The sequence below is a fragment of the Lolium perenne genome, chromosome 5 (assembly GCF_019359855.2).
Source record: "Lolium perenne isolate Kyuss_39 chromosome 5, Kyuss_2.0, whole genome shotgun sequence".
NCBI classification, from domain to species: domain Eukaryota; kingdom Viridiplantae; phylum Streptophyta; class Magnoliopsida; order Poales; family Poaceae; genus Lolium; species Lolium perenne.
The window spans coordinates 41,170,446-41,242,534 of record NC_067248.2 but is presented as its reverse complement, the minus strand read 5'-3'; the positions used below and the strand labels follow the sequence as shown (position 1 = coordinate 41,242,534).

The 72,089-nt window shown below is 41.5% G+C and overlaps 2 protein-coding genes and 2 long non-coding RNA genes across 5 annotated transcripts; 3 read left to right on the top strand and 1 right to left on the bottom strand.

The window, feature by feature from the left end:
• Positions 1-25,822: 25,822 nt before the first annotated feature.
• On the top strand, positions 25,823-29,506 carry LOC127304470 (uncharacterized). Its single transcript, XR_007853393.1, has 5 exons — positions 25,823-25,952; positions 26,977-27,102; positions 27,201-27,258; positions 28,910-29,114; positions 29,237-29,506. It is a non-coding gene; the product is annotated as an uncharacterized lncRNA (long non-coding RNA).
• A 1,551-nt stretch (positions 29,507-31,057) lies between these two features.
• Positions 31,058-32,137, top strand: LOC127300074 (BTB/POZ and MATH domain-containing protein 2-like). The gene has a single exon (XM_051330152.1). It carries the CDS (start codon positions 31,058-31,060, stop codon positions 32,135-32,137), a length of 1,080 nt encoding a protein of 359 aa, XP_051186112.1.
• A 9,353-nt stretch (positions 32,138-41,490) lies between these two features.
• Positions 41,491-52,441, bottom strand: LOC127298516 (uncharacterized). 2 transcript variants are annotated; one of them, XR_011744750.1, is made up of 11 exons: positions 52,062-52,441; positions 50,918-51,035; positions 48,939-50,086; positions 48,259-48,508; positions 47,807-47,954; positions 47,559-47,720; positions 44,444-44,581; positions 43,607-44,048; positions 43,347-43,516; positions 42,874-42,977; positions 41,491-42,006 (listed from the first exon to the last, which is right to left on the bottom strand). It is a non-coding gene; the product is annotated as an uncharacterized lncRNA (long non-coding RNA). The 2 variants fall into 2 exon arrangements; XR_011744751.1 differs by lacking the exons at positions 42,874-42,977; positions 43,347-43,516; positions 43,607-44,048 and having other exon boundaries at positions 47,559-47,954.
• A 3,029-nt stretch (positions 52,442-55,470) lies between these two features.
• On the top strand, positions 55,471-56,229 carry LOC127300086 (BTB/POZ and MATH domain-containing protein 1-like). Its single transcript, XM_051330162.1, has one exon. The coding sequence runs from the start codon at positions 55,471-55,473 to the stop codon at positions 56,227-56,229; it is 759 nt and encodes a 252-aa protein (XP_051186122.1).
• The last annotated feature ends 15,860 nt before the right edge of the window (positions 56,230-72,089 follow it).

Here is a 72,089-nt window from a genome sequence, read left to right as displayed (position 1 = left end):
AGGTGACGTTGTGGGAGCCATTGCGGCGGAGGCAGAAAATGCATTTCCACAGAGCCCAATTAGGAGGGACTCCAAGGAAACATTCGCACAGTGTGATAAAAATGGAAATGTGGAGGATGGAATTGGGGGTCAACTGGTGCAGTTGAATCCCGTAAACAAAAAGAAGGCCGCGGAGGAAATAATGAATTGGGGCCGAAAGGCCGCGGATGAGGTGATCAACGAAACTAACCCGGTACTCCATTGGAGGCTTAGGGTAGCTTTCTTCGCTGGGAAAGCGGATGGCGTCTTCTTTCTTCATCAAGCCAAGCCTCTTCAGCATGTTGATGTCCTGGTTGGAGATTTTAGATCTCTCCCACTCAAGGTCTTCGGCGGCCATCTTGGATTCTGGAGTGCTGTGGCGAGTGAGTCGCGTGCGCGGTGGCATCAACGGCAATGGGCAAAGCAATGTTCGTGAGTGCGGAAGATCAGAGAGAGTTGGGCGCAGGGGAAGCTTTTGCGAAGAGGAACAGATGTGCGGCGCAAGCGAGGGAGTGAACGGAGGTTGAAGAAAGGTTTATATAAGAATCGGGTGAAGCAATGCACCGTTGGATGAAGAAATCGTGTGGTGACAACAAATCTTCTAGATAAAAGGGTAAAAAGGTATTTTTACTGAGATAAGTGTTACCGTACGTGCGCCAGGAAAAGCGGAGGACATGTGTCCCCCACTTGCACGACGTGTCAACGTGGTAGAAGCAATGGACCCACAGGGCAGAAAAATCACGACTATTAAACAGAGATGAAGTAAATTTGATTAAGGGAAGCATGCCGACAAGGAAATAAAGGAAGATTGGCGACAGGAGGAGTTATTTGAATACTTCGGGAGCCTTTGATCAAATACAAGTTTTTGCCCAAATGCTCGGGGGCTACTTCGACAAAGAGTAAAATTTCGAGTATGGCAGTATAGAAATTGCGGGAGCCTACAACCAAGCACAAGTCCTTGGCTGTAGCCTCGGGGGCTACTCCCATCGGGAGCGCTGTTCGCGCACCCGAGAGATAGAAAGAAGATCATATTGGAACATGATACGTCTCCGACGTATCGATAATTTCTTATGTTCCATGCCACATTATTGATGTTATCTACATGTTTTATGCACACTTTATGTCATATTCGTGCATTTTCTGGAACTAACCAATTAACAAGATGCCGAAGTGCCGATTCTTGTTTTCGCTGTTTTTGGTTTCAGAAATCCTAGTAAGGAAATATTCTCGGAATTGGACGAAATCAAAGCCCAGGGGCCTATTTTCTCACGAAGCTTCCAGAAGTCCGAAGGAGAGACGAAGAGGGGCCACGGAGGGGCCACACTATAGGGCGGCGCGGCCCCCCCCTTGGCCGCGCGGCCCTGTGGTGTGGGGCCCCCGTGCCGCCTCTTGACCTGCCCTTCCGCCTACAAATAGCCTCCGTGACGAAACCCCCAGTACCGAGAGCCACGATACGGAAAACCTTCCAGAGACGCCGCCGCCGCCGATCCCATCTCGGGGGATCCAGGAGATCGCCTCTGGCACCCTGCCGGAGAGGGGAATCATCTCCCGGAGGACTCTACGCCGCCATGGTCGCCTCCGGTGTGATGTGTGAGTAGTCTACCCCTGGACTATGGGTCCATAGCAGTAGCTAGATGGTTGTCTTCTCCCCATTGTGCTATCATTGTCGGATCTTGTGAGCTGCCTAACATGATCAAGATCATCTATTTGTAATTCTATATGTTGCGTTTGTTGGGATCCGATGAATAGAGAATACTTGTTATGTTGATTATCAAAGTTATATATATGTGTTGTTTATGATCTTGCATGCTCTCCGTTACTAGTAGATGCTCTGGCCAAGTAGATGCTTGTAACTCCAAGAGGGAGTACTTATGCTCGATAGTGGGTTCATGCCTGCATTGACACCTGGGACAGTGACAGAAAGTTCTAAGGTTGTGTTGTGCTGTTGCCACTAGGGATAAAACATTAGTGCTATGTTCAAGGATGTAGTCACTAGTTACATTACGCACCATACTTAATGCAATTGTCTGTTGTTAGCAACTTAATACTGGAGGGGGTTCGGATGATAACCTGAAGGTGGACTTTTTAGGCATAGATGCAGTTGGATGACGGTCTATGTACTTTGTCGTAATGCCCAATTAAATCTCACTATACTCATCACGATATGTATGTGCATGGTCATGCTCTCTTTATTTGTCAATTGCCCAACTGTAATTTGTTCACCCAACATGTTGTTCGTCTTATGGGAGAGACACCTCTAGTGAACTGTGGACCCCGGTCCAATTCTCTTTACTGAAATACAATCTCTTGCAATCTTGTTCTACCGTTTCTGCAAACAATCATCTTCCACACAATACGGTTAATCCTTTGTTACAGCAAGCCGGTGAGATTGACAACCTCACTGTTTCGTTGGGGCAAAGTACTTTGGTTGTGTTGTGCAGGTTCCACGTTGGCGCCGGAATCCCTGGTGTTGCGCCGCACTACATCCCGCCGCCATCAACCTTCAACGTGCTTCTTGGCTCCTCCTGGTTCGATAAACCTTGGTTTCTTTCTGAGGGAAAACTTGCTGCTGTGTGCATCATAACTTCCTCTTGGGGTTGCCCAACGAACGTGTGAAATACACGCCATCAAGCACATTTTCTGGCGCCGTTGCCGGGGAGATCAAGACACGCTGCAAGGGGAGTCTCCACTTCTCAATCTCTTTACTTTGTTTTTGTCTTGCTTAGTTTTATTTACTACTTTGTTTGTTGCACTAAATCAAAATACAAAAAAATTAGTTGCTAGTTTTACTTTATTTGCTATCTTGTTTGCTATATCGAAAACACAAAAAAATTAGTTTACTTGCATTTACTTTATCTAGTTTGCTTTATTTACTGTTGCTAAAATGGCCAACGCTGAAAATACTAAGTTGTGTGACTTCACAACCACAAATAATAATGATTTCTTATGCACACCTATTGCTCCACCTGCTACTACAGCAGAATTCTTTGAAATTAAACACTGCTTTATCGAATCTTGTTATGCGAGAGCAATTTTCTAAGTGTTAGTTACGATGATGCTGCTGCCCATCTTAATAATTTTGTTGAATTATGTGAAATGCAAAAATATAAAGATGTAGATGGTGATATTATTAAACTAAAATTGTTCCCTTTCTCATTAAGAGGAAGAGCTAAAGATTGGTTGCTATCTCTGCCTAAGAATAGTATTGATTCATGGACTAAATGCAAGGATGCTTTTATTGGTAGATATTATCCCCTGCTAAAATTATATCTTTGAGGAGTAGCATAATGAATTTTAAACAATTAGATACTGAACATGTTGCTCAAGCTTGGGAAAGAATAAAATCTCTGGTTAAAAATTGCCCAACCCATGGACTGACTACTTGGATGATCATCCAAACCTTCTATGCAGGACTAAATTTTTCTTCACGGAATTTATTGGATTCAGCTTCTGGAGGTACCTTTATGTCCATCACTCTTGGTGAAGCAACAAAGCTTCTTGATAATATGATGATCAACTACTCTGAATGGCACACGGAAAGAGCTCCACAAGGTAAGAAGGTAAATTCTGTCGAAGAAACCTCTTCCTTGAGTGATAAGATTGATGCTATTATGTCTATGCTTGTGAATGATAGGACTAATATTGATCCTAATAATGTTCCATTAGCTTCATTGGTTGCACAAGAAGAACATGTTGATGTAAACTTCATTAAAAATAATAATTTCAACAACAATGCTTACCGGAACAATTCTAGTAACAACTATAGGCCATATCCTTATAATAATGGCAACGGCTATGGTAATTCTTATGGGAATTCTTACAACAATAATAGGAGTTCACCCCCTGGACTTGAAGCCATGCTTAAGGAATTTATTAGTACACAAACTGTTTTTAACAAATCTATTGAAGAAAAGCTTGGGAAAATTGATATACTTGCTTCTAAAGTCGATAGTCTTGCTGCTGATGTTGATCTTTTGAAATCAAAAGTTTTGCCTAATGAGAATCATCATAATAAAATTGTTACTACAGCAAATGCCATCCAAGTTAGAATTAATGAGAATATAAGATTAATGGCTGAACTGCGTGCTAGGTGGGATAGAGAAGAAAATGAAAAACTAGCTAAAGAGAAGAATGTAGCTAAAGTTTGGACTATTACCACCACTAGTAATGCTAATGCTACACATGTTGCTGCACCTCCTACTAATACTAATAAAAGAATTGGTGTTAGCAATGTTTCCACTTCTAATGCAAAGCGCGAAAAACTGCCTGAAACTGCTAAAACTGCTGAAACTGCCGGTGATAAAGCTGCTGAAATTTTTTCCAACATTGGGGATGATGATCCCATTGCTTTAGATTATAATGGTTTGAATTTTGATGATTGCCACATCTCTGAAGTTATAAAGTTCTTGCAAAAACTTGCTAAAAGTCCTAATGCTAGTACTATAAATTTGGCTTTCACACATCATATTACAAATGCTCTCATAAAAGCTAGAGAAGAGAAATTAGAGCGCGAAGCCTCTATTCCTAAAAAGCTAGAGGATGGTTGGGAGCCCATCATTAAGATGAAGGTTAAAGATTTTGATTGTAATGCTTTATGTGATCTTGGTGCAAGTATTTCTGTTATGCCTAAGAAAATTTATAATATGCTTGACTTGCCACCGCTGAAAAATTGTTATTTGGATGTTAACCTTGCTGATCATTCTACAAAGAAACCTTTGTGGAAAGTTGATAATGTTCGCATTACCGTTAACAATAACCTTGTTCCCGTTGATTTTGTTGTCTTGGATATTGAATGCAATGCATCTTGTCCCATTATATTGGGAAGACCTTTTCTTCGAACTGTTGGTGCTATTATTGATATGAAGGAAGGTAATATAAAATATCAATTTCCTCTCAAGAAAGGTATGGAACACTTCCCTAGAAAGAGAATGAAGTTACCTTTTGATTCTATTATGAGAACAAATTATGATGTTGACACTTCGTCTCTTGATAATACTTGATACACACTTTCTGCGCCTAGCTGAAAGGCGTTAAAGAAAAGCGCTTATGGAAGACAACCCATGTTTTTACCTACAGTGCTTTGTTTTTATTTTGTGTCTTGGAAGTTGTTTACTACTGTAGCAACCTCTCCTTATCTTAGTTTTGTGTTTTGTTGTGCCAAGTTAAGCCGTTGATAGAAAAGTAAGTACTAGATTTGGATTACTGCACAGTTCCAGATTTCTTTGCTGTCACGAATCTGGGTCCACCTCCCTGTAGGTAGCTCAGAAAATTATGCCAATTTACGTGTATGATCCTCAGATATGTACGCAACTTTCATTCAATTTGAGCATTTTCATTTGAGCAAGTCTGGTGCCATTTTAAAATTCGTCAATATGAACTGTTCTGTTTTGACAGATTCTGCCTTTTATTTCGCATTGCCTCTTTCGCTATGTTGGATGAATTTCTTTGATCCATTAATGTCCAGTAGCATTATGCAATGTCCAGAAGTGTTAAGAATGATTGTTTCACCTCTGAATATGTCAATTTATATTGTGCACTAACCCTCTAATGAGTTGTTTCGAGTTTGGTGTGGAGGAAGTTTTCAAGGATCAAGAGAGGAGTATGATGCAACATGATCAAGGAGAGTGAAAGCTCTAAGCTTGGGGATGCCCCGGTGGTTCACCCCTGCATATATCAAGAAGACTCAAGCGTCTAAGCTTGGGGATGCCCAAGGCATCCCCTTCTTCATCGACAACATTATCAGGTTCCTCCCCTGAAACTATATTTTTATTCCATCACATCTTATGTGCTTTTTCTTGGAGCGTCGGTTTGTTTTTGTTTTTTGTTTTGTTTGAATAAAATGGATCCTAGCATTCACTTTATGGGAGAGAGACACGCTCCGCTGTAGCATATGGACAAGTATGTCCTTGGTTTCTACTCATAGTATTCATGGCGAAGTTTCTCCTTCGTTAAATTGTTATATGGTTGGAATTGGAAAATGATACATGTAGTAATTGCTATAAATGTCTTGGGTAATGTGATACTTGGCAATTGTTGTGCTCATGTTTAAGCTCTTGCATCATATGCTTTGCACCCATTAATGAAGAAATACATAGAGCATGCTAAAATTTGGTTTGCATATTTGGTTTCTCTAAGGTCTAGATAATTTCTAGTATTGAGTTTGAACAACAAGGAAGACGGTGTAGAGTCTTATAATGTTTTCAATATGTCTTTTATGTGAGTTTTGCTGCACCGGTTCATCCTTGTGTTTGTTTCAAATAAGCCTTGCTAGCCTAAACCTTGTATCGAGAGGGAATACTTCTCATGCATCCAAAATACTTGAGCCAACTACTATGCCATTTGTGTCCACCATACCTACCTATACTACATGGTATTTCTCCGCCATTCCAAAGTAAATTGCTTGAGTGCTACCTTTAAAATTCCATCATTCACCTTTGCAATATATAGCTCATGGGACAAATAGCTTAAAAACTATTATGGTATTGAATATGTAATTATGCACTTTATCTCTTATTAAGTTGCTTGTTGTGCGATAACCATGTTCACTGGGGACGCCATCAACTATTCATTGTTGAATTTCATGTGAGTTGCTATGCATGTTCGTCTTGTCTGAAGCAAGAGAGATCTACCACCATATGGTTAAGCATGCATATGTTAGAGAAGAACATTGGGCCGCTAACTAAAGCCATGCTCCATGGTGGAAGTTTCGATTTTGGACAACAATCCTCAAATCTCAAATGAGAAAATTATTAATTGTTGTTATATGCTTATGCATAAAAGAGGAGTCCATTATCTGTTGTCTATGTTGTCCCGGTATGGATGTCTAAGTTGAAGAATAATCAATAGCGAGAAATCCAATGCGAGCTTTCTCCTTAGACCTTTGTACAGGCGGCATAGAGGTACCCCTTTGTGACACTTGGTAAAAACAATGCATTGTGATGATCCGGTAGTCCAAGCTAATTAGGACAAGGTGCGGGCACTATTAGTACATTATGCATGAGGCTTGCAACTTATAAGATATAATTTACATGATGCATATGCTTTATTACTACCGTTGACAAAATTGTTTCATGTTTTCAAAATCAAAGCTCTAGCACAAATATAGCAATCGATGCTTTTCCTCTATGAAGGACCATTCTTTTTACTTTCAATGTTGAGTCAGTTCACCTATTTCTCTCCACCTCAAGAAGCAAACACTTGTGTGAACTGTGCATTGATTCCTACATACTTGCTTATTGCACTTATTATATTACTCTATGTTGACAATATCCATGAGATATACATGTTACAAGTTGAAAGCAACCGCTGAAACTTGATCTTCTTTTGTGTTGCTTCAATGCCTTTACTTTGAATTATTGCTTTATGAGTTAACTCTTATGCAAGACTTATTGATGCTTGTCTTGAAGTGCTATTCATGAAAAGTCTTTGCTATATGATTCACTTGTTTACTCATGTCATATACATTGTTTTGATCGCTGCATTCACTACATATGCTTTACAAATAGTATGATCAAGATTATGATGGCATGTCACTCCAGAAATTATCTGTGTTATCGTTTTACCTGCTCGGGACGAGCAGAACTAAGCTTGGGGATGCTGATACGTCTCCGACGTATCAATAATTTCTTATGTTCCATGCCACATTATTGATGTTATCTACATGTTTTATGCACACTTTATGTCATATTCGTGCATTTTCTGGAACTAACCTCTTAACAAGATGCCGAAGTGCCAGTTGCTGTTTTCTGCTGTTTTTGGTTTCAGAAATCCTAGTAAGGAAATATTCTCGGAATTGGACGAAATCAAAGCCCAGGGGCCTATTTTCTCACGAAGCTTCCAGAAGTCCGAAGGAGAGACGAAGAGGGGCCACGGAGGGGCCACACTATAGGGCGGCGCGGCCCCCCCCCCCTTGGCCGTGCGGCCCTGTGGTGTGGGGCCCCCGTGCCGCCTCTTGACCTGCCCTTCCGCCTACAAATAGCCTCCGTGACGAACCCCCCAGCACCGAGAGCCACGATACGGAAAACCTTCCAGAGACGCCGCCGCCGCCGATCCCATCTCGGGGGATCCAGGAGATCGCCTCCGGCACCCTGCCGGAGAGGGGAATCATCTCCCGGAGGACTCTACGCCGCCATGGTCGCCTCCGGTGTGATGTGTGAGTAGTCTACCCCTGGACTATGGGTCCATAGCAGTAGCTAGATGGTTGTCTTCTCCCCATTGTGCTATCATTGTCGGATCTTGTGAGCTGCCTAACATGATCAAGATCATCTATCTGTAATTCTATATGTTGCGCTTGTTGGGATCCGATGAATAGAGAATACTTGTTATGTTGATTATCAAAGTTATATCTATGTGTTGTTTATGATCTTGCATGCTCTCCGTTACTAGTAGATGCTCTGGCCAAGTAGATGCTTGTAACTCCAAGAGGGAGTACTTATGCTCGATAGTGGGTTCATGCCTGCATTGACACAGGGACGATGTGAGAAAAGTTCTAAGGTTGTGTTGTGCTGTTGCCACTAGGGATAAAACATTAGTGCTATGTTCAAGGATGTAGTCACTAGTTACATTACGCACCATACTTAATGCAATTGTCTGTTGTTAGCAACTTAATAATGGAGGGGGTTCGGATGATAACCTGAAGGTGGACTTTTTAGGCATAGATGCAGTTGGATGACGGTCTATGTACTTTGTCGTAATGCTCAATTAAATCTCACTATACTCATCATGATATGTATGTGCATGGTCATGCTCTCTTTATTTGTCAATTGCCCAACTGTAATTTGTTCACCCAACATGCTGTTCGTCTTATGGGAGAGACACCTCTAGTGAACTGTGGACCCCGGTCCAATTCTCTTTACTGAAATACAATCTACTGCAATACTGTTCTACTGTTTTCTGCAAACAATCATCTTCCACACAATACGGTTAATCCTTTGTTACAGCAAGCCGGTGAGATTGACAACCTCACTGTTTCGTTGGGGCAAAGTACTTTGGTTGTGTTGTGCAGGTTCCACGTTGGCGCCGGAATCCCTGGTGTTGCGCCGCACTACATCCCGCCGCCATCAACCTTCAACGTGCTTCTTGGCTCCTCCTGGTTCGATAAACCTTGGTTTCTTTCTGAGGGAAAACTTGCTGCTGTGCGCATCATACCTTCCTCTTGGGGTTGCCCAACAAACGTGTGAAATACACGCCATCAGAACATAATGACAATATAGTGACAAGGTGGACTAAAATGTTGAGCCTACAACCAAGCACAAGTTCTTGGCTGTAGCCTCGGGGGCTACTCCCATCGGGAACGCTGTTCGCGTACCCGATGAAGTTCAAAAATAAAAGATAGAAAAGCAAGAGAGTATATTTCGAGTTATAATTAACTCTACATATACTCCCATCGGGAGAGCAATATAAGTCATATTTGACTCGATAAAATGTGCCATTCCAACAGCCGGAAAAGCACTCGACAATATATTCTCAGAACGCCAAAGTTGCGATCAATTTCTGAATGCCGCAAATTTGCGAAGGTAAGACCCCAGATCCGTTCTGCTGGGCGTGGCATCGCCAAAGACTGCGCTCTGCTACTTTTATCCGTATCAACAGATACGAAGAAAAATCCTAACGGACGCGTTAGGTACCCGATAAATTTGACTGGGACTCGACAGAATGGTAAGACCTTAAGTGGCACCTGTCGAAGTTTACACCAGTATCCCGAGATCATGTCCAGGGACGTGATTTTGAAGTAGGTTTTTGCGGATTGCCACTAGAGCAGTTAACTAGTACCTGATCCGTCAGATGAACTAGCCCCAACTACCATTATCCCTGTACAATATAGAATTTTATGTGAAGAAGTATAAAAAGGTTAAAACTTTCGAATAAAAATAAACAGTGGAGATTTTCCCTGACTCTACGATTCAAGCAAAATCTCGGGGGCTACTGACATAGGCATCCCAAATGGGCCTGCCGAAGATAGTACCCGGGGTTTACTGAAGGCCCACTACCCGAAGAATAAGAAGATTCGGGAGCCCAAGATATATTAAGGAAAGTTAAGAGTTGTAATAGGAAGTGTTATTTGTAATCTGGCGGGATGAGTTAGAAACCGTCCCGGACTCTGTAACTTGTATAGCACGAATCCCTCGGCTCCACCTCCTATATAAAGGGGGAGTCGAGGGACGAAGAAATAATCGAATCATTGTCTACAAACCCTAGTTTTCATAATCGTCGAGTACTTTTCGGCTGAAACCTTCGAGATCTACTTGCCCTCTACTTCCAACTAAACCCTAGCCTACAATCCATAGGCATTGACAAGTTGATACCTTGTCAGATGGCGTGTAACTCACACGTTCGTTGGGAACCCCAAGAGGAAGGTATGATGCGCACAGCAGCAAGTTTTCCCTCAGAAAGAAACCAAGGTTTATCGAACCAGGAGGAGCCAAGAATCATGTTGAAGGTTGATGGCGGCGGGATGTAGTGCGGCGCAACACCAGGGATTCCGGCGCCAACGTGGAACCTGCACAACACAACCAAAGTACTTTGCCCCAACGAAACAGTGAGGTTGTCAATCTCACCGGCTTGCTGTAACAAAGGATTAACCGTATTGTGTGGAAGATGATTGTTTGCAGAAAACAGTAAAACAGTATTGCAGTAGATTGTATTTCAGTAAAGAGAATTGGACCGGGGTCCACAGTTCACTAGAGGTGTCTCTCCCATAAGACAAACAGCATGTTGGGTGAACAAATTACAGTTGGGCAATTGACAAATAAAGAGAGCATGACAATGCACATACATATCATGATGAGTATAGTGAGATTTAATTGGGCATTACGACAAAGTACATAGACCGCCATCCAACTGCATCTATGCCTAAAAAGTCCACCTTCAGGTTATCATCCGAACCCCCTCCAGTATTAAGTTGCAAAGCAACAGACAATTGCATTAAGTATGGTGCGTAATGTAATCAACAACTACATCCTTAGACATAGCATCAATGTTTTATCCCTAGTGGCAACAGCACAACACAACCTTAGAACTTTCTCACATCGTCCTGTGTCAATGCAGGCATGAACCCACTATCGAGCATAAGTACTCCCTCTTGGAGTTACAAGCATCTACTTGGCCAGAGCATCTACTAGTAACGGAAAGCATGCAAGATCATAAATAACACGTAGATATAACTTTGATAATCAACATAACAAGTATTCTCTATTCATCGGATCCCAACAAACGCAACATATAGAATTACAGATAGATGAACTTGATCATGTTAGGCAGCTCACAAGATCCGACAATGATAGCACAATGGGGAGAAGACAACCATCTAGCTACTGCTATGGACCCATAGTCCAGGGGTAGACTACTCACACATCACACCGGAGGCGACCATGGCGGCGTAGAGTCCTCCGGGAGATGATTCCCCTCTCCGGCAGTGGTGCCGGAGGCGATCTCTGGATCCCCCGAGATGGGATCGGCGTTGGCGGCGTCTCTGGAAGGTTTTCCGTATCGTGGCTCTCGGTGCGGGGTTTCGTCACGGAGGCTATTTGTAGGCGGAAGGGCAGGTCAAGAGGCGGCACGAGGGCCCCACACCACAGGGCCGCGCGGCCAAGGGGGGGGGGGCGCGCCGCCCTAGGGTGTGGCCCCCTCGTGGCCCCTCTTCGTCTCTCCTTCGGACTTCTGGAAGCTTCGTGGAAAAATAGGCCCCTGGGCTTTGATTTCGTCCAATTCCGAGAATATTTCCTTACTAGGATTTCTGAAACCAAAAACAGCAGAAAACAAAGAATCGGCACTTCAGCATCTTGTTAATAGGTTAGTTCCAGAAAATGCACGAATATGACATAAAGTGTGCATAAAACATGTAGATAACATCAATAATGTGGCATGGAACATAAGAAATTATCGATACGTCGGAGACGTATCAGCATCCCCAAGCTTAGTTTTGCTCGTCCCGAGCAGGTAAAACAATAACACAGATAATTTCTGGAGTGACATGCCATCATAATCTTGATCATACTATTTGTAAAGCATATGTAGTGAATGCAGCGATCAAAACAATGTATATGACATGAGTAAACAAGTGAATCATAAAGCAAAGACTTTTCATGAATAGCACTTCAAGACAAGCATCAATTAAGTCTTGCATAAGAGTTAACTCATAAAGCAATAATTCAAAGTAAAGGCATTGAAGCAACACAAAAGAAGATTAAGTTTCAGCGGTTGCTTTCAACTTATAACATGTATATCTCATGGATATTGTCAACATAGAGTAATATAATAAGTGCAATAAGCAAGTATGTAGGAATCAATGCACAGTTCACACAAGTGTTTGCTTCTTGAGGTGGAGAGAAATAGGTGAACTGACTCAACATTGAAAGTAAAAGAATGGTCCTTCATAGAGGAAAAGCATCGATTGCTATATTTGTGCTAGAGCTTTGATTTTGAAAACATGAAACAATTTTGTCAATGGTAGTAATAAAGCATATGCATCATGTAAATTATATCTTATAAGTTGCAAGCCTCATGCATAGTGTACCAATAGTGCCCGCACCTTGTCCTAATTAGCTTGGACTACCTGGATTATCACCGCAATACATATGCTTTAACCAAGTATCACAAAGGGGTACCTCTATGCCGCCTGTACAAAGGTCTAAGGAGAAAGCTCGCATTTGGATTTCTCGCTTTTGATTATTCTCAACTTAGACATCCATACCGGGACAACATAGACAATAGATAATGGACTCCTCTTTTAATGCTTTAAGCATTCAACAACAATTAATTCTTTTCTCATTAGAGATTTGAGGATGTTTGTCCAAAACTGAAACTTCCACCATGGATCATGGCTTTAGTTAGCGGCCCAATGTTCTTCTCTAACAATATGCATGCTCAAACCATTCAACTCAGTGTAGATCGCCCTTACTTCAGACAAGACGAACATGCATAGCAACTCACATGAAATTCAACAATGAAAAGTTGATGGTGTCCCCAGTAAACATGGTTATCGCACAACAAGCAACTTAATAAGAGATAAAGTGCATAATTACATATTCAATACCACAATAGTTTTTAAGCTATTTGTCCCATGAGCTATATATTGCAAAGGTGAATGATGGAATTTTAAAGGTAGCACTCAAGCAATATACTTTGGAATGGCGGAAAATACCATGTAGTGGGTAGGTATGGTGGACACAAATGGCATAGTGGTTGGCTCAAGTATTTTGGATGCATGAGAAGTATTCCCTCTCGATACAAGGTTTAGGCTAGCAAGGCTTATTTGAAACAAACACAAGGATGAACCGGTGCAACAAAACTCACATAAAAGACATATTGAAAACATTATAAGACTCTACACTGTCTTCCTTGTTGTTCAAACTCAATACTAGAAATTATCTAGACCTTAGAGAAACCAAATATGCAAACCAAATTTTAGCATGCTCTATGTATTTCTTCATTAATGGGTGCAAAGCATATGATGCAAGAGCTTAAACATGAGCACAACAATTGCCAAGTATCACATTACCCAAAACATTTATAGCAATTACTACATGTATCATTTTCCAATTCCAACCATATAACAATTTAACGAAGGAGAAACTTCGCCATGAATACTATGAGTAGAAACCAAGGACATACTTGTCCATATGCTACAGCGGAGCGTGTCTCTCTCCCATAAAGTGAATGCTAGGATCCATTTTATTCAAACGAAACAAAAACAAAAACAAACCGACGCTCCAAGAAAAAGCACATAAGATGTGATGGAATAAAAATATAGTTTCAGGGGAGGAACCTTATAATGTTGTCGATGAAGAAGGGGATGCCTTGGGCATCCCCAAGCTTAGACGCTTGAGTCTTCTTAATATATGCAGGGGTGAACCACAGGGGCATCCCCAAGCTTAGAGCTTTCACTCTCCTTGATAATGTTGCATCATACTCCTCTCTCGATCCTTGAAAACTTCCTCCACACCAAACTCGAAACAACTCATTAGAGGGTTAGTGCACAATATAAATTGACATATTCAGAGGTGACACAATCATTCTTAACACTTCTGGACATTGCATAATGCTACTGGACATTAGTGGATCAAAGAAATTCATCCAACATAGCAAAAGAGGCAATGCGAAATAAAAGGTAGAATCTGTCAAAACAGAACAGTTCGTATTGACGAATTTTAAAATGGCACCAGACTTGCTCAAATTAAAATGCTCAAATTGAATGAAAGTTGCGTACATATCTTAGGATCATGCACGTAAATTGGCTTAATTGTCTGAGCTACCTACAGGGAGGTGGACCCAGATTCATGACAGCAAAGAAATCTGGAACTGTGCAGTAATCCAAATCTAGTACTTACTTTTCTATCAACGGCTTAACTTGGCACAACAAAACACAAAACTAAGATAAGGAGAGGTTGCTACAGTAGTAAACAACTTCCAAGACACAAAATAAAAGCAAAGTACTGTAGGTAAAAACATGGGTTGTCTCCCATAAGCGCTTTTCTTTAACGCCTTTCAGCTAGGCGCAGAAAGTGTGTATCAAGTATTATCAAGAGACGAAGTGTCAACATCATAATTTGTTCTCATAATAGAATCAAAAGGGTACTTCATTCTCTTTCTAGGGAAGTGTTCCATACCTTTCTTGAGAGGAAATTGATATTTTATATTACCTTCCTTCATATCAATGATAGCACCAACAGTTCGAAGAAAAGGTCTTCCCAATATAATGGGACAAGATGCATTGCATTCAATATCCAAGACAACAAAATCAACGGGAACAAGGTTATTGTTAACGGTAATACGAACATTATCAACCTTACCCAAAGGTTTCTTTGTAGAATGATCAGCAAGATTAACATCCAAATAACAATTTTGCAGCGGTGGCAAGTCAAGCATATTATAAATTTTCTTAGGCATAACAGAAATACTTGCACCAAGATCACATAAAGCATTACAATCAAAATCTTTAACCTTCATCTTAATGATGGGCTCCCAACCATCCTCTAGCTTTTTAGGAATAGAGGCTTCACGGTCTAGTTTCTCTTCTCTAGCTTTTATGAGAGCATTTGTAATATGATGTGTAAAGGCCAAATTTATAGCACTAGCATTAGGACTTTTAGCAAGTTTTTGCAAGAACTTTATAACTTCAGAGATGTGGCAATCATCAAAATTCAAACCATTATAATCTAAAGCAATGGGATCATCATCCCCAATGTTGGAAAAAATTTCAGCAGCTTTATCACAGGCAGTTTCAGCAGTTTTAGCAGTTTCAGGCAATTTTTCGCGCTTTGCATTAGAAGTGGAAACATTGCTAACACCAATTCTTTTATTATTAATAGTAGGAGGTGCAGCAACATGTGTAGCATTAGCATTACTAGTGGTGGTAATAGTCCAAACTTTAGCTACATTCTTCTCTTTAGCTAGTTTTTCATTTTCTTCTCTATCCCACCTAGCACGCAGTTCAGCCATTAATCTTATATTCTCATTAATTCTAACTTGAATGGCATTTGCTGTAGTAGTAATTTTATTATGATGATTCTCATTAGGCAAAACTTTTGATTTCAAAAGATCAACATCAGCAGCAAGACTATCGACTTTAGAAGCAAGTATATCAATTTTCCCAAGCTTTTCTTCAACAGATTTGTTAAAAGCAGTTTGTGTACTAATAAATTCTTTAAGCATGGCTTCAAGTCCAGGGGGTGAATTCCTATTATTGTTGTAAGAATTCCCATAAGAATTACGATAGCCGTTGCCATTATTATAAGGATATGGCCTATAGTTGTTACTAGAATTGTTCCGGTAAGCATTGTTGTTGAAATTATTATTTTTAATGAAGTTTACATCAACATGTTCTTCTTGTGCAACCAATGAAGCTAACGGAACATTATTAGGATCAATATTAGTCCTATCATTCACAAGCATAGACATAATAGCATCTATCTTATCACTCAAGGAAGAGGTTTCTTCGACAGAATTTACCTTCTTACCTTGTGGAGCTCTTTCCGTGTGCCATTCAGAGTAGTTGATCATCATATTATCAAGAAGCTTTGTTGCTTCACCAAGAGTGATGGACATAAAGGTACCTCCAGTAGCTGAATCCAATAAATTCCGCGAAGAAAAATTTAGTCCTGCATAGAAGGTTTGGATGATCATCCAAGTAGTCAGTCCATGGGTTGGGCAATTTTTAACCAAAGATTTCATTCTTTCCCAAGCTTGAGCAACATGTTCAGTATCTAATTGTTTAAAATTCATTATGCTACTCCTCAAAGATATAATTTTAGCAGGGGGATAATATCTACCAATAAAAGCATCCTTGCATTTAGTCCATGAATCAATACTATTCTTAGGCAGAGATAGCAACCAATCTTTAGCTCTTCCTCTTAATGAGAAAGGGAACAATTTTAGTTTAATAATATCACCATCTACATCTTTATATTTTTGCATTTCACATAGTTCAACAAAATTATTAAGATGGGCAGCAGCATCATCAGAACTAACACCAGAAAATTGCTCTCGCATAACAAGATTCAGTAAAGCAGGTTTAATTTCAAAGAATTCTGCTGTAGTAGCAGGTGGAGCAATAGGTGTGCATAAGAAATCATTATTATTTTTGGTTGTGAAGTCACACAACTTAGTATTTTCAGCGTTGGCCATTTTAGCAACAGTAAATAAAGCAAACTAGATAAAGTAAATGCAAGTAACTAATTTTTTTGTGTTTTTGATATAGCAAACAAGATAACAAGTAAAGTAAAACTAGCAACTAATTTTTTTGTATTTTGATTTAGTGCAGCAAACAAAGTAGTAAATAAAACTAAGCAAGACAAAAACAAAGTAAAGAGATTGAGAAGTGGAGACTCCCCTTGCAGCGTGTCTTGATCTCCCCGGCAACGGCGCCAGAAATCTAGCTTGATGGCGTGTAACTCACACGTTCGTTGGGAACCCCAAGAGGAAGGTATGATGCGCACAGCAGCAAGTTTTCCCTCAGAAAGAAACCAAGGTTTATCGAACCAGGAGGAGCCAAGAAGCACGTTGAAGGTTGATGGCGGCGGGATGTAGTGCGGCGCAACACCAGGGATTCCGGCGCCAACGTGGAACCTGCACAACACAACCAAAGTACTTTGCCCCAACGAAACAGTGAGGTTGTCAATCTCACCGGCTTGCTGTAACAAAGGATTAACCGTATTGTGTGGAAGATGATTGTTTGCAGAAAACAGTAAAACAGTATTGCAGTAGATTGTATTTCAGTAAAGAGAATTGGACCGGGGTCCACAGTTCACTAGAGGTGTCTCTCCCATAAGACAAACAGCATGTTGGGTGAACAAATTACAGTTGGGCAATTGACAAATAAAGAGAGCATGACAATGCACATACATATCATGATGAGTATAGTGAGATTTAATTGGGCATTACGACAAAGTACATAGACCGCCATCCAACTGCATCTATGCCTAAAAAGTCCACCTTCAGGTTATCATCCGAACCCCCTCCAGTATTAAGTTGCAAAGTAACAGACAATTGCATTAAGTATGGTGCGTAATGTAATCAACAACTACATCCTTAGACATAGCATCAATGTTTTATCCCTAGTGGCAACAGCACAACACAACCTTAGAACTTTCTCATCCTTGTCCCGGTGTCAATGCAGGCATGAACCCACTATCGAGCATAAGTACTCCCTCTTGGAGTTACAAGCATCTACTTGGCCAGAGCATCTACTAGTAACGGAAAGCATGCAAGATCATAAATAACACGTAGATATAACTTTGATAATCAACATAACAAGTATTCTCTATTCATCGGATCCCAACAAACGCAACATATAGAATTACAGATAGATGAACTTGATCATGTTAGGCAGCTCACAAGATCCGACAATGATAGCACAATGGGGAGAAGACAACCATCTAGCTACTGCTATGGACCCATAGTCCAGGGGTAGACTACTCACACATCACACCGGAGGCGACCATGGCGGCGTAGAGTCCTCCGGGAGATGATTCCCCTCTCCGGCAGGGTGCCGGAGGCGATCTCCTGGATCCCCCGAGATGGGATCGGCGTTGGCGGCGTCTCTGGAAGGTTTTCCGTATCGTGGCTCTCGGTACTGGGGGTTTCGTCACGGAGGCTATTTGTAGGCGGAAGGGCAGGTCAAGAGGCGGCACGGGGGCCCCACACCACAGGGCCGCGCGGCCAAGGGGGGGCCGCGCCGCCCTAGGGTGTGGCCCCCTTGTGGCCCCTCTTCGTCTCTCCTTCGGACTTCTGGAAGCTTCGTGGAAAAATAGGCCCCTGGGCTTTGATTTCGTCCAATTCCGAGAATATTTCCTTACTAGGATTTCTGAAACCAAAAAACAGCAGAAAACAGCAACTGGCACTTCGGCATCTTGTTAATAGGTTAGTTCCAGAAAATGCACGAATATGACATAAAGTGTGCATAAAACATGTAGATAACATCAATAATGTGGCATGGAACATAAGAAATTATCGATACGTCGGAGACGTATCAGGCACTGCGACCCGATGTTTGCGAGAACGTCGGCTTCATCATTGCTTAATCTACTGATGTGATTTACCTCGCATCCATCAAACAGCTTCTCTAGCTCATTGTACACCTCCTTGTATGCCATCATGCTATCGTTGACTGCGTCACATTGGTTCATAACCTGCTGAGCCACCAATTGTGAGTCGCCAAAGATTTTTAGTCGAGTTGCACCGCAAGCTTTCGCCATCTTCATCCCGTGTATGAGGGCTTCATATTCTGCTTCATTGTTGGATGCGTTAGGGAACGTCATCCGAAGGACATATTTCAACTTGTCGCCTTCAGGTGATATAAGTACTACTCCTGCGCCAGCTCCTTCTTCTCTCTTGGACCCATCGAAGTTCATGGTCCAAGTTCTCGATAAATCTGGGGGTCCCGTGTTTTGTAGCTCCATCCACTCTGCGATGAAATCTGGCAGAACTTGCGACTTGATTGCCTTTCTTTTTTCATACGTGATGTCCCGAGGGGAAAGTTCTATTCCCCAAAGGGAGACACGCCCTGTAGCTTCTGGATTGTTTAATATATTTGAAAGAGGAGCTTCGTTGACTACTATTATCGGATGTGCCGAAAAATAGTGGCGCAACTTCCTTGCCGTTGCAATTACTCCATATGCTAGTTTCTGGTACTGCGGGTACCGCTGTTTGGAAGGCGATAAAACTTCACTGATGAAATATACTGGCCTTTGCACTCCATGGAGTTTTCCTTCTTCTTCTCTTTCAACAACTAGCACCGTGCTAACCACTTGCGGCGTGGCTGCAATATACAGTAGGAGAGGTTCCTTTTCCTTCGGCGCCACCAAGATTGGTGGTGTCGAGATTGTGCGCTTCAAATCCTCGAAAGCTCTGTCGACCTCTTCGTTCCACTGGAATTTCTCTCCTTGCTTTATCAGAGCATAAAATGGTAACGCTTTTTCTCCCAGCCTGGCGACGAACCTGCTCAAAGCTGCGACTCGCCCAGTTAGCTGTATTTCTTTCAACTTTGTTGGCTTCCTCATTGTTACGATAGCTTGTATTTTGTCGGGATTTGCTTCAATTCCTCTTGCTGAAACTAGAAACCCCAGAAGTTCTCCCGCTGGGATGCCGAAAGAACACTTCGTCGGGTTCAGTTTGAGGCAGAACTTGTCGAGGTTGTCAAAGGTTTCCTTGAGATCCTCGATCAGCGTTGCCCCCTTTTTTGACGTTATGACGACATCGTCGATGTATACTTGCACGTTTTTCCCAATCTGTGTCGCCAAACACTTCTGCATCATCCTCTGATATGTTGCTCCCGCGTTTTTTAGACCAAAGGGCATTGTTCTGTAGCAAAACACGCCGTAAGGTGTTATGAACGCTGTTTTGGCCTCATCGTCTTCTTTCAGTCTGATCTGGTTATAACCAGAGTATGCATCCAAGAAGGAAAGACGTTCACATCCTGCCGTGGAGTCGATGATTTGATCGATCCTTGGGAGGGGAAAGTGATCCTTAGGACAATGTTTATTGAGACACGTAAAGTCGACGCACATGCGAAGGACTGTCGTGTGTTTCTTCGGCACCATCACTGGGTTAGCTACCCATGTGGCTTCTGTAGATATCTCTTTGATAAAACCAGCATCCTTGAGTCGATCTATTTCTGATAGCATAGCTTTGCGGTTTGGTTCCGAAAAACGCCGCAAGGGTTGTTTGATTGGTCTCGCGAGAGGATCCAAGTTGAGGTGGTGCTCGGCAAGTTCCCTGGGTACTCCTGGCATGTTAGCTGGACACCATGCGAAGATTTTCCAGTGCTCACGGAGGAACTTGACGAGCACGCTTTCCTATGCGAGATCCATATTTGTTGCAATGGACGTCGTCTTTTTCGGGTCTGTCGGGTGAATCTGTACCTCCTTAGAATTTTTCTCGGTATTGAAAGTTGATTCTTTATTTGGCCTTCCAACGTCTGGCAGCACGTCGTAGTCAGTCATACTCCTTGACGCCAAATACTCAGCTTGCATCCCGAAAGTTTCTGATATCCGATGAAAATCCTTATCGCACTTATCGGCTAAGGCGAAGCTTCCTTTGACTGTGATAGGTCCCTTTGGTCCAGGCATCCTCCACAACAAGTAGGTATAGTGTGGCACCGCCATAAATCTAGCATATGCTGGTCGTCCCAACAGAGCGTGGTACTGCGACGGAAAATCCACAACTTCAAATTCTAGCCTCTCGATTCTATAATTCTCTCGGGTTCCAAACTGAACGTCGAGATTGATCTTCCCCAATGGATAACTTGGTTTCTCCGGTGTGATACCATGGAACCTCGTGTCTGTTGGCTTCAAGTTTGCTAGGGATATGTTCATCTTCCTCAATGTATCTGCATACATAAGGTTTAAGCTGCTGCCGCCGTCTATGAACACTCGAGAGACATCAAATCCCGCAATAACTGCTGGTAAGATAAGTGCTGACTGTCCTGGTCGAGGAACTTGCTGCGGATGATCTGCTATGGTGAAGCCAATATCTTGCCCTGACCAATTAAGATACTCAACTGTTGGTGGAGGCATTTTTTCTGCCATAAACACCTGTCGTGAGATTACTTTCTGAGCTCTATTGGATGGCCTTCCCTTCTGAATCATCGACACCGCTCCGTTGGAGTTAGGATCAACGTAAGGTGGTGGTGGAGGTGCTGCCGCTATTCTAAGCTGATGTCGATTATCTTCTGTAATCGCGGGGGGAGGTGGCAAGTGAATCTCGCTCCTGGGTTCTCGAGGATTTCTCTGTGCTGCCCGAGCGTTAGCGTGTTCTGCCCACCTTAACATTGCCTGGAAATTGCGACAATCTTTCTGCAGATGTCCTGACTGTCTTTTTCCGTTGCTGTCGAGGAAAAAATGCATCTGACACGGCCCATTCATCATCTCTTCAGGAGGCACGAAAGGCCTTGGGAACCTAGGCCCGCTATTTTGCCTGTTGTTTCGAGAATCGTCCCTATTATCGCCTCGCTGCTCATTGCTTCTCTGATAATCATCTCTGTTGTTTCCTCCTGTGTTTGCCCGAAAACCTGCCGAAATTTGTCCTGGAGCATCATAGTTCGGGTATTGTCGAGGAAATCGTCGCCTCGATTGATAGTTTCGACCACGGTCCTCCTCTGGCGACCTGTGCCGTTTGTTGTGGACAGCATCTTCTCCATCTGCCCATCTGTTTGCTATTTCCATTAACGCGGATACTGTCTTTGGGTTGGTCCTTCCCAAGTCCTCGACAAAATCTCCACGCCTGATTGCCGCGACAAATGTATCTATCGCTCTCTCGTCAGATATATTTTCTGCCGAGTTTTTGATGATGTTCCACCTTTGGATATATTTTATCATTGGCTCGTCTGGCTTTTGTCGACATGCTCTCAATTCCTCTAACGACGCAGGTTTTTTGCATGTGGATCTGAAGTTCTTGACGAACACGTCCTCGAAGCTTTCCCAACTGTCGGTAGATCCTGGAGGGAGTTTCTTTATCCAAGACCGTGCGGCTCCACTCAAATGCACCTGGATGCTTTGCATAGCTGTTGCTCTGGTTCCACCTGTGAGTTTTATCGTCTCGAGATAATCAACTAGCCAATCTTCTGGATCTTGAAGGCCGTCGAATTTTTTGAAATTATCAGGCAACTTGAATCCCGAAGGTACTCGAGTTTTCCGCACTCTCCTCGTGAAACACGGCAAACCGCACATATCCTCGTCGTTTAATTCTGGGGACTGCCGATGTTCTCTTCTGCCTTGTCGCGCTCTCTCGACCCTTGCTTGTGCTGCCGTATCTCTTGCTCCACTTGGTCCTTCAGGAGCTGCTGCTACTGCTGCCGCAGGTCGTGGACTATTTTGCCTTGCTGTTCCTTCGGGACGTGTTGATACAAACGCCGTCCCCATGGCTCCAACTCCTGCTATCGCCATGTTGTACAATGTTTCCCTTGGATCTCCTGGAGGTGGTTTAGATGCGAGGATAAAAGCATGTGTCACCATATACCCAGCATCTGGTGTCTTAGGGATGATGTTTCCTCTTGTGTCTATTGACATAAAGGACATGTCGAGGTTTTGGACAAGGTGCTCTCTTTCTGCTTCGGGTATGTGTTGTAACCTTGATCTCGCTCTGTTCCGAGCCTCCCTGTGGCTATCACCCGAAGTTCTAGATTGTCGACTTAGCTCTGCTCTTCTCCTGCTGGATGCAAAAGCTGCCTCCTTTCTTCTGTTTAACTCAGCTGTCTACTTTTCCAATTCCCTTGCCGCTCGTGCGAGCCTATATTGATATGCTTGTAATTCCTCTGGCGTGGCTGTGGTAGCCATTGGTTCTGAGCCGTCTATAGCTCTCGCGGCTCTATCCCATGCTGCTTGTGGGAGTTGAACTCTGTGTCGCGGCTGTGGCCCGACGTATTTATTGCCCAAGCCTCGTCGTAGATCGGAGGGATCGACGTATGGATTTCCCAGATCGTCGAAAGCCTCAGATGTTTGCTCTTGATCATTGCTTGTCTCTCCAATGGCATAAATCTGATGATATTTTATATTCAGATCTATGTTGGGTTTGGTGACACCATTGTTGAGATTGGTGAAGACCTTGCCCACTGTAGTAGATTTGTCGATGAAGTCGTAACTGTCGACACTGCTTGAGCCATCGCTTATATATGAGTCCGCAGATGACTCAAACGACATGTCGCTGAAGATCTTGGCGAGTTTCTCTCTTGCCCTGATGTTGATGTAGCGCGACGACGAAGTTTCTTCTTCTCCTGATTCGGTTGACGGTGTATAGCTTGAAAAATCGGAATCGACCGCCGATGATCCCGACGAAATCGGAATTTCGACACGATACGATCCTTCCTTCTCGACGCGAAAGCGAAACCTTCCGAACGTCATCTCCATAGGCTCCGCCAGATACGCATATGCATCCAAACGGGAGGGTGGGTGAGGAACAAAATCGACAGGACCAGCAGCGATCTGTTTACCTCGATCCATTGCGTTGTTTGCAGTTGATGATGTCGAAGATCTTGAACGTGCCATCGAGATCGGATCCTTACGCCTCTAGTTCCCACAGACGGCGCCAATTGACAAGGTATCAACTTGTCAATGCCTATGGATTGTAGGCTAGGGTTTAGTTGGAAGTAGAGGGCAAGTAGATCTCGAAGGTTTCAGCCGAAAAGTACTCGACGATTATGAAAACTAGGGTTTGTAGACAATGATTCGATGATTTCTGCGTCCCTCGACTCCATCTTATATAGGAGGCGGAGCCGAGGGATTCGTGCTGTACGAGTTACAATGTCCGGGAAGGTTTCTAACTCATCCCGCAAGATTACAAATAAGACTTCCTATTACAATTCTAGCTTTCCTTAATACTATCTTGGGCTTCCAAATCTTCTTATTCTTCGGGTAGTGGGCCTTCAGTAAACCCCGGGTACTATCTTCGGCAGGCCCATTTGGGATGCCTATGTCACTTACTCTGTATTAGATTTCTCTTCGCTCTCTGTTGCTTGCTTATATCACATCTATCCCTCTCCCGTGTTTGCATGGAGTAGTAGCAAATCTTGTTTTGTGCGTGCTAATTGCTAAGCTTTTGGGTCAAGTAGTAATTTCAGACCATATGTACTTCACGTGTATTAGATTATTTTTACAGCAATTGCTGAAGATGCACAAGTATTACTCTGCCATTCATATATTTAGGGGGCAGTTTACTTGTACAGGTATTTGTAGCCTTTTCATTCTTTGCAATCGGCCTGAATTTAAGGTGACGTTTGAATCTCTTTTCATGTACCAGGTATTCACAAACTAATGTAATAGACGATTGTTCTACAACTTCTTTTTTTCGCCGGTTTTGATTCATACAATGATTTTAATTTTTAAAGACCAGTGGCTGCAGGGTTACTGTCAGCTAATAAATTTGATTCATGCAATGAGGATAAAGACCAGTGGTTGTGGGGTTACTGTGGTACGGTATTTGGAACATGAAACTGGATTGATGAACTACTTATTTTGTTCCTGATGTGATATAATATTGGGTGTGTGAAGGCTGATAGTTTGCTTGTTTGTTTGATAAATTTGGTTGTATCCTTCATTAGATGGTTCTTGAATTGTTATGGGACAATGATTACTATGGTGTCATACTACAATTAAATATATTCAGTTCACTGGTCCAGTACAGCCTTACAGAAGATAATGTGAACATATAGCATGCAAGTGGTTAGGCTAAGTGCAAGTTGTTATCTGTAAGAGATAGGAATTATATAAGGAGAATAGTGGGAAGGGTGTCTACTGATCCTATCCAGAATAGCCTTTCTGAACTATATCTGCCTTGATGCACTTCTGCACGCCTTCAATTTTTGGGCCCTCGGCGAGCTTCTTCCTACTTTCAAGGAAGCAAGGAATTTGGTAGCAAGTATGTAGCTTACTATAGTGGGTTTCATCTTTAGCTCTAATCAGTCTCCCGGATGACCTTTTTTCTGTGTAATTTCTTCTTGCTTAATGTTGTACTATATCTGGGTAGGTGCATGTTGTTAGGTTAGTTAAATTCTATTACTATTCAGCAATGGCATGTCTAATTTTTAACACTCAAAACCTGAACATGCCTCGTAATTTTTTTGCTTGCTTGTTTGAAGACGATAGTTTGAGTGGAAATCCTCTCTTCATGACCAGTGGGTACATTTTTAGTGCATCTCTCTACTTTTGGTGTTTCCACTTTATAATATTACAGAAAAATGACTCTTATTATCCTTTCCGTTTTAGTGGTGTCACTGCTTCGTAGATGTTTCTCTTGGAGAGAAAGCACATGGCATGTTTCAAGATTCACTTGTTACCAAATGCAGTGTTCCAGAAAAAAGCTGGACTTTCGGTTTGACTTTATCTTTCTGTTCATACTTTAGTAGCGTGCTATACATTTGCATGTATTTTTTTTCTAAACAAATAATTTTATATACTGAATGAAGCAAGTTCAACTACTATCCAGATTCCAGAGTACATTGCAACTTCCATCAATTTTATATATTTCGTAAGATGAAGTCACAGGTTAGTAATGGTGCTGTTTGTAATTTATAGTTGCTCCTAGGAGGCAAAAAGTAACTTCCCAGAATCCATCTTTTGCACACATAGATCCTCTTGTGTGTGTAAATTTCTAGGGAAATAAGGGACAAGTTTGTTGTGAGATGTATCTTAAAAGGTTAGCTTGTCCAAGAATGTCCCTTAAGAGATTGTATTTGAGCTGTACGTGAGGCTGGTACTAATAATTCTGAAAAGAATGTGAGCCCTCCACCCGAGTTACTATTGCTATGAGATGTGTCTTGTTACTTGCACTTCTGTTTCTAGCACTTAGAGAGATGTGCATGCTGAAACGTTGAGGAGTTTGGGATTTGGTAGACGTTAAATAGCTCAAATTTACGCACAGTATGACTCAGTTTACTCTTTTGATATATCCAGCATATCTGGTGTTGACATGGAAGAAGCCCCTATGCCGGCACTTCCAAGTTTCAGGTTTTCATCTACCTTAATCTTCCATGGTATTATACCGATGATACACAATGCCAGCTTGGATGGCTGGACTCTTTGATATGCTAGAACATTGTGGAATCTGGGATTGAGTTAGTACCAGATATTGTCTTCTTCAGGACCCCTACATCTTTGAGATCCTTACATGTAGGAACGCGAAGTAGGTCGGGCAGCGAGAGAGGGGCGGGCAGAGGGAAGGTGAGGAAAGCTCCCTAAGCCGAGGGAGAGATGGTGCCCGGAGGAGCACTAGGGGCGTGTTTAGTAGCCCAGAGCTACTCAGAAACTCTCCTCCCAACCAAGATTTTGAGGGGATGCAGTGTTTGTTAGGCCGGCTCTTCCCATCTCCGCTTAGCTGAGTGGATACCAAAAACGACCCAGAGCCGGGATGAGGAGGGAAGCTCAAATAGAGATTCGCTGCTCATCCGGGATGAGCTAATCCCGCAAAGTACTGTAGCAGCGGCCCGCACCCCCCAAGACCCCCACCCTGCACGGTCATTCCCCCCACGCAGCCCGCGTCTCCTCCTCCTCCTCTCTCTCTTATCCTGCAACCATCGCCGCCACTAGCGCTGCCGTGGCCGCCAGCCTCCTCCTCTCCCGCCGGCCGAGCAGGGACCGCGTCGCCGCCTCCCTCCTGTCATTCTCTCCCTTCGGGCCGCGTCCTTGCGCCGCCAACCGCCGCCATGACGAGCTTCTCTGGCTGCGCATGGTGGATAGGAAGGCCGGCGTCCGCCCACCGCTCCTCCTCCGTCCGGCTCCGCCAGCCGCTCCTCCTCCGTCCGTCGGAAGCAGCTCTCCCGACGGCGGCTTCTGCGTGCTCGACCGGCGGCCAACTGCTGGCACGGGATCAACCAACCAAGGACCCGATTGCTTATCAGTTTTTATTGAAGGACCCAATTGCTTTTCATTTTTCTGCTTAAGGACCTTTGTGTAAAGAACTAGACCAGCACGTCTCACCCCATACAACTTTTACCAAATAACATCTAAACTCAGCATCTCTCAACTGATACAGGCTACCAAACAAACAACAAAATCTCGGTTGAGCATGTATGAGGTCACCATGTATGAGGGAGATAGCTTTTCTAAGTAGCCCCGGGCTACCAAACACACCCTAGCGCTTCCTCGACACTCTCCTCAGGTCAGTACAACGTCATGCCCTGAATACGTGCCCTGTTCTGCTCTGAACTAGCTAATCTGCAGTCCCTGAACTAGCTGATTGATTTGTGTGGATTTCAGGTTTGGCCGCGCCTAGAAGAAGATCGAGGAGCACATCTGCACCAAGACCATCGTACAGGTAATCCAAATTCATTCCCGCTCATTATCTAGAAGCTTGGCCTTGCCTCTAGGTTTCCGCCGCAATACCCAAGCCGCAGGCTTGCCTTGCCGCAGCCGCCGCAGAGCTCGCCAGCGGTTCTGCACGGGCACCTGCAACATTACCCAACCGATGTGGTTTAGAGTCTCAATGGCTGGGTTAGAAATAGTTTAGTTCAGTGTCCATAGCAGGTTCAGATAAGATCACTTTTCACAACAATATCGAAATTCACAACTGACTGAATAAAATGTGAATCAGTAATGCACGCTAAGTTATAAAATTTCACGATATATCAAAATTCACAACCGACTGAATAAAATGTGAATCAGTAATGCACACCAAATGATACAATTTCACAATATTCATCATCCATGGATTACTAAATTCACAGTGAGTGATCCATGTTGATTCAGTTACAATTGTCTACAGATATCTGAACCTACACGCTCCCATTGACTGAAACTTGCTGGTACGTAATGGCTGCACATCTATGTCTTGTTGTAAATTCATTTGTTGAATCAGCTAGCAGTATGGGATGCTAATAAAATGACCGTCTAGAAGGATTTAAACACATTTCTGGTATGGCTAATTCTTTAAAATAAATTCTGAGAGACACGATCTTTCTCTGGTTTGCTTCGGGACATTGAGATGATTGATGCTAGCTTGATGAACGGATTTCCTTTCTAGACCCATGATAAATATTTGATGAATGGCCCATGCCCTGAGTTTGTCCTATTTATTATGGTAAATTCTTTTTGCTGATAATGATATGGGGTCATTATCTTTATGTTCAAGTGTTGAATAAAACATAAGCGGAACATCGGCAGCCTGGAAAAAATACAAGCAAAAGCTGTGGGATCATGGTATTCACTATTTATTTATATGCATGATTCGTGTTCTACTTTTTGTGAAAATTCTTTGAATCATTTTATTTTTGGGTTTGCTTGGGGAATGGTCATTGTCGTGGGATGGTGAACAAGTATAAACCCAGAGATAGTGAATCCAGGATTTATTCTTTGAATTTTGGGTCCTATGGGATGCATGATTCCTATGCAAAATCCACTCTTATGTTTCTTGAACAAGGGACGGTCCATAGGGACCTAGAAGCTATTCAATCAGCGGTGGCACAAGTACAAAGAGGACCAAAAGATAAAGAAAGTTACAATCACTGTACAAACATTTTGCACAAAGAACCCTAAAGATTGTATATTTCATGAACAATGCTGTTGATACTTCTGCATGTTTTTACACAGTTTCTCCAATGCCGATCACTAAAGACAGGCATGAATGATGCCAGAAGGCCTCAGCTTCCCCTCCTCTTCCATGATTCCATCTCATGTGTTCCATACTACACTAATGCACTACAACATTTTATTCCTTCTGCTTTCACTAGAAAAGCTTTGATAATATTTTGAAAAATCTAGAGTGAATATTAGTTAATAGTTCTTTATTTTTGAAATATGTCTGATACACCTAAAAAAATTATCAGTGTCAATTGTGAATAAGTATTTATTTTTGTCCAAAAGTAGATCATTTCTCTCCGATTTCTTTTGGGCATGCTTGGAGATCAGATAGTGAATATACTAACTTAAATGTTTCTTGCTGATATTTTTCTCATTGTGAAAATAAACAGGAGAGAGATGTTATAGGAGGTTGAGATTAGAAGTTGTTGCACAGATCTGCAAGATATGACATACTCAGAGTATAGAGAGGAGATGATGACCAATGAGGTATTGAGGATGAACATGGTAGAGTTGCACAGGTGGGGTTGCTGGCCGTAGCTGGAGGCTTCCCTGATTTGGGTGTGGATATTACAAATGCAGCTCTAGAAGTCATTGGTACGTACGGTTTGAACCTGAACGATTTTAGGATTGTCCTGCTTGATAGAGAACTTATGGCAGCAGCTGGGCATTCTGGTTGGTTATACTCACGCTAGACACTTTACTCTCTCATTGTTCAGGTTATTGGTGATGGTGGTTGGCTCGGGTAGGGGGAGCTTTGGGCATCTGTCACGTCTTCTCGTATTATTACAGTTTGATCATGATTGAATTTCTTCAGCAACCACGGTAGTAAACTGTTCGCTGTTTGTGTATGCATCTTATGTAGCTATTGTAAAATGCTGCTATGAAAGGAACCGAGTTTTATCTCCTTATATTTTAGGGACCTTCTTGACTTGTTCAAGGACAATCTACAAATTAAGGAGATTAATAGCCAAGGAATTTTGATGTTTGGAGCAACAGAGGTCAGATATATACGCATTGGCACTTCCATTTTTTATTTTAGAAAGATAAGCATTTTCTACGTCCTTAAGTAGATTCCTTTTAAAAAGGATGCATATGATTCAAAGTCTCGAAATATCTGTGAGCCTCTTGGTTCTTCTATCTATGCTAAATTTCAGGGCATCTTCAATGGGGCGATGCATTTTGGACGCCCAAATTATCCACGAGCGTCGTTTACGTTGCCTGGCGGACGCGAAAATAACCGCGAGGCGCTCATTTGCATTGGGGTGCCTCCAGCGGTCCGACGCATTTTAGACATTCGTGCTTCTTCTTTTCCTTTTTTGAAGAACTCTTCAATTTCTACATTGGTTGAACCAATCTTTGAAAGAGCGAGTTCAAACGTGAAAGGATTATAAACTAATTCTCGAATCAAACAAATTTAAACATATTTAACATACAAACTAGAGAACAAATTTGAAAATGAACAAATTATAAACTAATTCTTGGCCTTCTTGTTAGAAGGCTCCGCCTCGTTGTTCTCACGGACGTGCCTCGTACTTGTCACCTCCTCCTTCGAAGAGGAACTATCGGACGACGTGTCTGTCGAGCTTGAGTTCCAGTCGGACGACTGGTCAGTGGAGTCGTCGTCGTCGTTGTCGGTGAACGGATGACGACGCTCCATCTGCACCCTCGCCCGGGCTCTTGCCTCCTCCCTTGCCACCGCATGCTAAAAAATTCAGCAACCATGCTTACTAAAAAATAAACAACTTATTTACTAGAAAATAAGTATTTCTTCAGTTATACATGTGTTTACAACACCCACGTTTTTATACATGTGCTTGCAGCATCCATTTTTTATGAGATTTAAAAGGAGAGGTTGTTGAGTTGAGAGTTATGACGGCCCATAACACAGGCGTAGGACTTACCGTGAAAGAGTAACAAAAATACATAGAACTTGCAAGCATGCAGATGCACAACAATGTTATCTTGTTATTGCGTTCAGTATTATCATGTCGTAGTACATTATGATACCCCTGATTTGTTTTGAAGTTTTATAATGAGTTGTGAATTATAGAATTATACATGTTTATTGAGAAATGAAATTTGATGACCCGTAGCAACGCACGGGCATTTGTACTAGTCATTTTATTAATTTTAATTTTGGGATGCATGAATCAAACTTTAGCTGTTAAATTATGGAATACACTACAATCTTCCCTTAAGATGTCTGGTAGACGGACTGAGCCTATCCAATCAGTTTGCTGTCGTAGTTAGTATTCCATGATGGGGTTATTAGGTGTAGCAGAGTCCGGCTAGAAGTGCTAGTCGTTAGATTCCGTGTACGTAGAGTCGTACAGAGAGAAAGGTCATCATGGACGGCCCAGGTTGTACTTGTACGAGCCGGAGTCAGGCCGATGTTGCCCTTTATAAGTATGGGAGAGATCACATAGGTTTGTTACTAGTTGCAGAAAATTAAAGCTGGGGATTCTTGAAGTAGTTCAAGCCAACGTTCCGCCGAGTTTTGCTGGTATAGGCGTCGTCCGATGTCATCCGCCGGCGTCATGCCGTCGCACACTGCTTCTGCTATATTCACAAAGACCGTTCCGGTCTCCCACGATCTGGCGATAGGCGGCTACTCCGCCACCAGCAGTTATGCCAACGGCGTGTACATCAAATCAGCAAGATTCGTTGCCGGGGGCCGTCGCTGGTACCTACGGTACTACCCTAACGGCTGCTGCTCGTACGACAACAAATGCGTAACATTCTTACTATACCATGATCGTGAATACGGCGTGGACGAAGACAAAGTGACAGTGAACTACAAAGTTTCCTTGGTTGGCCCCGTCGTCGCTAATTACCCAAGAGTTGCTCAAAGCCTAAACATGATCTATGGAGATCCATCAAGTGACGAAACCACCGGACTCATCAGCAGAACGATCCTGGAGCGCTCGAGTTACCTCAGCAACGATGCCTTCAGCGTCAGGTGCGAGTTCCGCGTGCCCGTAAACTCCGCGGAGACCGTCCCGCTGCCGACCGAGGAGCCACCGCCAAGCAGTCCGACTCCGAATCATGAACATGCCGAGGCTCTTATCCGCTTCGTCACCAACGACGTGCCGACGGACGTGACCCTCGAGGTTGGCGGTGAGACCTTCTGGGCGCACAGGCGTTTCCTCGCCGCTCAGTCCTCGGTGTTCGCGGCATTATTCACTGGGCCGATGAGGGAGAACACCGCCCCTTCTGTCCGGATCGACGACATGGAACCACTTGTGTTCAAGGCTATGCTCGACTTCATCTACACGGGCAACCTGCCACCACCTCCCGAGGACCTCGAGGGCGACAACCAAATTGCCATGACTCAGCACCTTCTTGTGGCGGCGGATAGGTACGACCTCCAGAGGCTCAAGTCCATCTGTGCGGAGAAGCTACGCGCTTACATTGACATGAGTACGGTGGCTACTACTCTCGACCTGGCTCAGCGACACCGTTGCCACGAGCTCAAGGACGCATGCTTTGATTTCCTTGCTCAGACCAAAGGCAATCTCAAAGCAATTCTCAAGAGCGACGGCTTTGAGCAACTCATCACCGATTACCCCTTAGTTATAGTGGAGCTATTAGCCCGGGTTGCTCCCTTACCTCGTTGACTTCAGATAGTAATTTTAATGGTGTTGTCGTTTTCTTCAATTTATATATTGAGACTAAAGATAGTAGTGATTTTAATTGTGCAGTCTTTTTTTAATTAATTATATTCATCCTTTATTTGAACTTTTCATTAGATGTTTGGGTTGCAGTACTTAGTGCTTAGTAGTGACCAACTTATTCTTGAAATCAGAAGCTGCTATTATTTTCGCTAACCCAACACTACTAGAAATCTAGAGCTGGAATTATTATTTTCTCTATATTTGATGTATAACACAGTATTTTTTATATCTGATTAAATTTGGGTTCTGTTATCTTTGAGAAATCTTTTTTACAATACTTCTGGACAAGGAAATCCGAGCCACATTGAAGTGGGCACACTCGCCTGACATTTCAAAAAACGGTCAGAATCAGCAGCAGCTTCCAGGCTTCATGTTGTGTTTTAGGTAGCTCCGGGTGATCAGCTTCCATATCATCATCGAAAATTCTGGTGATCGGATTGTAAATATATAATCATAAGATCATATTAAAGTTTCACCGATCATGGTGTTTACTTTAGACACTTTTGTTTTTTCACATGGTCATGAAACAATCTGCATGTTCATATTTTACATTGTTCCAATAATACTTATACTAGCAGAGAACATTTCTTGATCATATGCAAACTTACCTGTATTGTATATATAGGAAACGTTTCATTTCATACGTACGAGCCATCCCAGGGGGGCTAGGGTTTCAGTCCTCTCTGCCGGCACTGCCAGTCCACCCCGCCTCTAATGGTCTTCTAGGCCTTAGAGAATAGTGAAATGTTTTCATGTTTTTATTTTTAACGCTATGTAAAGTTTTTTAAATATTTTTTGTCTGGAAGTAGTGAAATGCGTCATCCTGCTCGGGGCACCCGCAGACACAAAACGGTCAGTCGTGGCCCGAAGGCCAATTTCGCGTCCCCGACCCAACGCAAACGGACACGCACGGTCAATTTTATCGTTCGAAATGCGTCTTGCCGCTAGAGATGTTGTGATAACCCCAAAATTATCTATTATTAAGTTAAATACTAACTATCTTCTAATTATTTTATTTGCTGAAACTAATATTTAAAAGTAGCATAATAATGTGCAAAAATTGTTATCTAGCCAGATACTCAAGTGTAGAGTAACTAAGCTAGCTATGTGTATCGTACGTGTTTGTAGTTGTGCATCGAATCATCAGCCATGCATCTAGTACTATCGTGGCAAAACCAGAGTTAGACCATAACGTGGCTGGGCATTAGAGGCTATGCTGACTTTGATTAGCAGCTTACTCAGCAAAATAGGCCACGTAGGAAGACTGCATGGTATTCACTGACACTAGTAGAAAACAGGGTTTTCGTTCACCACCCCTGAGAGTTTTAGTCCCGGTTTAAAAACGAACCGGAACTAATGGGAGGAATTGTACCGGTTCATCGTACAAAACCTTTAGTCCCGGTTTATTCGGACCCTTTAATCCCGGTGGTATTACGAACTGGGACTAAAGCGGTGGCGGCAGGCTATCTCTGGGGCAAAAGCCTACCAACCGGGACTAAAGGTATACCCTTTAGTCCCGGTTCATTTTACCAACCGGGACAAAAGGATTTTAGGTTTTTTTGGCTCCCCACGCACCTCCCCCCGTGGATCGCCTTTTTTAGATCCGAATTAGATCGTGAGAAAAAGTTACATCTGAATTAGACAATTTTTAGATTCTCAAAATTCCAAATGAAAATATGAAAGCAGGAAGATTTTAGTTTCTGTCAGAAATTTAGGATTTTATATATTTTTTAGTTTTTTAAATTAATAATTGCATCCTATTACTTACAATAAAGTTAGCCAATTTTTAGATTCTCAAATTTTCAGGTTTGGCAAAAAAATATAAAAAAAAATAAAAAATAAAAAACAATTATAATACAAATTAAAAAGTTAATATTTAAAAGAATTTAAATTATAATACAAATACAATTATAGTACAAGATTATTATATCATTAGTTTTGTTTATTAAAATAATTATTTACAACTCAAACAATAAAGAAGTGTGACATCGACCAACATGTTAATAGGATTGATATGATACTACTATCAACAACATGCGCGGGCTTCACTTGGAAGCGGGATGGGAAAGGAACTTGGAAGTTAAGCGTACTAGTGCTAGAGTAGTGGGACGATGGGTAAACGAGCGGGAAGTTTGACCACGGGTAAGTAATTTGACTAGAGATGAAGTGTAGTTGGAGACTAACCGGGACTAATTGAAATACTAGAAATTCTGGAAAAAAACAGAAAAAAGAGGGAGCGAAAAATAATTAGAAAAATAAAAATGGATATTTTTTTAACGAAATAGCCTTTAGTCCCGGTTGATGTTACAAACCGGGACTAAAGGTCATTTTCCTCGACGCACGCCAGCAGCCCACGTGACGGGACCTTTAGTCCCACCTTTAGTCCCGAATGGTTAGTCCCGGTTGCAAATCTGGGACTAAAGGCCCTTATGAACCGGGACTGTAGGTCATTTTTCTACTAGTGAGAGTTGCATGGAACGTTTTGCTTACGTCTATGAAGTCGGCCAGCGATTCTTTAATCCAGCTCCAGCAAGGCACGGTGCACCGTAGATATTTTACCTAGCTTTTGCTTGGTGTCGAAGGTCAGTCTCAAGCGGCAGAGCGGCTAGATATTTAGCTTTTTTCGATAAATGATGTTTTATTATTTTGAAAAGCAGTTACATCCAGCCTCTGCATAACCAGGATGCACACAGCCGTTTAAAGGATTCAAATGAAATGTCTGGTAAAGCAACACAAGGTGAAATACATATCGAAGCGATGAATTATAAGACGCCTAAGGAGTGGGTGGGGCTTCAATCCGTAGACTATGTTGTCACCCATATAGGGAAAAAGTATCCCTCGCCGTAGCCTCTAACCGTGTACAGACCTCCGTAAATAGGTCTCGATTCTCCACTTGCTAAAGAGGTAACCACAAACGGAGAATACGTGTACATCTGTAGATAACCTGGAAAAGGGAGCAATTTTTATCGTTAAAAGTCTTGTCATTTATACATAGCCAAAGCGCCCAGATAACTGCTAGCGCCCCCACCCTAAGAAGCAACTTGAACCTTGAATCGACACCATGAAGTCAATTGCCAAAGACATTGGCCACACTAATCGGAGGATACAAGGTAGACACTACTTGGATAACTGACCATATAGATCTCGCAAATTGGCAGTGGAAGAAAAGGTGCTTAATAGTTTCGTCCTGTTGACAGAAAACACACCATGTACTTCCATGCCAATTTCGCTTAACAAGATTGTCTTTGGTGAGAATAACTCCTCGACGAAGGTACCATCCAAAGATTTTAATTTTTAATGGTATCTTCATCTTCCAAATCTTCTTATTATTATCAACTGGTATATCAGAATGAAGAATCGCATTGTAGAGTGATTTTACCGAGAAAGTGCCATCTATAATAAGATTCCACCTAAATTCATCCGGTTCGGGTGATAGTTGTATCTCTCCTAACCGGTCAATCAGGGAATTCCATGCCGACAGCCTTTGCCCTAATAACACTCGTCTGAAAGTCACATTCGGAGGTGAGGTAGCCATTACCGTGGCAATGGTATCACTTTTGCGACGAACAATACTATACAAAGCAGGATACTGTTCACTTAAGGGAGCATTGTCTAACCAAATGTCCTCCCAGAACCGTATCTGTGCTCCATTCTTGATCGAAAAAGTACCATAGCGGGAAAAGACATTCTTTCCCGCCATAAGGCCAGCCCAGAAATGTGAATTTCCTGGTTTCCAGACCACTTGGGATAACGTCTTCGAGCCCATATACTTTCTCATAAGAATAGTTTGCCAAATCTCATCCTCAGTAAGAAGCTTAAACAGCCATTTACCTAGTAGGGCTGAATTCTTGACTTCCAGTTCATGAACTACAAGCCCTCCTTTATCATTGGGACTACAAACTATACTCCATTTAACCAGTCGATATTTTTTTTTCTCGTTATCCCCTTGACAAAAGAACCTGGATCGATAATAATCGAGTTTAGCGTGTGTACACTGCCTCTTCTATAAATAGCTGTTCGCAGCACTACTTTTCTCACACACCGCGTATCAGATAGATCCGGAGAGTGAGAGTTAGACAGAACGGAGAGAATACCAAACTAGCCAGGAAAGAGAGTGAGAGAGAGGGGTCGACTAAGAATATATGTGCATCCATGTTGGAGATCTAGGCGGTGCAAGAGAGTAGCATATCCATGTTCAGAAAGAGATGGATATCATCGATATATACAGTTGGAGGCGCTAGTAGTTCGTAGAGGAGAGTTTTTGTGTCGAAGAATAGATACTGCGGTTTATATCATTGTTGGTTTTCTTTGGAAGTTATACATAGAACTAGATTTCTATGCATCGTTTATTTCAAGCAAGCTTTTTATACTCTCTCGTATATTTTGTAGAATACATTATGCTGTGAATTTGATAGTAGATAACTGGGCTGAGAGATATGATAGTTCTTTGAAATATGTGTGTAGTAATGCACCAGTGCCGGTATGCGGTGATGGATCCGCTGGAGCCACCAGTATGAACCGGGCATTATCGCAAATATTGAGAAGAAGTGATCAACATGAGAGATACATGTTTTTATAAGAGAAAATTTGGTGCTACGAAGGTAAACATATTGTACCGGTCACAGTTCAGGTATGGGACCGACTGAGTTCTCCGCTGGGGACGATCCTGTTGTGGAACGTGTCGATGATGGATCCGTAGGAGCGATCAACATCAGTATCTTCAGGTGTCCGGGTTCTAGTGGGCCAAAGGGCTCTGCTCCTCTAGCGCATGTGTGTTGCTAGTTGAGGCTGTTGATATCGGAGTACCCCTCTACAGAGTGTAAAAGTGTGAACTTCACCCCTGTGATTCCCTGGTAGGGAAACTTACTTTCATGTGTGGCACCATGCTATTTTTAATATGATTAATACCTTAACCACATATTGTTTATAAAAAAGCATTTCTATTTTACATTTTATATGATTGTGTATAATCGGTTTGTTGAGTATGACTTGTCGTACTCATCAGCTCCCCTATGTTTTTTTTAGACACAGATGTCGTTATCGAAGAAGACCTCTTCGGCGGAGGTTTAGGCACGACCAGTGGGTGGGTAGCGAATTAGAGAATCTAGTTGTAATGCTTGTATAATTGAGAATAAAGTTATAAAATGATGTATATGAGCTTCTCGAGATCCACTGTGCTGGTTTTTGGCCTGCATTTTTAGTCTTGCGCGAGTATAAGCCTCTCGGTTTATAGGCGCGCGGCGGCTATCTCGTCCAGGCCCGGTCTCGGGGCGTGACAGTTAAAGTGGTATCAGAGCTCTAGGTTTAGGATACGCGGGGAAAATGGATAGAATGTAATTTTGCGACTAGTATCTATCGGTAGTATTTTCTTATTTTGGTGCGAGTAATCCAAAGTTTAGATACTTGTGGTTGTTTGATTTCTAAATTGCCTTAATAACATGGTTTTGGTTTTATATATAGTTGACCTGAAGTTGAAAAAAATTGCACTGCTTGATTATTGTTTCGGATATAAGTTCTATTTTCCTTATTGCATGTCTAATCAATCTAAGCGCTAATATTTCTGATGTACTTCTAAATACTCTAGCATAGTTTAAATCATGTTCTAAGCAAGTCCAAACCAATGGGATTTGAGATTTGAGTGTTGAATTTCGAGGACGAAATTCCTATAAGGTGTGGAGGATGTGATAACCCCAAAATTTTATGTTATTAAGTTAAATACTAACTATCTTCTAATTATTTTATTTTCTGAAACTAATATTTAAAAGTAGCATAATAATGTGCAAAAATTGTTATCTAGCCAGATACTCAAGTGTAGAGCAACTAAGCTAGCTATGTGCATCGTATGTGTTTTTTTTTTGAACAAGTTGAGGCACCGGAGGCGCCAAACTTTCATTCAACTCATAGACATTGTACAACATGAATTACAAGATTTGACATTTGCATTTGTTGCACTGCATGCAGAAAGGGGCAATCTTGTAATATCCCAGGTAATGGGGTTACAAAAATAGAGGAAACAGGTGTGTGCATTGCATTCATGCATAGAAAATCTGGGGAAATTTCGCGCTTTAAAGTAAAACAGTCACAGTAACTGAAGTTTCACTTGACCTTGGTGGAATTGAAGTAGCTCATCAAGTCAAGCGCTATAAACCTCAATGTGACTTTGTTAAAACCTTGTTTTGGGTAGAGATGATTTGATCTCAAGGGTTAGATCAAATGGAATTACAACCAACACAATAACTTATTAATCAAGGATCAATGACTTGATCCTATTAAAGATCATAATATGTTAATCCTTGCCATAACATAAGAACATCTATTCAAGTACAAACCAAGTAACAATAAAATGGAGAAACCATTCTTGACTATCTTCTCCCTGTCTTAAAACTAAACCATAATCCTACCATGAAACCTCAGGGTATTCACTCCACTTCAACATTGGAGTTATAACAAGAAGATCCACTCCAGAAATAGATATTCTTCTCCATTCCAAGTTATTACACATCAAACCTAGAGAGGTGAGAGTTCTATAGTATTTATTAGAGAAGCAATAACAAACCTTGAGCTAAACCTTGGATATACATCCAAGTATTCAAATCATCATCTTCAAGAGGAACCCTAGAGTATCATTCAAGTCCTTCCCAAATTAGTGAGACCATTCATACCACTCTTAGCTTTACCTATTTAAGACTCAAGGACAATCATTGAATTAAAGTATTAGGTTGAAAACCATTTCCCTTGGAGTGGTCAGATAACCTAATATTACATGGAATAATACCATACCCCTGAATTGATAAGGTGAGGAAGAGACTAACCCAATTAAACTAGACAAATGAAACCTTAGCCTAGATACCTAAGGAGATATTAGGAGTACACCATAAACACTAGAATAACCATTCCTAAATGAGCAAGCTTCTCTGGAGCTGTCTTCTCTGCCACGACCATCTACGTTGGCCGACAATGGCACTCGCCGGCGGCATGAACCCTCTCCTCTCCTCGACAAGTAAAAGTCAAAGTCTAAGTCATCGCACGCGCAACCCGCACGCGGTGTATGATGATAGGCTTATACTTATAGAGGGTTTATATGTATCTTGGAGGGAGAAAAGAGAGGGTCTACAGTTCGAAAATTTATGGGGGAAGATGATCTGTTGTGACGGACGGCTAGGACGCACAAAGCACCAGGATTGCTGACTTGTAGCAAAAACTTAACACGGTGTTCCTTAATAAGCCCTTATAATCATTATTGCATCGTGGTATCCCATGAGTCATCCATGTACCCCAAATAACTGCTGACTTCACTTATTTCGGGGTTTTTTTTTTTCCTCCTATAGCTATCCAGTAATCAATCCATCAAATCCATAAATCGAGGGAGCCGGTTGGTTGTAACTTTTTTTCTCGTTTCCTTCTAATGCATCTGCATTTTTGTTTCCTAATGTGAGTAGTATTGATTTGTTTTCTACAGCGGTGAGATGAATTTATTTATCTTCCGCGGTGAATTACGCTTTGCCATCAGCTTCATGTAGTCCATCAACCATAGTATTATTGTTTCCCGTAACTAGAGCCAAATAATGGTTACGGTTGGTTTCTTTTACCTTGAGCTGAGAACGATGATCACATGCATGAGTATTTACCCTATTTCACAACACGTCTTAGTCTAGTATACGTTCTGGACCAATTACAAGATATAGCTTTTTTTACCAAGAATATATAGTTTCTTCAAATCTAGAGATTCAAATATCTCCATTAATAATCTGAAATATTTCCACGAATGTTCCAGTTGCATATCTCACACCACTTTTAGAAACTTGCTTCCAAATCTGTATCTGAATCCACTAAAAGTATCGAAGTTGCTCTGTGCTCATATATACCCAAAAGAAGAGAGAAAAAAAAAGTCGAATAGCACCATACATATCAAGCTAGTATAACCATTTTTTTTACCTACAGTATCTTATACTTGAGCAAGTGAAATGAAGGGAACTGAATTAGTACTATTACGTTTTCACATAGATTTTCCTCTTTCCATCTTCTTGCAATGCATTTGTAAATGAAAACATTATATCTTTGTCAAACCATAGGCACACGATCAGATGACAATTAAAATGCAAAACGGGATTACAAAGTGAACATACATTCAAATAGAAGAAAAGCTGACCGCTTTTGCACCACTGGTTTCATTTTAGAGGAAAACCATGACACTTCTGGATAGGAAAGCATGGACTTCCTATGGCCAGCAAGATCCACGAAGGAGGATTAAGATATTCATATCCAACAGCCAAGAAATAAAATGAATCATATGCTCCCAATTCTCTTGGTACATGCGATTCCTAGACTTGTTTTAAATTAAAGATTGGACTGAATAACCTTACTCTAAGTCATCGCACGCGCAACCCGCACGCGGTGTATGACGATAGGCTTATACTTATAGAGGGTTTATATGTATCTTGGAGGGAGAAAAGAGAGGCTCTACGGTTCAAAAATTAATGGGGGAAGATGCTCTGTTGTGATGGACGGCAGGACGCACAAAGCACTAGGATTGCTGACTTGTAGCAAAAACTTAACACGGTGTTCCTTAATGAGGCCTTATAATCATTATTGCATCGTGGTATCCCATGAGTCATCCATGTACCCAAATAACTGTTGATTTCACTTATTTCGGGGTTTCCTTTCCTCCTGCAGCAATCCAGTAATCAATCCATCAAATCCATAAATCGAGGGAGCCGGTTGATTGTAACTTTTTTTCTCGTTTCCTTCTAATGTGAGTAGTATTGATTTGTTTTCTACAGCGGTGAGATGAATTTATTTATCTTCCGCGGTGAATTATACTTTGCCATCAGCTTCATGCAGTGAGATGAATTTATTTATCTTCCGCGGTGAATTATACTTTGCCATCAGCTTCATGCAGTCCATCAACCATAGTATTATTGTTTCCAGCAACTAGAGCCAAATAATGGTTACGGTTGGTTTCTTTTACCTTGAGCTGAGAACGATGACTACATGCATGAGTATTTACCCTATTTCACAACACGCCTTAGTCTAGTATACGTTCTGGACCAATTACAATATATAGCATTTTTTTACTAAGAACATATAGTTTCTTCAAATCTAGAGATTCAAATATCTCTATTAATAATCTGAAATACTTCCACGATTGTTCCAGTTGCATATCTCACACTACTTTTAGAATCTTGCTTTCAAATCTGTATCTAAATCCACTAAAAGTATCGAAGCCGCTCTGTGCTCATATGTACCCAAAAGAAGAGAAAAAAAAAGTCGAATATCACCATACATATCAAGCTAGTATATCCATTTTTTTTACCAATTACAGTATCTTATACTTGAGCAAGTGAAATGAAGGGAACTGAATTAGTACTATTACGTCTACTTTACTCACTGTATTTCACGGCACATGCTTCAGTTCACTCATAGACGCAAGTTTATTCACATTTAGAGATGTGACAATCAACTGGTTATCAAGCCGATGAATCATCAGCTAGCCTGAGTAGGTAGTAATTAAGCAAAGCTGATTTTAGGTATCACAAACAACAACATGGTCGCCAGCCAGCAATTAGGGCATCACCCTCACATGTCTTCTTCACTGCACCCAGAAAACAAAGATAATGGATCCTTCCGCCTACTCCCTACACTGAACTTTCTTTCTATGCAACTTCACCAAAGCTCGCTATTCGGTCGTGCATCCATCTGCAAGCATGCCACCATTTGTCTGGTTTCTCCATTGCCCCGCAAGGCCTTCAGGATTTTCTTCGGCCGTCTACCATCTTGTTTCGAACAGCTAGGAAGATGACCTTATTGTGCAGCTAAGCAAATACAAAGGAAGAACATGAGTGGTTAAACACATTCATAATGCTTACTTCAAAAATTACATTGTAAAGAAAATAGCACTGCAATGGTTGATATGAACTATATTTAATAATTTTTATTCACCAACTTATCAACCATCGAAATCCATCCTATACCACAAGGCATCTTAATCAAACTAAAAAAATATTGACATCCTAATATACGCTCTCTAGAGATGGTTAAACACATTCATAATGCTTACTTCAAACTTTACATTTTCAGGAAAATAACACTGCAATGCTTGATATGAACTATATTTAATAATTTGTATTCACCAACTTTTCAACCATCGGAATCCAACCTATACCACAACACATCTGAAGTCAGACTAGAAATAATCTTACACCCTGGTCTATGCTCTCTAGAGATGAAACAAAAATAGTGGAACTTCATGTGTAACTCAACATCGAGACCCTGCCCAAGAAATTCATAGCAACTTACAATAGGACCTCGCCTGTGTTCAGAATTTTCGTGTACAGGGCAGGCTTAAAAGCTATAGAGTGCAAGAAGGTGCAAACTCGATTCTTCTGTCGAGTTGACCCAACAAGACAAGTTTGACAAGATTTCATACGTGGGCAATTTTTTAAAGTTGAAAGCAATAACTGGATACATGCTCAACATGGGGCATTCCCTATAGATGGTTTTTTCCTCAAAATATTGAGCATTGCGGGAGCCTCACAGCAAATAGTTAAGTTATTTTTTCAAATTTAACGTTTACAATATAGCACCACCAGAAAATGCATGGAATCATTACAAATTATCAAAGATGAAATAAACATTGCACCAAACAGCTATGCTTCTTTAATCATGTCTATTGTTCTTACTTCAACTAGTGCCATTGCAAGACGTACATCACTAGCAAATGGCTTGGAATCAGGGCATCATTGAGCTGCATGGCCAATGTCCAAAACCATTTCTCTTCTACAAACTGTAAAAAATACTTATCATGTGTTATCTTACACTGGAATAAACTAATACATTATGACTGGACATGACACATTCAACTGTGAGGGGCTACTATGGTTATTCCATTCATCAAATTGATTATCAATATAACATTTCAGTACTTTAATCCTACCTAGGCCATATGATACATTAATACAACATATATTGACCATGAAGTTACCATAGTTCTATTTTATTATTCTTCAAGAAAGCATACATAAATCTTAAACACTCTGTAGCTGTTCAAACCGGTTGGATAAGAAAAATCCCCAATTCCAGCATACAATAAACCACAAAGATGGCATACACTCAAAGTAAGACCAAATCTATAAAAAACCAAGAAGGGGCTCACCCGTGGTGGAAAACCCCGGAACGAGGCCATATCCAACCAGCGTAGCCCAACACCAGAAGGCTGGCAACAATGACGAACACCGACGCATATGAGCCAACAACGGCAGCAAGAGAAAATAGAATAGCACAACTCAAGGTCACAGCCAACGAACCACCAAGAAGGAAGAGAAGCTGCAAGACAAAGCAATAATGACGACTCGGTGCAAATCCTCGGATGGATACCCCGAACGAGATGAGAAGAGAAACTATCTTTGTACATACCTCTATACAGAAAGCTAGCCACATGATATATTAACATGTAGAGCACAGAACAGAAGGATGTCATTTCTTATTGATAATTTTGTAAATCATCAAATAGGAAATGCTTTATTACTGGTGCCAATCCAGAATAGCTAGCATGCCAAAGCAGTGACAAGCTGGGCATCGCCGCATTTATGGTTACACAGTGAGGAGAATACAACAAGTGGTATGGGATTCTGTCATTATTCACATTGTATAATGCATCAAAAAGTTACCTCGGTGTTCTGTAGAGAAATATGCAGCAGTGTACATGTTATTTTCTTCATATCCAACATGAGCTAAATTAGCAATCAAAAACACCCAAATAAAATATCCAGGCACAAAGTAGTCTGCAGCAACAACGCCTGTCACTCGCCTAACTTTATCTAATCCAGTTTCATTGTCAACCCGACATATGTTCAACCTAGCATAAAGGCCTCAAAATATTCAAACAGGATTCATGAGAAGAGACAAAAACACTGCGGACATGTAATAGTGCACAACTATTTCAAAGACGATGCTCTAGTAAAGGAACGGGGATAGTAAGATATACCAACTATATTACAGGAAAAACATAAATAGCACAAATTACAGCAAAAACTTTGCCGGCAGAATGAATTGGTAAACATAAACTAAAAATATGTAACATACTCAATTTCGAATCATCAATCCAAGGTTGTTACACTGATGGAATAATGGATCATGTACGAATTAACACAGAACATTAGAAAGAAAAAAGCAATCAGAGGCAAAACCACGTACGTTTCATTGAATGAACAACACCAAAAAAATATCTTTAGCGAGGCATAAAAAAATCACCTTCTCTCTGGTTGGAAGGGTTGGTCGCTGCACACGAACTGGGACAAGCATTTAGGCCTCAAATACACAAGATGGTGACCTCAATCTACTTCTTTTTCCGCTACAAGAACAACCTCAAATACAAGATATTCTTCATTTCTGCACACAAACGAGAACCAGAGGTTAGCATATGGCGGTTATGAGAGGAGACGGGAAGGTAAATGTACAAGCACATAGTCAGCATCATCTGTTAGAAATGTTTAAAATGGTAATTCGAAAATGACCTAAAGAAGTGAGTTTTTCAAAGCAACTCTAACCTAGTAAGTGTTCAAGCACGATGATGCTTTACACATATCTCCTCATGTTCACTTGAATTTGCATACGACACTAGAAAGCCATAAATGTTCTAAAATACATCCCACAAATGGGTAGGCAAATTAGGAATCTTGGTTGCAGCGATAAGATAAAAATATGTACTATTCCCATATAAATTTTTGAAGTTTATTTGAAAATCAAGAAATTAATGGAACATGCAACACATACTAGGAAGCAAAGGCGCGGTGGCACGCCGCGCCCCGCCCGTGGCCGTGTAACTTTTTTAAAATTAAGATATTCATATCAAACTGCCAAGAAATAAAATGAATCATATGCTCCCAATATTCTCTTGGTACATGCGATTCCTGGGACTTGTTTTAAAATAAAGATGCAACTGAATAACCTTACTTAAAAATAAGCAAAGGAATTATAACAATTAGTAAATAGTCATATTTACTCCTCCCTCCAGTGGCACGGTTGATCTAGAAAATACCATAAATGACTGAGATGACACATCCAATCAAAATTTAAATAAAACCAAGCAAATCACCCGGATTTGGAACAAAACTCACCAGATCTAGTGTGGGGAAAAGACAGGGTCAGCTTGCCCTGTTTGGCGGCGACGCAGGAGCAGATGGAGGACTGGGAGGAGAAAAGGCAGGGCTGCTGGATGTGCAGAGCCACGTCCATCCCAGTTCCCCTCCCAATGCTAGCACTGGCGGCACCCCTCCCGCCAAAATCTCACAAAAGGGAGCAGGAACGGAGACCTCTCCGTAGCCACAGCAGTCGTGGTGGCAGCATCCACCGGGACGACCTCCCAGTCGCTACTCTAGTCTCTCACCTTTCTGTCCCCTGGCCGCTAGCTCACCCAACGCCGATGGCCGCCGTCTACCTTGCTCATCCGCAACAGCTCCCCTCGGCTACCTTTCCTACCTGCCCCTTCCACTCCAGCGTGAGCTCCTCCACCTCTCCACGGCTCCCAGCCGCCGGCCGCTGGCCCTCGAGCGCCCCAGCGGTGATGATTTCCGGCTCCCTTGTCTAGAAACGAGTGTCTCCTCATCTAGAAACGTGTGCCTCTTGGCGGTGCGGGAAAGTGGGGAAGCGGAGGAGATAAGGCCCCAATCGGTGGCAAGAAAATAGGAGGGAGACACCTAGACTCTACCACCGCTGAAAAGGCTATACGTTTCCAAGTGAAAAAAAAACGTGGCATACCACCGATGGAAATTTCACGGATGTAAGCCAAGAAAGCAAACGAACAATGCAATCACCGGAAAGAAATCAACAAACCGGTAGCCGGTAACCCCACACTCAGAAAAATAAGGAAGGCAAAATCAACCTCTCGACTGAATAACACAACGTGCATAAACTATGGTACGCGTCACATAATGATTGCAGGAACAAAATGGATAAATGCCTCATCTACAGTGCCGTAATTTGATCAGCTTTTATATAGTGTATAATATAGAACTTCTCTTGTGATGTCAGGAGTAACTCCCTCAAACCATATCTATGAAATAAAGCAACTCTAAATACAAGATATTCTTCAGATCTACACACAAGTGAGCACATAGGTTAGCATACGGTGGTTATGAGTGGATACAGGAAGGTAGATGTACATGCCCGTAGCATAATCATGTGTCATAAATGTTTAAATTATAATTCAAAAAGTGGCCTAAAATAAGTGAGTTTTTCATACCAACTCTGATCTAGTGAGTGTTCAAGCAAGATGATGCTTTACAAATCTCCCGTCATGTTCACTTGCATTTGCAAATGACACTAAAAACCACATGTTCGAAAAGACTTCTCATACCAATGTGCTGGTATGTGAAGTCTATTGGGTGAGATGATAAGATAAAAAACAATGTATAATTTCCACATCGACTTGTAAAGTTTATTTGAAAATCAAGAAACAGGTGGAACACACAACACATATATAGCTCTTATCTTTACATGCCAAGAGTAACTCCCTCAAGCCATATCTATGAAATAAAGCAACTCTGAATTGGACATTCAACAAGCTCTGCGTTTTTTAGGATATGAATAAAAGGACAGACAACACTCGCTGCCGACACTAAATAATATGTAAACATGACATCCTTTTCCCAGTCTTGGAATGCAAATATTGAATACTCGCATAGAAACTGAACATTATGACAGTTACGTCGTATTCAGTGTGCAGCATGCATGAAAACTGGACATTTTAGTACAAATAAACTATCATGACATTTGCAATCGAGTGTTCGGAAAGCAAATGTAACATGTGCAACTTCATAAGTAAAAAATACATGAGACGAAAAAGAACTCTCAGAATTATAGATTTGTTAGAGTAGCAGAGCAACTTTCAAATTGTATGTTCCTAGAACTTTAATAGAACATGTCTCTATTCACCAGAGTGGAACAACTCACTAATTCATCCCCAACACATGAGCGAAACCATTATTCAGAAATAAAATAAAGCTATAATAATTAGAATCATGCATACACCAATTCGATTGAGCAACACTCTAAGCAAGCAAATGAGTTCCTATATGCCAACGATAAATTATGCCATCAAATACCAATCTAGATAGGTACAAGATGGTTGTATAAGTTTTAAGTGTTACATGGGAATTATGATGCATAATTGTACAAAATTTAGCACAAGCGTAAAATTGGCTCATCCAATTCTAGGTTTAGCTAGATATCTAAACCACTCATGAACAAGGAGCCATGAACTGTAAAGATCAAGATCAACTATCCAGAACCAAGACATTTGTAAAAGGAAACTCCTTTTACCAAAAATTCCACAACGATTCAGAACGAAAGCAATATAGAGGCTCACCTTGTGCTCGCATTTGTAAACTTTGTTTCCGCTGTGGCACATCTGGCTGGACGACCACCTACATAGAGGTGTCGCTAGTCCGTGCCTCCTCGAGCTCATCATGGAACACCCACTACCCGGTGCAGTCAAGACCACCTAGGCAAGCGACACCCACTAGTCCTCCTACATCATGCATGAGGTGGCCACATCTCACACCTTGGCCCAATAAGAGCTATCCCTAGTGACGACACTGACTTTCATGGACGTACCCAGTGGTGCTCGCGACCACCAGAAGCATCTCTCACGGGCAACCACCAGTAGCAGCTCACGGAGGCTAGCTATGACCACTGGGTGGGGTAGTCCTTCTTCGACTTGTTGCGCTGCAAATGCATGTCGCCAGCGCAAACACATAGTGTTCTGTGAATGGTTCCACAATCATCAAAAGTTGCAAAATCTTGGTGAGAAAACTACACCCTACATTCAAGGGAATTGTATGCTATTTTTTTATCGTGGTTTGCATCAAACGCATAGAAAATGTTGAAAATGATTGGTTATTATGCATGCTATATAGAAAACTGAAACCAAATGTTTACCATACGACTAATTATGCAGGAATGAAGACATACTCTGAAGCTGAAATGGCTAAATTGCACAACCAAAATTATTTGACCATTGGCATACTTGGTAGCTCCAAAGAAATAGAGTCAAGTTTTATGTTGACCTTTTTTGCCGGGGTAGGTCTAAATCTGGTTTAAGAACGGTGGTTGGCCTTCACCTTCTCTTTTTCCTAGTTCTTCTCTAGCCGTTGGTCAAGTACTATGCCCAGTCCTGCTCCTCCTCCCCTGCTCCAGTAGCTGGTCGAGTACTATTTGTATTCTTTCCCCTCCTTGCTCTGAAACCACATGAGAATGCAAAGCTCCATTCATCCATACAAGCTTCTCAATTGATATACTGACACTTCACATTTTAATCTGCATGTACAAAGAGTTCAGTGAGACCATGAAAGTCCAATAGAAAAGATTTAATAAATATACTTCGTAGGAAATAAACAAGATTGACATTAAATAAAATAAGAAAACTGATAAACAGAACAAATGTCGAATGCAATAAGATTAGCACTTGATAGAAAATGTGCTCTTATCTTAACTTCCACATAGGATCAAAAATAAATCATGGGACACAACAAATAGACTCCTTCACAACATAATAGTTTCAAGTAGCTGTTCTATTCATCCACACAAGACCAATAAAGTACTGAAAGACTATTTAAATTATAGACAGCACAATAGCTACTTGTACAAATAATCGCAGTTACGCAACTCGGAGAAGTGACAAAATCAAGTGAAACTAGCCATATGGTACATGTCACTAATATCAAATGAATTACACGTGATTTACTACCTCATACATGTAGAGCATGATTCTTCTCAACATGTTTCAACTTCATATTGTGCTGGTAAGTGCTTACAAGAATTTTGGATTATAGAGGACCTGTGAATAAATAATAGATAAATAGAAGAGCTGATGATATTGCCACTTGGAAATAAAAGAACGAAACTAGTAACAACGATAACTATGACAAATAAATCCATACGACATCACAATTAACGGTCCTCCTTCTCTACTAGAAATCTTATTATTTTCTGGGATTTAATAGTACTTGGAAAAATAAGTAACTCAATGAGGCTATATCATTTTTCTGAATAAACACCAGCCACACATACAAGTGGACTGTATAGGTATGATCCTTTCAACGCTCGATACGTCGGAGTGTACTACCATGAAAAGGAAACTAATATAACTCATCCTCGGATAGCACCACTTCCAACCTTTCTAGTATTTCTTTTGAAGAAAACAAAAAAGTTGAACGCTCTTCCATTGGAATGAGCAATGCTGATGCCTAATTGTCTAAGGTACCACGGGGCATAATGAACAATGGTTGGATTAGGTTTCCTAAGGAGACATTAGAATCAACTGGTTATGTGAATGTTTATGAATTTACCACAAACCAAAACGCTGACTCATTAGTTCATGATCAAATGGTGGTCTTGTGGTACATCAACAAACAAAAAAAGTAATACTAATTCGGGTGGAACATGTGCAAAACTGGACCTATCAATTATGAAAATTATGGTGAAGGTGGGTGTGAACCTATGAAATTGTGGGACTATTTAATAATCACATATGTAGAGGAGAGATGGGAAGAACTAGAAACTCAACTAAACTACAATGCAAGGTGGTCAGCAGGAACATTGCCATGGATGTAATTGAACTTTGAACAGGGACGTAGCATAACAATGAGATCATTAGTCTGCTCGTTCTTAGCTTTGCTGCCAAGCCTAAGTCAATAGGAACAAATCGAAAAAAGCATCAGAAGGAGTAACTAGTAACAGAATTGAAAAATTAGAACGAAAGGATTAAGAATTAACATGATAAAAGTAGCAAATCACACAATGACACGTTGCTGCCTTCATATGTCATAATAATACAGGAGGGACATACCACAACAGCAATACGCCACATAATGCTTGAGATAAATATTGATAGCTCTGTGGAAGCAAACAATATAGAAGTATTGGTGGGATACTAACAAAATGATACTCCAGACCCAGTCACAAAAATGACAATTACATAATCATTATTAGAAACTGATTCAAACAGATTAATTCACTAAAATCCATACTTCTGAATTAACATCTTCGTAGATTCTATATAAAGCTCACATGTTCATGCCAACAATTAGCAAGTTTTAAAATATCACAAAAAAGTGGTAAGTGAGAGGGTTGGCTCGGGCCTAATCACAAGAATACAATAGTCATCAAGGTGGTAGTCACAAATTAAAGTTGTGGCTGCAAACGGTAAATTATAATCAATGACACGACATACGAGTTCTAAAGCATACACATTTTAGTTGAGGCTAGGTGCAAAAATCAGATAGCATAATAATATATCATATTACAATAGCACGCTTTTTATGGTAACGAACATACACTTCTCAAGTTTGTTTCCATATTCCGCCAACTCTTTACGACAACTAGAAAATTAGTGATTTTTTTGGCATGAGTTGGTGAAATAATGACATACTCATGCGATTGAACATTTATAAACTAAAGAGCATCTAGAATTCACATTGATCGAATTTGCAGCAACATTTTTTGAATTCACAGTAACCTATCAATACTGATACACTTTGAAATGAACAGAGTAATACCAATGCACATTTCAGTAAAAGAAATTAGCATGCAATAGTCAATTCGGGTCTTGCCAGAAATGATGGGACACAGAATAGAGGCATAATTTTAGTAAGCACAACAACCATAAAGAATTGGATAAAAGAATGGCACCAATCGATTTGAGTGCGGCCAAAGAAAAAACTTGACCATTGGGTGCTGATGTCAACAACGTCCATTGTGGGACTTGGGGTAGAGCTCCCGCACGACATGACAACACACCCATGTCAGCTTAGAATATAAGAGAGGGAGGAGGCCATTGAGCACCCTAGCGCATTTCAAAACAGAAGATAATAATGATGAGCATTAGAATTTGTTCTCAACACATGAAAACATGAGATGCATTCAGAAAATAAGGTAGCCAGCTGCATTGTAATTTGGGTATAAAAGGAGTTCACTAGTTAACAATAGATAATAGTTGCCAAGGAATATCTTGCAAATAAGGACAAATATAGTTGTAATTTAGAATGTCCGAGGTGAAAGAAGGGAATACTATGTGGCGTTTAAAAGAGAAGTGTAGTGCAGGTACAAGCTTCAAGGAAGTTATATACTCCCTCCGTTCCTGAATATAAGCCATATAATTTTTCGAGAAAAATTCCAGAATATAAGCTTTAGTGCGACACACCACCTGTATGGAATTGTTTTAGGGATTTGATTTTATTTTCTTATCTTTTCAAAATTCCTCTATTTTCTCATGTCAAATGTTTAGTGGCAATCCTGCCCAAATCTGGTGTAATTTTCCCTCAATATGCGTTCTTTAATTTCCGTGCCAAATATTATATGGCTTATATTTATGATCAAAGGGAGTATTACACAAAAACAATCATAACTATTAACTAATGGGCTAATATTTGTGATGGGTTTCATGAGTCTGAATAAGAAGTGGATAACTTTAACGGATAATGAAGAAACTTGTAACAATGATCTTACATGAGACACACAGATCAAGGAATTTCTATAATGACAACTGGAAGGCAAGAAAAGTTTTTATGACTGGTTTATCAGTTATTCCTGTCAAATGCTAGTTCTATAATACGAGTAACAATACTCATAGGTTCAGCTCCATATGAATACATAAAAAGGAGGTAATTAAGTTGTGATTGCGTAGCCTAGTCCTTTCAAAAGGCGCGAAACTAAATCTCTTCCACATGCGTTGATCCAAGTTACCACAATAGCAAGTAAAACTACGCCAAAGACCAAGGATTGCTGAAACATCCATAACTGTGCATACTCACCAAGCTGCAACCTATCAAGATTTGTTTTTTTATAAACAAGAAATCTACCAGATTGTTACCTTCCATTCCTATTAATGTTGCACCGTCCGCCATCCGAAGAGGCGGCAGCGTGTGGGGCTTGGTGGAGGTGGAGGCCACGTAGGCGGTGGAAAAAGACGGCGCTTTGCTTGCCGACCCGGCGGAGTCGGCATCCAGGCCACCGGCTTTCATCAACAACCTAACCTAGTGGTCGGCCTCGACGGCCACCGCAACGGCGTCGTGAAGGATACACGCTACAGGAGCTGGAAGGTCGAGATCCTGCGCCTGGTATATGGTTCATCGCAGGGCTATGAATCTACTCCGGAGGATGTATTCGCTGAAGGGGGAGGAGGTCTACGTTGGGGTGGGCGAAAACTTCTGGCGGAGGAGTGGTGGGGATCTAGGATGGGTGTGGGTGTTGTGGGACTTGGCGAATTTGGGGTCCTGCAATCTCTTTTGTTTCTCCCGATCCCCTCCATTGATTGTGGCAGCGAATCAATGGATAGAATGAATTGTGGGCCTTATCGGTGACGTTCATGGGTACATGCTGAAAATTTGGTTCCCCATATAAAGCAGCGGGTAAGACGAGGCATCTCCTCCTTAAAATTAGGCAGTTAATCAAATTGATTGCGGGCAGCTCCTCAGTTAATTTGCATGGGAATTTTAACATGTACTAGTACCGCCTGTTTCTCTCCTTTCCTTATTATGTACTAGATTGGATTTAGCCAATATACGTGCATAGGGTTGCACGCACCCCACCTAGTAGATTGGATTTAGCCGTGTCCCTCCTATATAAGGTTCATTTTAACTTTGTCCTTTAGGTATCCATCTATGAAACTAGAAAGTGTATCATTCTACTGTCATGAAAAAATAAGATCTAAGGGCATCTCCAACGCCAGCGACCCATCCTGTGCCCGTGCGTCCGGATGGGTCGAACCGGACAAAAATCCGGCCCAGCGCGGACCCATCGCAAAAACGGATGGCCGCGACGTCCGGGACGACCCAAAGCCGGCCCAAATCCGGGCCACGTTTTCGTGGCCGCGGACGCCGATGGCTGGCCGCTCGCGTCCGCCCCTTGTCCGCCTTGGCCCGCGTGTCATAAGGAGATAGGTTTTTTCTTCATTACAATTAGACATTACATTTTTCTTAAATATTTCTACTACTAGTCTAGCTACGTACGGGGCCGGCGACTCGCCGCCGAGTCACCGCCGGGGCCGTGGATTTCACTAGACGCGGGCGGCCTGTACGCGTGAGGATTCCACTCCAGCTTACCAGCTGGGTGGCTTGGCAGCGGCCCTCTTGCTGCGTTCCTTATTAGCGGCCGTCTTCCTCCTTGTCGTCCTCGCAGCTTGGGCTTGGTCGAGGTCCACCTCCAGGCGGACACGACCGGCGGCCGACGGCCTGGGCCTCCTGGTTCTCCTCCCGACGGCACATGCACTCTTGGTGGCCGCGCTCCGCCGATGCAGCAGCCTCCCGGGCGTGCCGCTCGGGCGAGGGCAGCTGGATGAGGTGGTAGGCTGCTCGCGTAGCGAGGAGCTGGTTCTTCTGCCCGAGGAGGTCGCCTAAACGGCGGCGGCTTGCCAGGTAGGTGGCCTCGTGCTCCTTCGTCACGCGCGTGAGGTCAGCGAGACGCTCCTCGATGGTGACGTTGATGTTCGCCAGCGCGAGGTCGTCGAAGTAGTCCTCCGGGTCGACGGGCTCCTCCTCCGCGGTGGGCTCCGCCTCCTCCGCGGCCTCGTACCAGCCGTCCGCGCCCTCGTGCCAGCCGTCCGCGGCCGCCTCCACCAGCTCCACGTCCTCTTCCTTCTTCGTCGCCCCCTCGGCAGCGACGAGGAGCGCCACGTCGTCGGCGACCCAACGCGCGTCCGCCCGCTCTTCCTCCTCCGTCCGCGGGAACCTGGCCCGGGCGGCGAGGGAGCGCTTGGCCCACGTGGCCTGCAGGGCGCCCGGCATGGCGATGGAGGTGTAGAGGGCGTCGGAGAAGGTAGAGGGGGAGGAGACGACAGAGCGGGGTGTGAGGTCTGCGAGGCCGGCGCCGTCTTTTATAGCCGGCGGTCTTGGCGGGAAACTTGGGCGCGAGCGTGCGCCCATGGCCTTTTCGCGCGCTCGGGAACCCTGGTGCGCGCGGGAACTTTCCCGCCCTCCATTGTTGTCCCGTCGAGTCCTGACATGGCGTAGTGCCGCTCAGCGCCGCGTAGGGAAGAGGAACCACGTGGCGGCTTTTTGGGTCGCCGCGTGCAACCCAAACAGACACGCGGGCGCGGGCCTCTGTCCGGGTGTCCACGCGGCCACCCAAACGGCTTTTAAAACGGACGGCCCAGCGCGTCCATTTGGGTCGCCGCGTTGGAGATGCCCTAAGATCAAACTACGAGCGAAAATCTAAGATCAAGAGAGTCATGACAAGTTTTACTGAGGTCGAATAACGTGGGTTATGGGGAAACTGCATGCAACTTTTTCAAGTGTCTAGAGCAAAAGGAAGAAACAAGTAGGAGTACAAAAGCTAGGATTATGTTGAACTCCTCAAGCTGCACTTATTTTTTGTTGGGTGGTTGTGGCGACTAGGGGGGCAAGGGTGCGGGGATTAGGGTTAGGCCGCTCCAAAGTGAACCTACACTAGTAGTGACCCAAAAAAATTAGGCCAAAAACATATATTATTCAATAGTCGCATCCAATTAGGTTTTGTATCTCTAATCATAGTTCAAAATAGGAGCTGATTTTTTGGAGTTGTATATAGCTTGTAGGTACAGTATATTGTAACTTTTTTTCCGGAGCTGTTTATGAAGCTTCTATGAATTAGTCCTACCTCGTACGACTCCAACAAAAAATAGGTTTGATATTGAGAAAAGAAAAACTTTTTTAGAATAGAAGGAGGGAGTTAGCTAGATAGTTGGCTGAATCATCTAGAAATAACAATATGGATGCATGTCGGAGTCATGGGCTGGAGAAGTGGAAGGACATCGCTCAATCTGAGTCGACCATATTTCCTGCATATTGCTTCCTTGTGTTAATTGTGCTCCTAATTAAAATTATCAACACTAAGATTTGTTGATCACGACGATGATGACCAGGGCGTATGCTAAAACCCGCTGGTGTTGTGCTTGAAGCAATTGTTTTTGTCAATTGCGTGATCCAGAAAAAAAAAGGGGGATTATCGGCCGGTGGAGTTGAGGTTGCGCGCACACTCCCTCCCACGTGCACCAGGCTGTACGAGCCGGGCGGAGTCGATCACGCCTTGTACGCGCGCAGAGGGTAGAGATTGCGGGAGGCTGTCGCTGGTACCTACGGTACTACCCTAACGGCTGCTGCTCGTACGACAACAAGTGCGTAACATTCTTACTATACCATGATCGTGAATACGGCGTGGACGAAGACAAAGTGACAGTGAACTACCAAGTTTCCTTGGTTGGCCCCGTCATCGCTAATTACGCACCAGTTGCTCTAAGCCTAAACATGATCTATGACGATCCATCAAGTGACGCAACCACGGGACTCATCAGCAGAACGATCCTGGAGCGCTCGGGTTACCTCAGCAACGATGCCTTCAGCGTCAGGTGCGAGTTCCGCGTGCCCGTAAACGTCGCGGAGACCGTCCTGCTGCCGACCGAGGAGCCACCGCCAAGCAGTCCGACTCCGAATCATGAACATGCCGAGGCTCTTATCCGCTTCATCACCAACGACGTGCCGACGGACGTGACCCTCGAGGTTGGCGGTGAGACCTTCTGGGCGCACAGGCGTTTCCTCGCCGCTCAGTCCTCGGTGTTCGCGGCATTATTCACTGGGCCGATGAGGGAGAACACCGCCCCTTCTGTCCGGATCGACGACATGGAACCACTCGTGTTCAAGGCTATGCTCGACTTCATCTACACGGGCAACCTGCCACCACCTCCCGAGGACCTCGAGGGCGACAACCAAATTGCCATGACTCAGCACCTTCTTGTGGCGGCGGATAGGTACGACCTCCAGAGGCTCAAGTCCATCTGTGCGGAGAAGCTACGCGCTTACATTGACATGAGTACGGTGGCTACTACTCTCGACCTGGCTCAGCGACACCGTTGCCACGAGCTCAAGGACGCATGCTTTGATTTCCTTGCTCAGACCAAAGGCAATCTCAAAGCAATTCTCAAGAGCGACGGCTTTGAGCAACTCATCACCGATTACCCATTAGTTATAGTGGAGCTATTACCCCGGGTTGCTCCCTTACCTCGTTGACTTCAGATAGTAATTTTAATGGTGTTGTCGTTTTCTTCAATTTATATATTGAGACTAAAGATAGTAGTGATTTTAATTGTGCAGTCTTTTTTTAATTAATTATATTCATCCTTTATTTGAACTTTCCATTAGATGTTTGAATTATTATTTTCTCTATATTTGATGTATAACACAGTATTTTTTATATCTGATTAAATTTGGGTTCTGTTATCTTTGAGAAATCTTTTTTACAATACTTCTGGACAAGGAAATCCGAGCCACATTGAAGTCGGCACACTCGCCTGACATTTCAAAAAACGGTCAGAATCAGCAGCAGCTTCCAGGCTTCATGTTGTGTTTTAGGTAGCTCCGGGTGATCAGCTTCCATATCATCATCGAAAATTCTGGTGATCGGATTGTAAATATATAATCATAAGATCATATTAAAGTTTCACCGATCATGGTGTTTACTTTAGACACTTTTCTTTTTTCACATGGTCATGAAACAATCTGCATGTTCATATTTTACATTGTTCCAATAATACTTATACTAGCAGAGAACATTTCTTGATCATATGCAAACTTACCTGTATTGTATATATAGGAAACGTTTCATTTCATACGTACGAGCCATCCCAGGGGGGCTAGGGTTTCAGTCCTCTCTGCCGGCACTGCCAGTCCACCCCGCCTCTAATGGTCTTCTAGGCCTTAGAGAATAGTGAAATGTTTTCATGTTTTTATTTTTAACGCTATGTAAAGTTTTATAAATATTTTTTGTCTGGAAGTAGTGAAATGCGTCATCCTGCTCGGGGCACCCGCAGACACAAAACGGTCAGTCGTGGCCCGAAGGCCAATTTCGCGTCCCCGACCCAACGCAAACGGACACGCACGGTCAATTTTATCGTTCGAAATGCGTCTTGCCGCTAGAGATGTTGTGATAACCCCAAAATTATCTATTATTAAGTTAAATACTAACTATCTTCTAATTATTTTATTTGCTGAAACTAATATTTAAAAGTAGCATAATAATGTGCAAAAATTGTTATCTAGCCAGATACTCAAGTGTAGAGTAACTAAGCTAGCTATGTGTATCGTACGTGTTTGTAGTTGTGCATCGAATCATCAGCCATGCATCTAGTACTATCGTGGCAAAACCAGAGTTAGACCATAACGTGGCTGGGCATTAGAGGCTATGCTGACTTTGATTAGCAGCTTACTCAGCAAAATAGGCCACGTAGGAAGACTGCATGGTATTCACTGACACTAGTAGAAAACAGGGTTTTCGTTCACCACCCCTGAGAGTTTTAGTCCCGGTTTAAAAACGAACCGGAACTAATGGGAGGAATTGTACCGGTTCATCGTACAAAACCTTTAGTCCCGGTTTATTCGGACCCTTTAATCCCGGTTGGTATTACGAACTGGGACTAAAGCGGTGGCGGCAGGCTATCTCTGGGGCAAAAGCCTACCAACCGGGACTAAAGGTATACCCTTTAGTCCCGGTTCATTTTACCAACCGGCACAAAAGGATTTTAGGTTTTTTTGGCTCCCCACGCACCTCCCCCCGTGGATCGCCTTTTTTAGATCCGAATTAGATCGTGAGAAAAAGTTACATCTGAATTAGACAATTTTTAGATTCTCAAAATTCCAAATGAAAATATGAAAGCAGGAAGATTTTAGTTTCTGTCAGAAATTTAGGATTTTATATATTTTTTAGTTTTTTAAATTAATAATTGCATCCTATTACTTACAATAAAGTTAGCCAATTTTTAGATTCTCAAATTTTCAGGTTTGGCAAAAAAATATAAATAAAAAATAAAAAATAAAAAACAATTATAATACAAATTAAAAAGTTAATATTTAAAAGAATTTAAATTATAATACAAATACAATTATAGTACAAGATTATTATATCATTAGTTTTGTTTATTAAAATAATTATTTACAACTCAAACAATAAAGAAGTGTGACATCGACCAACATGTTAATAGGATTGATATGATACTACTATCAACAACATGCGCGGGCTTCACTTGGAAGCGGGATGGGAAAGGAACTTGGAAGTTAAGCGTACTAGTGCTAGAGTAGTGGGACGATGGGTAAACGAGCGGGAAGTTTGACCACGGGTAAGTAATTTGACTAGAGATGAAGTGTAGTTGGAGACTAACCGGGACTAATTGAAATACTAGAAATTCTGGAAAAAAACAGAAAAAAGAGGGAGCGAAAAATAATTAGAAAAATAAAAATGGATATTTTTTTAACGAAATAGCCTTTAGTCCCGGTTGATGTTACAAACCGGGACTAAAGGTCATTTTCCTCGACGCACGCCAGCAGCCCACGTGACGGGACCTTTAGTCCCACCTTTAGTCCCGAATGGTTAGTCCCGGTTGCAAATCTGGGACTAAAGGCCCTTATGAACCGGGACTGTAGGTCATTTTTCTACTAGTGAGAGTTGCATGGAACGTTTTGCTTACGTCTATGAAGTCGGCCAGCGATTCTTTAATCCAGCTCCAGCAAGGCACGGTGCACCGTAGATATTTTACCTAGCTTTTGCTTGGTGTCGAAGGTCAGTCTCAAGCGGCAGAGAGGCTAGATATTTAGCTTTTTTCGATAAATGATGTTTTATTATTTTGAAAAGCAGTTACATCCAGCCTCTGCATAACCAGGATGCACACAGCCGTTTAAAGGATTCAAATGAAATGTCTGGTAAAGCAACACAAGGTGAAATACATATCGAAGCGATGAATTATAAGACGCCTAAGGAGTGGGTGGGGCTTCAATCCGTAGACTATGTTGTCACCCATATAGGGAAAAAGTATCCCTCGCCGTAGCCTCTAACCGTGTACAGACCTCCGTAAATAGGTCTCGATTCTCCACTTGCTAAAGAGGTAACCACAAACGGAGAATACGTGTACATCTGTAGATAACCTGGAAAAGGGAGCAATTTTTATCGTTAAAAGTCTTGTCATTTATACATAGCCAAAGCGCCCAGATAACTGCTAGCGCCCCCACCCTAAGAAGCAACTTGAACCTTGAATCGACACCATGAAGTCAATTGCCAAAGACATTGGCCACACTAATCGGAGGATACAAGGTAGACACTACTTGGATAACTGGCCATATAGATCTCGCAAATTGGCAGTGGAAGAAAAGGTGTTTAATAGTTTCGTCCTGTTGACAGAAAACACACCGTGTACTTCCATGCCAATTTCGCTTAACAAGATTGTCTTTGGTGAGAATAACTCCTCGACGAAGGTACCATCCAAAGATTTTAATTTTTAATGGTATCTTCATCTTCCAAATCTTCTTATTATTATCAACTGGTATATCAGAATGAAGAATCGCATTGTAGAGTGATTTTACCGAGAAAGTGTCATCTACAATAAGATTCCACCTAAATTCATTCGGTTCGGGTGATAGTTATATCTCTCCTAACCGGTCAATCAGGGAATTCCATGCCGACAGCCTTTGCCCTAATAACACTCGTCTGAAAGTCACATTCGGAGGTGAGGTAGCCATTACCGTGGCAATGGTATCACTTTTGCGACGAACAATACTATACAAAGCAGGATACTGTTCACTTAAGGGAGCATTGTCTAACCAAATGTCCTCCCAGAACCGTATCTGTGCTCCATTCTTGATCGAAAAAGTACCATAGCGGGAAAAGACATTCTTTCCCGCCATAAGGCCAGCCCAGAAATGTGAATTTCCTGGTTTCCAGACCACTTGGGATAACGTCTTCGAGCCCATATACTTTCTCATAAGAATAGTTTGCCAAATCTCATCCTCAGTAAGAAGCTTAAACAGCCATTTACCTAGTAGGGCTGAATTCTTGACTTCCAGTTCATGAACTACAAGCCCTCCTTTATCATTGGGACTACAAACTATACTTCATTTAACCAGTCGATATTTTTTTTTCTCGTTATCCCTTGACAAAAGAACCTGGATCGATAATAATCGAGTTTAGCGTGTGTACACTGCCTCTTCTATAAATAGCTGTTCGCAGCACTACTTTTCTCACACACCACGTATCAGATAGATCCGGAGAGTGAGAGTTAGACAGAACGGAGAGAATACCAAACTAGCCAGGAAAGAGAGTGAGAGAGAGGGGTCGACTAAGAATATATGTGCATCCATGTTGGAGATCTAGGCAGTGCAAGAGAGTAGCATATCCATGTTCAGAAAGAGATGGATATCATCGATATATACAGTTGGAGGCGCTAGTAGTTCGTAGAGGAGAGTTTTTGTGTCGAAGAATAGATACTGCGGTTTATATCATTGTTGGTTTTCTTTGGAAGTTATACATAGAACTAGATTTCTATGCATCGTTTATTTCAAGCAAGCTTTTTATACTCTCTCGTATATTTTGTAGAATACATTATGCTGTGAATTTGATAGTAGATAACTGGGCTGAGAGATATGATAGTTCTTTGAAATATGTGTGTAGTAATGCACCAGTGCCGGTATGCGGTGATGGATCCGCTGGAGCCACCAGTATGAACCGGGCATTATCGCAAATATTGAGAAGAAGTGATCAACATGAGAGATACATGTTTTTATAAGAGAAAATTTGGTGCTACGAAGGTAAACATATTGTACCGGTCACAGTTCAGGTATGGGACCGACTGAGTTCTCCGCTGGGGACGATCCTGTTGTGGAACGTGTCGATGATGGATCCGTAGGAGCGATCAACATCAGTATCTTCAGGTGTCCGGGTTCTAGTGGGCCAAAGGGCTCTGCTCCTCTAGCGCATGTGTGTTGCTAGTTGAGGCTGTTGATATCGGAGTACCCCTCTACAGAGTGTAAAAGTGTGAACTTCACCCCTGTGATTCCCTGGTAGGGAAACTTACTTTCATGTGTGGCACCATGCTATTTTTAATATGATTAATACCTTAACCACATATTGTTTATAAAAAAGCATTTCTATTTTACATTTTATATGATTGTGTATAATCGGTTTGTTGAGTATGACTTGTCGTACTCATCAGCTCCCCTATGTTTTTTTTAGACACAGATGTCATTATCGAAGAAGACCTCTTCGGCGGAGGTTTAGGCACGACCAGTGGGTGGGTAGCGAATTAGAGAATCTAGTTGTAATGCTTGTATAATTGAGAATAAAGTTATAAAATGATGTATATGAGCTTCTCGAGATCCACTGTGCTGGTTTTTGGCCTGCATTTTTAGTCTTGCGCGAGTATAAGCCTCTCGGTTTATAGGCGCGCGGCGGCTATCTCGTCCAGGCCCGGTCTCGGGGCGTGACAGTTAAAGTGGTATCAGAGCTCTAGGTTTAGGATACGCGGGGAAAATGGATAGAATGTAATTTTGCGACTAGTATCTATCGGTAGTATTTTCTTATTTTGGTGCGAGTAATCCAAAGTTTAGATACTTGTGGTTGTTTGATTTCTAAATTGCCTTAATAACATGGTTTTGGTTTTATATATAGTTGACCTGAAGTTGAAAAAAATTGCACTGCTTGATTGTTGTTTCGGATATAAGTTCTATTTTCCTTATTGCATGTCTAATCAATCTAAGCGCTAATATTTCTGATGTACTTCTAAATACTCTAGCATAGTTTAAATCATGTTCTAAGCAAGTCCAAACCAATGGGATTTGAGATTTGAGTGTTGAATTTCGAGGACGAAATTCCTATAAGGTGGGGAGGATGTGATAACCCCAAAATTTTATGTTATTAAGTTAAATACTAACTATCTTCTAATTATTTTATTTTCTGAAACTAATATTTAAAAGTAGCATAATAATGTGCAAAAATTGTTATCTAGCCAGATACTCAAGTGTAGAGCAACTAAGCTAGCTATGTGCATCGTACGTGTTTTTTTTTGAACAAGTTGAGGCACCGGAGGCGCCAAACTTTCATTCAACTCATAGACATTGTACAACATGAATTACAAGATTTGACATTTGCATTTGTTGCACTGCATGCAGAAAGGGGCAATCTTGTAATATCACAGGTAATGGGGTTACAAAAATAGAGGAAACAGGTGTGTGCATTGCATTCATGCATAGAAAATCTGGGGAAATTTCGCGCTTTAAAGTAAAACAGTCACAGTAACTAAAGTTTCACTTGACCTTGGTGGAATTGAAGTAGCTCATCAAGTCAAGCGCTATAAACCTCAATGTGACTTTGTTAAAACCTTGTTTTGGGTAGAGATGATTTGATCTCAAGGGTTAGATCAAATGGAATTACAACCAACACAATAACTTATTAATCAAGGATCAATTACTTGATCCTATTAAAGATCATAATATGTTAATCCTTGCCATAACATAAGAACATCTATTCAAGTACAAACCAAGTAACAATAAAATGGAGAAACCATTCTTGACTATCTTCTCCCTGTCTTAAAACTAAACCATAATCCTACCATGAAACCTCAGGGTATTCACTCCACTTCAACATTGGAGTTATAACAAGAAGATCCACTCCAGAAATAGATATTCTTCTCCATTCCAAGTTATTACACATCAAACCTAGAGAGGTGAGAGTTCTATAGTATTTATTAGAGAAGCAATAACAAACCTTGAGCTAAACCTTGGATATACATCCAAGTATTCAAATCATCATCTTCAAGAGGAACCCTAGAGTATCATTCAAGTCCTTCCCAAATTAGTGAGACCATTCATACCACTCTTAGCTTTACCTATTTAAGACTCAAGGACAATCATTGAATTAAAGTATTAGGTTGAAAACCATTTCCCTTGGAGTGGTCAGCTAACCTAATATTACATGGAATAATACCATACCCCTGAATTGATAAGGTGAGGAAGAGACTAACCCAATTAAACTAGACAAATGAAACCTTAGCCTAGATACCTAAGGAGATATTAGGAGTACACCATAAACACTAGAATAACCATTCCTAAATGAGCAAGCTTCTCTGGAGCTGTCTTCTCTGCCACGACCATCTACGTTGGCCAGCAATGGCACTCGCCGGCGGCATGAACCCTCTCCTCTCCTCGACAAGTAAAAGTCAAAGTCTAAGTCATCGCACGCGCAACCCGCACGCGGTGTATGATGATAGGCTTATACTTATAGAGGGTTTATATGTATCTTGGAGGGAGAAAAGAGAGGGTCTACAGTTCGAAAATTTATGGGGGAAGATGATCTGTTGTGACGGACGGCTAGGACGCACAAAGCACCAGGATTGCTGACTTGTAGCAAAAACTTAACACGGTGTTCCTTAATAAGCCCTTATAATTATTATTGCATCGTGGTATCCCATGAGTCATCCATGTACCCCAAATAACTGCTGACTTCACTTATTTCGGGGTTTTTTTTCCTCCTATAGCTATCCAGTAATCAATCCATCAAATCCATAAATCGAGGGAGCCGGTTGGTTGTAACTTTTTTTTCTCGTTTCCTTCTAATGCATCTGCATTTGTGTTTCCTAATGTGAGTAGTATTGATTTGTTTTCTACAGCGGTGAGATGAATTTATTTATCTTCCGCGGTGAATTACGCTTTGCCATCAGCTTCATGTAGTCCATCAACCATAGTATTATTGTTTCCCGTAACTAGAGCCAAATAATGGTTGCGGTTGGTTTCTTTTACCTTGAGCTGAGAACGATGATCACATGCATGAGTATTTACCCTATTTCACAACACGTCTTAGTCTAGTATACGTTCTGGACCAATTACAAGATATAGCTTTTTTTACCAAGAATATATAGTTTCTTCAAATCTAGAGATTCAAATATCTCCATTAATAATCTGAAATATTTCCACGAATGTTCCAGTTGCATATCTCACACCACTTTTAGAAACTTGCTTCCAAATCTGTATCTGAATCCACTAAAAGTATCGAAGTTGCTCTGTGCTCATATATACCCAAAAGAAGAGAGAAAAAAAAAAAGTCGAATAGCACCATACATATCAAGCTAGTATAACCATTTTTTTTACCTACAGTATCTTATACTTGAGCAAGTGAAATGAAGGGAACTGAATTAGTACTATTACGTTTTCACATAGATTTTCCTCTTTCCATCTTCTTGCAATGCATTTGTAAATGAAAACATTATATCTTTGTCAAACCATAGGCACACGATCAGATGACAATTAAAATGCAAAACGGGATTACAAAGTGAACATACATTCAAATAGAAGAAAAGCTGACCGCTTTTGCACCACTGGTTTCATTTTAGAGGAAAACCATGACACTTCTGGATAGGAAAGCATGGACTTCCTATGGCCAGCAAGATCCACGAAGGAGGATTAAGATATTCATATCCAACAGCCAAGAAATAAAATGAATCATATGCTCCCAATTCTCTTGGTACATGCGATTCCTAGACTTGTTTTAAATTAAAGATTGGACTGAATAACCTTACTCTAAGTCATCGCACGCGCAACCCGCACGCGGTGTATGACGATAGGCTTATACTTATAGAGGGTTTATATGTATCTTGGAGGGAGAAAAGAGAGGCTCTACGGTTCAAAAATTAATGGGGGAAGATGCTCTGTTGTGATGGACGGCAGGACGCACAAAGCACTAGGATTGCTGACTTGTAGCAAAAACTTAACACGGTGTTCCTTAATGAGGCCTTATAATCATTATTGCATCGTGGTATCCCATGAGTCATCCATGTACCCAAATAACTGTTGATTTCACTTATTTCGGGGTTTCCTTTCCTCCTGCAGCAATCCAGTAATCAATCCATCAAATCCATAAATCGAGGGAGCCGGTTGATTGTAACTTTTTTTCTCGTTTCCTTCTAATGTGAGTAGTATTGATTTGTTTTCTACAGCGGTGAGATGAATTTATTTATCTTCCGCGGTGAATTATACTTTGCCATCAGCTTCATGCAGTGAGATGAATTTATTTATCTTCCGCGGTGAATTATACTTTGCCATCAGCTTCATGCAGTCCATCAACCATAGTATTATTGTTTCCAGCAACTAGAGCCAAATAATGGTTACGGTTGGTTTCTTTTACCTTGAGCTGAGAACGATGACTACATGCATGAGTATTTACCCTATTTAACAACACGCCTTAGTCTAGTATACGTTCTGGACCAATTACAATATATAGCATTTTTTTACTAAGAACATATAGTTTCTTCAAATCTAGAGATTCAAATATCTCTATTAATAATCTGAAATACTTCCACGATTGTTCCAGTTGCATATCTCACACTACTTTTAGAATCTTGCTTTCAAATCTGTATCTAAATCCACTAAAAGTATCGAAGCCGCTCTGTGCTCATATGTACCCAAAAGAAGAGAAAAAAAAAGTCGAATATCACCATACATATCAAGCTAGTATATCCATTTTTTTTACCAATTACAGTATCTTATACTTGAGCAAGTGAAATGAAGGGAACTGAATTAGTACTATTACGTCTACTTTACTCACTGTATTTCACGGCACATGCTTCAGTTCACTCATAGACGCAAGTTTATTCACATTTAGAGATGTGACAATCAACTGGTTATCAAGCCGATGAATCATCAGCTAGCCTGAGTAGGTAGTAATTAAGCAAAGCTGATTTTAGGTATCACAAACAACAACATGGTCGCCAGCCAGCAATTAGGGCATCACCCTCACATGTCTTCTTCACTGCACCCAGAAAACAAAGATAATGGATCCTTCCGCCTACTCCCTACACTGAACTTTCTTTCTATGCAACTTCACCAAAGCTCGCTATTCGGTCGTGCATTGATGACCCACAAGTATAGGGGATCGCAACAGTCTTCGAGGGAAGTAAAACCCAATTTATTGATTCGACACAAGGGGAGACAAAGAACACTTGGAAGCCTTAACAACGGAGTTGTCAATTCAGTTGCACCTGGAAACAGACTTGCTCGCAAGAGTTTATCAGTAGTAACAGTTTTATAGCAGTAGCAGTAGTGAAATAACAGCAGCAGAGTAACAGAGACAGCAGTAGTGATTTTAGTAAACAGCAGGATTAAAATACTGTAGGCACGGGGACGGATAACGGGCGTTGCATGGATGAGAGAAACTCATGTAACAATCATAGCAGGGCATTTGCAGATAATAATAAAACGGTGTCCAAGTACAAAGCAATCAATAGGCATGTGTTCCATATATAGTCGTGCGTGCTCGCAATGAGAAACTTGCACAACATCTTTTGTCCTACCAGCCGGTGGCAGCCGGGCCTCAAGGGAAACTACTGGATATTAAGGTACTCCTTTTAATAAAGTACCGGAGCAAAGCATTAACACTCCGTGAACACATGTGATCCTCACATCACTACCATTCCCTCCGGTTGTCCCGATTTCTGTCACTTCGGGGCCATCGGTTCCGGACAGCGACATGTGTATACAACTTATAGGTAAGACCATAAACAATGAATATCATGATGAAACAATAACATGTTCAGATCTGAGATCATGGCACTCGGGCCCTAGTGACAAGCATTAAGCATAACAAGTTGCAACAATATCATCAAAGTACCAATTACGGACACTAGGCACTATGCCCTAACAATCTTATGCTATTACATGACCAATCTCATCCAATCCCTACCATCCCCTTCGGCCTACAGCGGGGGAATTACTCACACATGGATGGGGGAAACATGGCTGGTTGATGTAGAGGCGTTGGCGGTGATGGCGGCGATGATCTCCTCCAATTCCCCATCCCGGCGGAGTGCCAGAACGGAGACTTCTGGCTCCCGCGACGGAGTTTCGCGAGGTGGCGGCGTTCTGGAGGGTTTCTGGCGACTTCGACTTCTCCCCGTGCGTTTTTAGGTCGAGGCCGATAAATAGTCCGAAGGAGGGCGTCGGAGGCCGGCCGAGGGGGCCACACCACAGGGCCGCGCGGGCCCCCCTGGGCCGCGCCGCCCTATGGTGTGGGGCCCTCGGGCCTCCACCTCAATTGTCCTTCTGGCTCCGTTAGTTTCCTGGGAAAATAGGGCCTTCTGCATAAATTCCGAGGATTTTCCCGAAAGTTGGATTTCTGCACAAAAATGAGACACCAGAGCAGTTCTGCTGAAAACAGCGTTAGTCCGTGTTAGTTGCATCCAAAATACACAAATTAGAGGCAAAACAATAGCAAAAGTGTTCGGGAAAGTAGATACGTTTTGGACGTATCAACTCCCCCCAAGCTTAGCTTATTGCTTGTCCTCAAGCAATTCAGTTAACAACTGAGCGATAAAAGAACTTTCACGAACACATTTTCTCATATGATGTATATATTCTCATGCTATGGCTAATTACTTAAGCAGTTCATAATGAGACACATGCAATTAAGATCATCTAACAGCTATGTCAATCATGGAGAGGTACCAACAATTAATAATAAGCATCATGAATCATGTATATAAGCAGGATTGCAATATTCATAAGAGAATATGATAAAGTGGTATCTCGCTTGCCTGTATTTGATTGGCAAAACATAAATGCCCGAGCACCTCTGGAGTTCATAGAAAGACTAGAAGTAGTGATTGTCAAAAGATAAATGCATCAAAGTTATACCACAATCAATCATATTTTGAGACAAGCATATTATACTAAGAATGACAGTTGTGCTCTCAAGATAGTGCTCAAAGAAGTAATGGAGACACAACATAAAAGTAAAAGATTGACCCTTCGCAGAGGGAAGCAGGGATTAACATGCGCTAGAGCTTTTCATTTTTATAAAGACAGGAGCAAAATTATTTTGAGAGGTGTTTGTTGTTGTCAACGAATGGTAATGGGTACACTAACTACCTCGCCAACCGGACTTTCAAGAGCGGCTCCCATGAATTATTGCATATTTATTTGGCACTCCTTCCAACCTTTCTTACACAAACCATGGCTAACCGAATCCTCGGGTGCCTGCCAACGATCTCATACCATGAAGGAGTGCCCTTTTTTATTTTAGTTTTATTATGATGATGACACTCCCCCCAACCTTTGGTTACACAAGCCATGGCTAACCGAATCCTTCGGGTGCCGTCCATCAATCACAAACCATGGAGGAGTGTCTATTTAAGTTAATTAATTTGGGACTGGGAATCCCATTGCCAGCTCTTTTTGCAAAATTATTGGATAAGCGGATGTGCCACTAGTCCATATGAGAGTCCGTCAAAAGTAAATGACAAGGTTGAAAGCTAAACACCACATACTTCCTCATGAGCTATGAAACATAAACACAAATTGAGAAACATTTTGAAGGTTTTAAAGGTAGCGCATGAGAATTTACTTGGAATGGTTTGAAATGCCATGCATAGGTATTTATGGTGGACACTTTGGAATAACTTGGTTTTCATGTGTTTGGAAGCACGAGCAGCGTTCCCGCTCAGTACAAGTGAAGGCTAGCAAAAGACTAGGGAGCGACAAATCAAGAGAGCAGTAACTGTCATAATCATGCTTGCGGCAAAATAAATTAACGGAGGCATAAAAGTGATACAAGAACTCTGAAACAATATAGATCATCGAGGCTTAATTGACTTTTTGTTCAGTCATATGCATGCGTGAGCATGTGCCAAGTCGATATAAATGAATTATTCAGAGGAGGGTACCACAATGCCATACTTACTTATGAATAAAACAATGCAAGCAAACATCCATGACATGCTACTCATATTAATAAATTGGAGCTAAACATGAGAGATCATAAACTACTAGACTTTCTCAAATAACATATACCTCACATGAACCAACTAAGCATGCTCACATGGATGAGTATATGTACAAAGATGAAAACAAATAGAGTTCATACCAGCCTCTCACCACAATCCAATTGTCGTAGATCGTCATTATTGCCTTTTCACTTGTGTAGCTTGGATAATATGAAATGAAAACCACGCTCCAGCCACCGAAGACCATTGAACTCAAAATGAACTTTACAAACCAAAGAAGAACAGCAAATATTTTTGGTGTTTTCGAATTAGAAACAAGAACAAGAGGAAACAAACAAACAAAGCAAAATCTTTTTGGGTTTTCTTATAGCAAACTAGCAATAGCAAATAAAGTAAAACAAATGCAAGAAACCAAAGCAAACAAATAGTGAAGAGAAACAACAGAAATATTTTTGGTCTTTTTGTGTTTTGGAAAGGAAACAAAGCAAAAACAAGAAATAGCAAACTAGAAGAAACACAGAAAAGCGAGATGGCAGGAATCTGCCAAAACCTGACAGCAGTACAGAAATCGATTTTTACAAAAATCTTACGTTGCTCAGATCGAAAAGTGTTCAACTAATGAAAGTTAGATAACAACCAGGGGAACTTGCACAAAAATTGGCAGCTCAAAGTAACGCTCTGGCTGTGCGTACGAATTTTTCTAGTAACAGTCCAGAATCTGTTTTCAGGCAGCACTTCCCCAAATATCATCTTCCTCTCATTAGAAAACCACTCAAACGAACAAAACAAGTATGTACAAGTATCCAGCAACCATAATATGCAAAGAATGAGTGATGCCGGTATACCTCCCCCCAAGCTTAGGCTTTTGACTCTTCTTGATCATATATCATCCTCCTCTCTTGACCCTTGAAAACTTCCTTCACAACAAACTTCTCATAAACTTCATTAGAGGGGTTAGTACTCAAAAAAATTTGAATCCACCTTGGTCCTGTAGTGGCACATTGCAAAAACTCAATAAAACATTAGCTACAGCTCTCTATATCTAGAAAAGCTCGCTTAAAGTCCACAAGAGACAATGCAAGAAATAGAGATAGAATCTGCCAAAACAGAACAGCCAGTAAAGACGAATTTTAAATAAATACTTCCGTTGCTCAAATCAGAAAACTCAAAACTAATGAAAGTTGCGTACATATCTGAGGAACACGCACGTAAATTGGCAAAATTTTCTGAGTTACCTACAGAGAAAACAGCCCAGATTCGTGACAGATAGAAATCTGTTTCTGCGCAGAAATCCAAATCTAGTATCAACCTTCGATTAGAGGCTTCACTTGGCACAACATTGCAATAAAATAAAGATAAGGAGAGGTTGCTACTGTAAGTAAAACAAGTGGAGGAAGAAAGAGATGTTGCTTACCTCCTCTATGCATATAAAAAGTATTTGTTAACAAGGTTGATCAAGTCTTGTCACCGAATAGTTTTTACATAACATAAGAAGAAATAAACCTCAAATCAATCATGTTACCTTGAATTGTATTGATATGGATCCAATCACGAGAGTTTGATATTCTTCTTTAGGCTCATATATAGGACAATCAATAGTTCCCACTTTGATAGTTCTCACATTAAAAATAGTATTGACTCCACATACTTTATCAATCTTCTTGGGGAAATAAACGGTATGCTCCTTATCATCAACATTGAAAGTAACCTTTCCTTTATTGCAATCAATAACAGCCCCTGCGGTGTTAAGAAAAGGTCTCCCAAGAATAATAGACATATTATCATCTTCAGGCATTTCCAACACAACAAAATCAGTTAATATCAAGCAGTTAGTAGTAACTTGAACAGGAACATTCTCACATATACCAACAGGAATAGCAGTAGATTTATCAGCCATTTGCAAAGATATATCAGTAGGTATCAACTTATCTAGGTAAAGTCTCTTATAAAGAGAAAAAGGCATAACACTAACACCGGCTCCCAAGTCACATAGAGCAGTTTTAACATAATTATTCTTAATAGAACAAGGAATAGTAGGTATACCTGGGTCGCCCAACTTCTTTGGAATTTTGCCATTGAAAGAGTAATTAGCAAGCATAGTGGAAATTTTCTCATTGGGGATTTTCCTTTTGTTAGTAACAATATCTTTCATATACTTTGAATAAGGAGGCAATTTAATAGCATCAGTCAAAGAGATTTGCAAGAATAAAGGTTTCATCCAATCGCAAAATTTATTATAGTGTTCTTCTTCCTTTGATTTTAGTTTCTTAGCAGGAAAAGGCATTTGCTTTTGCACCCAAGGTTCTCTTTCATTACCATGTTTCTCAGCAATAAAGTCTTCTTTAGTATACTTTTTATTTTTAGCATGCTTCTCAGGTTCTTCTTCAACCTCTTCTTTATCAGGAATATCATTCTTATCATTATCTTTATCATTATCATGTTCATTACCACTTTCAGTTTCAGCATCAGAAATAGAAATACTATTAGGATCATTAACAGGTTCAGAGGATTCTACAACATTTTTATGTTTCTTCTTCTTTTTCTTCCTAGAATGAGCACTAGGTTCAATGCGTTGAGAATCTTGTTCAATTCTTTTGGGATGCCCTTCAGGATATAGAGGATCCTGGGTAGAGACACCACCTCTAGTTGTTACTTCATAAGCATGTTTCTCTTTAGAATTATTCCCTAACAAGTCATTTTGCACTTTAGTGAGTTGATCAATTTGAGTTTGAATCATATGAAAATGTTTAACAAGCATCTTAACATCATTGGAGGTTCTCTCCACAATATCATGCAATTCACTAATAGCTCGAGAATTTTCCATTAAATGATTCTCTACTCTCATATTAAAATTTTCTTGCTTAACAATATAATTATCAAACTCATCTAAGCATTGTGCAGGAGGTTTCGAATACGGAATATCTTCCCTAGTAAAGCGTTGAAGGGAGTTTACCTCAATCATGGATGAAGGGGGAATTATCTCACATATATCTTCTATAGGAGGTAGATTCTTCACATCTTCAGATTTAATACCTTTCTCCTTGAGAGACTTCTTGGCTTCCCTCATATCTTCATCATTCAATTTAATCATACCCCTCTTCTTCAGTATTGGCGTTGGAGTTGGTTCAGGCGTAGTCCAATCATCATGATTCCGGCTTATTTTAGCCAATAATTCTTCATGCCCTGGAGTTCTTTTCTAAAACACAACCAGCACAACTATCCAGGTATGCCCTAGACTCAATGGTTAGTCCACTATAAAATATATCAAGCAAATCATGCTTTTCCAAATCATGCTCAGGCCGAGCTCTAATAAGAGAGCAGAATCTCGCCCAAGCCTCAGGC

What these genes read in the sequence shown, in the direction of transcription:
- LOC127300074 (XM_051330152.1), top strand. Translation starts at nt 31,058, where the DNA reads ATGCCGTCGCACACTGCTTCTGCTATATTCACAAAGACCGTTCCGGTC.
- LOC127300086 (XM_051330162.1), top strand. Translation starts at nt 55,471, where the DNA reads ATGATCTATGACGATCCATCAAGTGACGCAACCACGGGACTCATCAGC.